The 72,089-nt window shown below is 38.0% G+C and overlaps 3 long non-coding RNA genes across 3 annotated transcripts; 1 reads left to right on the plus strand and 2 right to left on the minus strand.

Annotated features, from left to right (window-relative positions):
* Positions 1-30,922: 30,922 nt before the first annotated feature.
* Positions 30,923-32,355, minus strand: LOC148423197 (uncharacterized). The gene is made up of 3 exons (XR_015865745.1): positions 32,289-32,355; positions 32,143-32,211; positions 30,923-31,885 (listed from the first exon to the last, which is right to left on the minus strand). It is a non-coding gene; the product is annotated as an uncharacterized LOC148423197 (long non-coding RNA).
* A 19,637-nt stretch (positions 32,356-51,992) lies between these two features.
* Positions 51,993-57,436, plus strand: LOC148423198 (uncharacterized). Its single transcript, XR_015865752.1, has 3 exons — positions 51,993-52,134; positions 52,845-52,941; positions 56,973-57,436. It is a non-coding gene; the product is annotated as an uncharacterized LOC148423198 (long non-coding RNA).
* LOC148423199 (uncharacterized) lies at positions 52,289-58,584 on the minus strand. The gene is made up of 3 exons (XR_015865753.1): positions 58,486-58,584; positions 52,821-52,929; positions 52,289-52,684 (listed from the first exon to the last, which is right to left on the minus strand). It is a non-coding gene; the product is annotated as an uncharacterized LOC148423199 (long non-coding RNA).
* Positions 58,585-72,089: the final 13,505 nt, after the last annotated feature.

The following is a 72,089-nucleotide window of genomic DNA, read 5'->3' on the forward strand; positions in this document are numbered from 1 at the left end:
GACCCCATGTTGGCTCTCCCACTTGTCGTTCTTTATATTGTTAGTATCCCATATTGATATGTAGTTCCCTTTTAATGCACTGGTAATCCCCATTTGGTTAAAAAAAAAAAAAAAAAAAAAGGTAGATCAGGATAAGGGTAATCCAGCCCAGAGCTGCTTTGAAAATTATGCTTAAAAACAAGGATGGATTGTCTGATCCTGGATACCAAAAAATTGGATTTTCAAATCTGGATAAATTTAATTCAGATTAAATACTTCGGACAGCTGCCACATGAAGATCAAGACCAGAAAGGTTTTGAAACCAGGGTACAATATCCATGGATCAGGAACGTGGGATTTGGAAATATAAATTTTAGAAAATACTTATGTCCCCTTATGTACAGAATCTCCTCTGTCCTCTGGCGTTTTGTCGCAATGCAAGCACAATGTGAGCCGTTGGAACTAGACAGAAATCACCAATCACGTCCACGAGGGTGCAGACACACACCATTGTGATTGGCGACCACATGTCTCCAAAACAAAATTCACATGTGATACATAGCATGTCACATACACAAAAGTAAAAAGCAAGATTTTTCTGAGCTTAACTTCCCTTATACCTTTTTTTTAAATTTGCCAATCAAAGTGTCACTTTGCATTAGTCACTGAAATGACTTCACCAGACCCCAGAATGTGTTGCTCAACTATGTGCATGCAATGCATTTATAAAAATCAATCTCAAAAGTGAAGTCACAAAAATTTCTTAATACTTAATTCTAACCATTGCTTTTTATTATGGGTCTGTGCAAGGAATGCGCTGAGCAAGTTTGTGTGCAGTACGCAGTTCAGTGAATGAAACCATGACTGAATTTCAGTGCAAACATTGAATTCACAGTCATGTGCAGTTTCTATGAGGAGAAAGTGTTGACTTGTGTAGTGTTTTTTTTTAAATCATTTTCAACTCCACTTTCTCTTAATTGTATATACTGCATACCAATGCTATAGCTTTCAGTTGGTCATTTCCGGCCATGCGTATAAATGCTTGCTGCCTATTTAGACCGTTTATGCTTTCATGCTCCCAATTATTTGACAGTTTAAGCATTTTTCATAAGTTTAGAAGATTTACCTGGATGAGGTGATGAACCATCTTGGTGATGGTGACAGGTGGTGACAATTACGACGACAGACTAACAATAATATTCAATCAGAATTAGTCTGTTGTTTTCAATGTTTTTATTATTCGGCGGTCTGTTGGCTAAACATCAGTCCGTAGGACCGCCCACCTGTGACAATTAGCATAACTTCACTTCTGGTGTCTTCCAGGACGTCATAGACAATCATTTCTCCTTGAAAGCCCTCACGAATAAGGTGGATAGATGTAAATACATGGATGCCATGTTACCTGTGTGCCGAGCAGTAATTGAAGTGAACATCAAAAAATACAATACAAGACTGCACAGTGAATACACTAAGAACGCTGAAAATACCATAAACTCAGCCATCTGGAACAGGTGACCCCACCAGCAATGATGAGCCAGAACCAGCCAAACTCTGACAATTCTTGGCAATGGATCATGCTGACATGATGAAGAACTAAACTGACTTCAGTAAATAATTTGAATTGCAGGGCACATTGGTCATCCACATTTAAAGTTAACCTTGCGGGCCTGGCCCCATTGCACAAGACTCAAGCAGCCCGTCACTTCATCAGCGTGTCTGTCCATGTAATCCGCAGCCACCGCTGACCAGATTGGTGACCTCTTCCTGTGGTAAATATATTACTAAATCCAAGAAAATAATCTCCAAGATTCCCACAGCTGGCGAGGAACTCTAAAATAGAGAATAACGTTAAAAATGATTAGAGGGTAGTATCATGTGGTAGACATCTTATATTGTACTAAAATATAGAGATCTTGTGACCTAAGTGAGGGCAAGAAGTGCAGTGCATGGATGGATGGATGGGTGGGTGGATGAATAGATTTTTGGAAAGTGAATGATTAATTTTGTCTTTGTTCCCAGCAATTAGCTAATCATTCCAGGAGTACCTCGCTCAAAGTCAGCTGGGAAAGACTAAGTGCATTTTTTTGCTGAAATGGCAAACTACTCATGGGTAGCAACAATGGACTGGCATATGACACCACAATATTGGACCCTGAGCTCAGTTGTGATAGGCAGTGTCCACACCTATACTGATAACAAGGAGAATGAGATTGTAAAGAGTCTATAATCCACTTTCATTTTTTGTTTTTTATATTTTCAGCAAGGCAGTGTAGTAAGTTTAAACCAAACTCGTCACAATATTGTTGGTAAAAAAAAAAAAAAAAAAAAAGGTTGGCAATCATTTTTTTCAAGGATTTAGGACATGATTGATTAGAGATTTGGCAAAAGTTTTCAAGGTTTCTAAAATCAGTTATTTCAGGTGTTTTAAGAATCGAAGAAACAAAGCCAGTAGTGAGAGAAGAGCAGAATAAATTGGTGATGATGGACGACAAGGAGGTTTTGACAGGGTGGGTAGGCATTGAGTCTAACTGACACGAGAATGTCTTGGATTTTTTTTTTAGCGAGATGCAGAATGTCAGTTATACTGCAGTTTGAAATTAGACAATGTAGAGGAATGTGGGCCAAGGAAGATAGAGTTGGGTAGGATGTGTATAAAATTAACAGCGGATAGGTTTTGAAAGATGGTTTAGGATTTACGGTTGAAGAACGTCAAAGTTATTCTATGGTTATGGGAAAACAGGCTCAGTGGTCTGAATTTGGTGTTTGCATTGTTGGATCTATTGATGTTGTCATAAAAGCCGTTTTTTTTAAGCCAAAGTGTTTATGGGTGGCAAGGTCTGTTTCCTAAGAATAAGAAAATATTCCATGATTCAGGTATCATCCAATTTATAGTTCCACAGTCAGTGACAAGAACATTGATGTTTGTTGGTTGGTCAGTCGGTGGGTCGATTGGGTTATTGGTTCACATAAAAGCACTTGGGCTTTTGGTAGTATCAATGGCTATGTTAAAACGTTGTCAGTATTTGGGTTAAAGTTGGGTTACGGTATTTCATAGTTTGGGTTTCTGAACCATTCTGCATGACTATATTTGAATGCCTTAGGAAAGTATTCATAATAATTTTGCGAGCACAAATATAACCGTTCTGACAACATTTCTGCTTCTTGAAATGAAAAAAAGAGTGAGGCTTTGTAGCACCTCATTTATTCCGTTTACTCCATGAAGACATCACTGTTATCACAATGTAACACGGGGCAGCTTTGTTTCTCTCTATGACGCACCCCTTGCTGTGGCGAGGTTGAAGGTTTAAATGTACATATTTTCGGTACTTATTTTAAGTACTTCTGAATTTAACAAAGAAAAAATTATTGATCCATTTAATGATCCATTTAAGGAGATGCCACCCCACTCTCTTCGCACCCAACCTTTTTGGCCTCTCCCACAGGAGGGGGGACCCATGTCGTCTCATTGGGCTGTGCCCGGCCAAGCTCAATGGGTACAGGCCCGCCCACAAGGCATTCGCCAGTGAGCGCACCCTCCAGGCCTGGCTCCAGAGGCGCGGCACTGGTGACCCACGACCGGGCAAGGGAAAACTGGATCCAAATTTTGAGTTCATCATAAGGGTCTATGACTGTGATGTAGTGATGGGTATCGTCGTTCTTTTAAGTGAACTGAATCATTAGAATCAGTTAAGGCAACCAGTTTAGGGTGTCCCCCACCTACTACCCGAAGAATGCTGGGATAGGCACGAGCAAACCTGTGTCCGCACTGAGGATAAGCAGCTACAGATGATGGATGGATGTGATCATTATTATCATTATTATTATTGTTATAATACAGCGAACCCACACCATATGAAATTTATCTGTTCTGGAGTTGGGATCATTTGGCAAAATCGTCGCATGGCAGGCAATAAAAACTTCTGGTTATTTGTTAATTAATATCAGTATAAAACCGCAGGTATTTAAAAAAAATCAAAATTGTATATACATATTCAAAATTAGTAACAAAATAATCTAGTGCTATGTATGTATACTATACATGCATATAATTAAATAACATCATAAATAAAAATATAATAATGAAAAATGAAATTTTATTTACCTTTGGAGTGACGTGACTTGAGCAAGTTACAGCCATATTCCCTAGCTAGAGTAGCCTAGCCTACATTATTCTAGCCTTCTTCGTATGTCTTGATTATCTCCAGCTTCCCATTGACCCATGGCTAACCAATTAAAGTTTGAATTAAGCAATAAAATGCCCAATAAATACTATATTTGAAGCACTCACCCGAGATCTAGTCTTTAGCATATTGGCATCTGTGACACCGTGACGCTGACCAATAGCAGACCAGCATCTTATTGACGCCGTGACACCGACCAATAGCAGACCACTCGCAGTCATATGCATGCACACTGACTGCCAAGTTTGAATTTTGTAATTATTGTTGATGCCTTAAAGTGGGAAAAATGCGGGGACAAAAAAACTTGTACCTTGACAAAAAATGTAAGCCAGGGACGCCGTAACCCGGTGTATTAACAAATCATAATAGATGTGATGTACAGTATGTGGTGAACAAGACATTATTTGTGCATCCATATAATGATCAATAATTCAAATTTAATATAAATCTTTATGGAATTGTACGTGTTTCTTTTGTTGTTTGCATCACCTGTTAGCTTAGATTAACAAATGCTAATGAAAGTAAGTGGTGAAACGAGTGGTGGTTCACAGAATGGTAACATTCCGCTTTCCAAGGTGAACAAGCCACTCACATTCAGTACTGAACTGGTGATGGCAGTACATATCAGAGAATAGCAGTACAATAACTCACTAACTTGCTGTGAATGGAAAATTACATCCATTTCACACTGAGTCGCCCAAGACACGGCAGCTTGTTCCCTCATGACTCTTTCTGAATGACATGTTTGACTCACTGATTCATTTGAGGACACAAACGAAACAGTACGACCACTCAACTGACTCAATCTGATGGGGAATTACATACGTTTCACGCTCTATGTCTTGAATAGAGAACAATGTACATTCTCTTTCTGGCTTGTGAATGTTTTTTTTAATTTTTTTTTTTTGCAGGCTACTTTATAAACGCTGTGTTTTTATCAAGGTTTGCAGCAACATTTTGTGGGGGTTTCCTCTGCGCATGCACCGCCCAGCAATACAGGTGGAAGGAGAACCATTATCAGGCAAAAAAATTGTAGTAAAAGTAAACTATTATCTGTGGGAAATTTTGTGGGGAATATTCCATTTATGTCCAGCTTTTCTCCATAAATCACTATTTTGAATTCATATTGTTTTTTTGATACACTTAAATTTGGTGTGGGATACGACAGCATAAATACCTCACAAAGGAAAAAAAGGAAAAAATGTCACAAAGGAAAAATGTCATTTAATTTGCAAATAATTAGATGACTGGTTTCCATGGAAACACATTCCATGTCACTGTGCATTCACTCACTATTATTCTTATTTTCACTTTCCGCCCAGAAAGAACTTTTGCATGGGACTAGCAAATATTGTGACAATTACAAATGAATTGGTTCCCAGAGTAATACAACTCAAAGTGAGCAATTATCAGCCCCGATAACTCCACGCAAATTCACCACTATCGCCATATTGATGTTTTAAGAACTGGCGTTCATATTTCATTATTATAGGAAAAGCAATTTGTGGCAGAAAGACGAGCGCACAAAAATGCTTTTGTTTGCCATGAAAAGCGACATAATCTGTCAGTTCCTTTGACTTTGCCGAGCTCATCAGCCAAATGACGAAACAACATGCTTGGCTTTAATATGCTTTGACCTTCAGTGACCGAGAAGAATACAAAAATTGGTTCATGCCTTCACTCCAATCAGCAGCGTCAATTGTACAGAATGAATACATTATTCATGCTCGCTCTTGATGAAACGCCCTTTGAGACGTTGGCTGCTGCAACACGAGAAAAGAAAAGAGAGTGACACATCACATATTCTGCTGGGCTCTGCTGGATTCCAGTGTATTAAGAGTTTAATTTAAAATTCTTTTCTTTGCTGAAATAATAAGAAAAAAAAAGAAAAAAGCTGCGGCCTCTGGCTGACATGGAATTGCACTGCAGTACTTGCTTTTCTCGGCCCAAATACAGCAGAATGAAATAGACCCAACACCAAGTCACTGTGCACTACAGACAGGCCTACTGTACACCTAGAGATGGACCAGCATGAAAATTCCACCATTCGTCACCAACCCTATCAGTTATTAGGACATCAATCATAATATTGATCAAAATTAACTAAAAACCAAACATACACACACTCACACACACAAACACACAATGGGCCCCCTGTTTACAAGATTAATTCATTCCGTGGTTGAGTTCGTAACGCGAATAATGCCATATGGCGGGCAATCCAAACATATGTTAATAAGCTAATGCATGTAAAACACCAGGTAAAAACTTCAAAATTGTATATACATATTAAAAAATTGGCATCAAACTAGTAAAGTAAGAGCTACTTATATATAATACACATATAAAATTAAATAACATAAATAAGAAATAAAGAAAGGATTTAATTACCTTTGAGTGACATTTCTAACTTGTTATGGCCATATTCCCTAGTGAGGTTAGCCTAGCCTAGTCTAGCCTTTAGTATTTCTTGATTATCCCCAGCTTGGTTTCCATACTCATTATCTACTTACTCTTCTCTTTACTACCAATCTTGGGACTCATAGCGAACCAATTCAAGCTTGAATTAAGCACTAAGATGCACAGTAAATATGATATTAAAAGCACTCTCACACGGGATCAAGTCTTTAGGCAGCCATCTTGGTGACCCCATCCGCCGACCAATTGGAGACCAGCATCTTCGTGACCTCGTGACGCCGGCCAATAGCAGACCAGCATTGTAATGACGCAAGCAGTCACGTGTGTAGTGACATATGAGAGCGTTGCCCCTAATAGACAGGGTAGGGTACTCCGGTTCCTCGAGAGCCATATTCTGCCTGTTTTTGATGTCTCACTTTCAACACACCTAATTTAAATGATCAGGATCATTATCAGGCTTCCACAAGGCTTGCTGATGAGCCGATTATGTGAACCAGGTGTGACAGGCGAGGGAGACTCTTAAGGAGTTCCCTACCCCTGCCCTAATAGACACGTCCACCATGTTTGAGAGGAGAAGTTGTTTTTTTTTTATGTCGTAAGGCGTAAAGAGGGGACAAAAATACATCGCAGTCCATGTCATCGAATAACTCTCGAATAAATAACTAAATACCCTTACTGGGTAACACAGGCTAATTTCAGAGCATTTAAATGTCAATAAACCCGCATCAGCTGGTAAAACGTATCTGCTGCGTGCCAAAATAATACTTACAATAAGTAATAATAATAATTTCAAATCATGTGTACACGAAGTTTTATGAAGTTCCTTCAAGAGCAGGCAAGCTTTAACAAGATTGTATGCTAAATTACAAATGGCAATTGAATATAAGGGTCACGTCTGGGCATGGTGAGTTGGGAGGAGGAAGGAACGGGACCCCCAAAAAAATGCAGGAAAACTGAGAAATATGTGGCTCAAAAAAGGAAGTTTTAACAAGGAAATAAGGCAGAACCAAACAGGGAGCAAAACTGGACAAAGTATCACCAGACAGGTGGACAAAATCAAACTAATGGGAACGCAGACGATAAAGTCAGACGTGAAAGAAACAGAAATATGAACAAAACCCCACAATTTCACAACAACCATACCCAACCAAACATGACAATTGAATATGAATGACATAAAATGACAAAAACACATTAAATCACACAAAACGGCTGTCCCCAAGTTTTTTCAGTACAAAATCCATTCTTCTTTTCTTCCCACAGGATGACTTTCATGACTTGCTTATAGAGTTTGTCTTCGCGTTTCATTTTCAATAATAAATCCTTTTGTAATGAAATGGACGCCAATGCTGAAAGTCGCGTCGGTCCAAGCTCCGTTAGGCTCTTCAGCCCTTGTGGGTTTAAAAAAATGGAAGGCATCTGCAGGTCTGGCTTTGATGTACGCTAACACTAACATTAGCTGTTTGAGCAACATGTTTTTCCTTTAAAAAAAAAAAAAAAACTTTATTCCACTTCCACTATTCTTCTTTATTCTTTAGTCCACCGTTAAAGTGAACCAGTATAGCGCAGCCTTCCTGCTGTGAGCGTCCATTTATGTCATATTCTACGTGAGGCCTCTAGATGGCGATCTTATGACTCGATTGGCTATTGCACCTATATATATATATATATATATATATATATATATATATATATATATATATATATATATATATATATATATATATATATATAAATATACAGTGGGCCCCCGTGTTACGAACTTAATCCGTTCAGCGGCTACGCTCGTAACTCGAATTGCTCGTATGACGGGCAATCCAAACCTATGTTAATTAGTGAATGCGTGCAACGCATGCAAAAACCTTAGGTAAAAACATCACGACTTCATACACATATTAAAAATTAGTAACATAATCTACTGTACAGTTAAATTAAATAACATAAATATACAAAGGAAAAATGACATTTACCTTTGGGGCCACGTGACTTGAGCTGGGTGGAGGCAAAGGGGAGTAGAAACCAACCCGCAGAATTTATTTATTTATTTTCTTAAACAGGAACTTTTCTCAAACTAGAACATATCACCGGCGATTTCCTTCTCTTTAATCCATAATAGAATAAGCCTCTCCATTTTGTTGTCGACCGAGGTCCGTCCCCTGGCAAGGAAAGTCTTGCCCTGAGAAGATTGCCGAGCGGTTACGGCCATACTCACTAGCAAGGTTAACTATGCGTGTGCCTCCTTTGTATTTTTTTATTATCTCGTGCTTGGTTTCCATTGTCATCATCCTCTTACTTCTTCCTTTACCGCCACTTGCAATTTTAGAAGCCATGTCTAACAGATAAAGTTTGCAAAGTCTTCACAACACACCGACCAGCTGTGCCATCAAGCTAGATGAAGGCGTTCGGCCAATGGCATATCGGCATTTCTGTGATTGACGTGACGTCGGCCAATAGCATATCCGCATCTCCGTGACTGAGACCAGGACTGTGAACTTAATCGACCAATAGTGTATCGGCATCTCCGTGTGACACCGTGACTGAGACAGTGACTGTGACATTGTCAGAGCAATAGCATATCGGCGTAACCGTGACATGCGAAAACAGTTGATTTTGCTGATGTAGCAAAGCGGAAATAAATAGCACGGATACATTGACCGGCATGTTGAGACATGTTTGATTGTTCGTAAGTCGAAAGGTTTGTGCGTAAGAGGGGGACAAAAAACGCTGCGGTCCACGTTTGTAAGACGAAAAGTTTGTAAAAGAGAGAGTTCGTAAACCGGGGGCCCGCTGTGTATATATATATATATATATATATATATATATATATATATATATATATATATATATATATATATGAGACACATTTTCACAATGATGACGGTACAGCAATTTGAATTTTGCCAAGGTGAAATCCCTAGTTCTGCGAAAAATGCATTTAAAGTTTTGACACATTCATCTTTCAACAGTACTCATTGTCAAACAAACCCTTTGACTTGATGCATTTTCACAAAAACATGCGCACACACACATACACATATACTTGGTGATGCATCGCTAAGCCACATCATCTGTACCCAAATAAGTTGTATTTGAATATGAAATTGTGTATTTTTTGACAGGAAAACCCTCATGCATAGAAATAACTGCTATATTTTGGCATTGATAATAGTACGTTTAAATAAGTCATTTAAACACTACATTTTACATAGATTGATTATAATATACATTTTAAGTAATTTTTCTAAAAAAAAAAAAAAAGATAATCGTAATACCTGTCAATGGCTTGTGCATAAAATGAACTCCACAAGTAGATGTCTTAAATGCTCATGGAGAAAATAAAGCTACCGAGTGTTATGATGAAGTTCTTGTCAATTTGGTAAGAGATCATTTATTGTGCAGTCACACAGGATTAGACATTCTCTTTGCAGCTGAGCTTCATAAAATGATAATAATAATAATAAATGCTGTTTAAAATGCTATGTAACAAGATAAATGTCCATACAATGTAAAATGTGTTTTAATGCCAAACAGAAATACTGCAACATACTAAGATGGCATTTTGCTCCCTTCAAAAAAGTGAATAATTTTAGCAGGGAACACTTTTTATACTTAATGCATAGTTGCATTACCACAGACATCATTGATGGATGAGCCAATACATGCAGAGAGGCTAATGAACGATGTGTGTTGGCCTTTATAGTGGCAGTTAAAAGTCACAATGTGCATCCGTGGCTTTAATGAGTTTTTTTTTTTTTTTTTTTTCAATTGCGAAAAACCAGTTGAGTTGCATGAATGGCTTCAGATTCATTCACAACACTAAAAAGTTCAGTCGTAAATGTAAAATAAAAATATTGTGCCATTTTGAAAATGGGTAAAAAAAAACTAATGTCTGAACCAATTCTTTGTAACCGGTGTTATAGTATGCCACACTAACAATGCTTTTATGTAAATAAAACTGAGTATTTCGTTACACATAAAAATGTAAGGCCTTGCGATAACAAATGAATATTTTAGACAGAAAACACATTAGCCATGAAAATAGCATACCAATGAAGTGCTATTTGTTATTTATGTATGGTAATGACAACAAAAACCTTTAGACACAGTGTCAAACCTATTCTCATCTGTCTCACCGAATACAAATACCGTAGTGTTGTGTCCGTTGACTGATCAGATGATAGAGAGATAGATGTTAGCACGTTATGCAAAAAGCCAATTCTCTGGTCAGGCAATTTAGACAATGCTCAAAACATCAAGGGTAAATGATTTAAAGCTGTTGCTAATGCAAATAAGTGGATTTTTTACAGCCATGGTTGAGCATAAGGACTGCTACACACTGTATGACAATAGAGTTACCCACATTTCATACATACAATATATAAAACACTCGTCTTTTGTTTTTGTTTTTTCACTTGCCAAGCCATTGCTGGATTTTAGGATGTTAATACAGTTTACCCCATGGTGATTGATAGTCTATGCTTACACTTGCTTACTGCTTACTGCCTTGAAATCCTCTTGAGACAGTTTGCTGAATGTAGTTTTTATGTAATACTACTGTATTTTCCACCTTTATTCATCTGCTGTTTTTTTTATGTTGTATTTTACAGTTCTTTCAAGTTGATATAATTTATTGTGCACGTACACCCATCCATCCATTCGAAGTCGCTCACAAGGACAACAGCCTAAGCAAGGTATGTTTGAAAATGATGTTCATTTTGGACAATCCACGACGCACAAAAATCCCCCCAAAAAACAACACGTTCCTCCAAATTATGGTCCTCCAAGTCTCACAGCCATTGCCAACATGAGCATTGAACTACCCCAGCGGGACAAGGGAGTCTTCAAAAGGAGGGCTCTTCAGCACACTCTTGAAGGAGTCCAAAAAGGGTGGGTACTCTGAATTCTGTTTGGTGTGTAGCCATAAACAACAGTCAGGACCAATACCTCCACTCGAAGGCAGAGGGAATCTACCCACTTGTCCACTAGGGTGAACGCCGATGTACAGGCTTTGAGCTGGTGGGCAATAACTAGGCCCACACCTGCTCTGTGTGAAGGTGAGCCGGACTAAAGTAAGAACTTCTCTTCAACACCAGCTCAGGCTCCATCCTGGCCAGAGAGAGCTAACTTCTGTAGCAGGGAATAGGACTGTGACGTCTCCTGCCTTTGGCTGCCATCCAGCTAACACAACACCCAACCCATTTGACCCCTTCCATGGGTGGTGACTCCATTTGAAACTGTCCCGAAGGTTGTCTTTGCAAAATTAAAAAAATTGATTCCAAAATCCAGAAAGCTCGTGCACAACCAACACATGATATTCATGCATCTTAGTGACTTATCAATGAGAGCAGATCTATTGTATTAGCATAATACTGGCATGACAGAATTGTACATGCTAATTAATTGCTCATTTGTCATTGCTGTGCCATGGAGTGGCTAATCCTTCTGATATTGTGAATACACTGGGTTGAATAGGGCATTGAGATGTCCATGTAAAATGTTGTGCCAGATTGATCATTAAATGGAAACAAAGCTGGAGACAATCAAGAAATACAAAGAAGGCTAAACTAGCCAAGCTTAGGCTAGGTGACCCTCACTTGGGAATATGGTCATAACAAGCTTGTCAAGTCACTCAAAGGTAGATAAATCCATTATATATATTTTTTTTATTCCTTATGTTTTTTAAGTATATACATGTAAGCGTAGCAGTTAGTATACTATTTTGATACCAATTTTTAATATGTATATACTATTGTGATGTTTGTAACAGTGATTTTTCACGCATTAGCTAATTAACATGGGTTTGGATAGCCCGCCATACAGCGAATTCGTGTTACGATCCCAACCACGGAACAAATTAATCCCATAAACCGAGGGGCCCACTGCATTCGGATCCAGAACAGATGATCGCAATAAAGATCATTAGATCAGAAAGTAGTACAATAGAATTCCTCCAATCTGACTGAAGCTCTAACCATCCAACATTTAAAAGAAATTAATCAGCATTCATTTTCATACTTACATAATTTTGTTTCATAATGTCTTTCATTTTGCTTAATCCATCTTTCATTTTTATTACTATTATCCTGCCTTCAAGTGTTGGCTTGGTTTAACCTTCGCATGATTGCATCGGTCGAAATTACGTTATTTCCGCAACCACCACCCTTCATGTGGAGTCTACCCGGAACTGATTTGGCTCAATGCGAATCTTCTGGATTTTTTTTTTACAAATTCACAACTTGGCGAACCAACTATTTCTTATGGAAGTTCGCCGATAAAAAAAAACAAAACACCTTTGGTCTGAAAAAGAATACTGTGATATAAATACTGTAAACAACTCTCTGCGAGCACCACATTGGGGAAAGATGAGAAGTCTGTTTAGATTATATGAATCAACTAAGATTCTCTACCTCTGTTATAGAGTAGTGTTGTTTTTATGCTGTGGAGTGAATTTACTGCCACCTGTAGTATGGGAGAATATTGTCCGACTGCGGGGGGAAAAGCCACTTTGAGTACACAGTGCGGCAAGACGGGTGCCGGCGGCTCAAGTCCAAACCAAGCTTGACTTTCACTGCAGGCGTGTTCGCCGTAGTGAATTTCAGCATGCAAATGCAGAAAAAACATTTCAAACTATGCAACAGGAGGATTTTTCTTTATTTATTCTGAAACAATAATATTATTTATACGTATTTTTGGCAAAGAATTCTTTCTGAAAGTCAATATGGACAAGTAATAGGTATTCCCAAAACCTTTTTTCTTGGACATTGCTTAGAATACAGTTTCTTCCATTATAGCTTAGGGATAGGTCAACAGCTGTAATGATGAAAGCAAAGTTTAAAGGATGTCATAGAAAAATCACCCGGAAAAATGGTGGTAAGGATAGGCACAAAGCAACATCTCGGCAACATCGTCTCATGAACACAGGAAGATATGGAGGATGCTAAATTGGAATAGTGTGTAAAAACATTGCATGAAAGGTTTTGCCGTGCTGTGAGGCACCTTGGTCTTAATCTGCTTAAGTGGTTGAAGCTCGTGGGCAGAGCTATCAAGACAATGGCCCAGAGTTCCCGAAACGTTATAGTCCGACTAAACTCTGGAGATAAAAAACAGAAAAATGACTAACGCGCACATTTTCATTTGTAATCTTTTTGGTGAATACAGAACACAATCTTTGGTGAAATGAACAATAGTGAATTAATTTGACCTTGAATCCTGGGAACAGAGCAACAAAGCGTAAACATTCTCACACTTTTTGAAATATGTTTTGCTAGCCAAACTTTACTATAAGATGTTTGACCAACCGATCAGAAGACGATAAAATGTTATGGCATCGGAGGCTAGCTTGCTGGCCTGTGAGGACAAATTTAAACTCTAATCAGTTAAGGAACAGTCTTATTGATAAAATAGTTCTAATTGTGGAGGTCCATGGCAGAATAGATCAGTGCTTCTCAGTTATATTTTGCAAAAGCCCCCACCTCCCCACCCCCCCCCCCCCCCCACACACACACACACAAACACTTGCCACGCTGACCATGAATAACATTATTATCTAAAAAAATTGAATAATTATGCCTAAAACCTTAACATTGAGATAAGGAAAAGCAATATAAACAAATTTCCAACAACTGTTAACTATTTTTTATAGCATTTATACAGGTTAAAGGTTTGTCTAAGCAGTAAAAAACCCAAGTGCATCAAAGTGCCTGGAAAAAAGATGCCAATCCTTATTTTATCACTTTTATACTTCACATGGCAAAAGAAAAAAAAAAATCATTTTCTTCGGGGTCATCCGGACCTTCCCTGGCATTATCTCGCAGCCCCCCTCGGGGGCCTGCCCAATTATTTGAGAAGCACTGGATTAATTTGACATGGCATCACAGACTAAAATCAGCAGGGAATTAAATATTACAATTTTATAGAATGAATATTAGAATTCAAGAAATATTTGTTGAGAAAAGTAGAGAACATAGGAACATTTCTTTTATTGGACTTTTAAGTCTGGACATTTTAATTCAGAGATTATGTAAACGATACAATGTCCTTCCTTTGAGAAAAATGTCAAGCCTGAGCGCTAATGAAAATAAGCCACTACATTCAAGTGAATGAGCCAACAATAGTGACTGCAGCATAAATGTACTCCTCCTTCATGAGCCTGAGGTAGGAAAAAAGGAGGAGCCCTCATAAAAAGATGAGCCTGATGGCCGATGGGGTGAATGCGGCTGGCTGCTTGCGAGACGGAGTTCATGTCTTGACGGCCTGCCGGCAGCGCTGAAGGCCTTGAAACAACACTCGCCTAATCACGTCGAGCTTTCATCTGTCACCATGAATGTATGCCCTTGAGGAACGGTTTTATCACAATGGTGATGGGTCCTTGCAAGAGAGGGTCCATAATTCATGGCTACACTGTAGATCACTGGCTCTCAACTGTACTGGACCTGCACTTTCTTATTGTAGCTGTCGCCACCCAATTTAATAGATGTTAAGAGCGTTTAAGAAAACTTATTGCTTAAGAATAAAGTATGTGTATCATTATTCAACTACACTGTTGGTCTTCAAGCTCAAAGTGCCTTTAAGTCCGCCTTATTAAGAACTGATGATGAACATGACAACTGAAAATACAAAATGCATTTTTAAAGCCTGGCGCAGACAGGGCACCATTGGCTCTCGGGAGCCATCCGCCCCCAGAGCCGATGGCGCTGTTGGCACGATGCCTCGCGTGCGCTAGGAGTTGCATTGATCACATGTTTGGGATCATGTGACCATTCAAACTAGTGACCTTCGAGTTGACGGCTTAAAAGTGATCTATTCTATTCTTGTCCTTGTTCTTTGTGCTTGTCTTTTGGTTTTTGGGGACCTGACTTTGTTCTTTTATCCTCAAGGTGAGGCTCTGAAATGTCTTCACACAACATTGCCTAGTTTGGGTTTGAACAAGCGGACAATAAGTTGTGCATGTAACACCGTTGATGCTGGCGCTCCGAAGTTTTCATCCCTATTTGATACTCGGCGCCAACGGCGCAGCACCATCTGTGATCACAAAATACCCCTACACACAAGGTGTCGATGGTGGCGAAATACAGTGTGCTATTGGGGACTGTGTGCCAATGGCACCTCAACAAAGATGACGTCAGTTAACAATGAAACAGAGCCTGCAGAAGTTCTGCACATTTTAACTAACAGCCAACAACCTACTTTTGGGTCCCGACCTACGAGTTGACAATAATTGCTTTGGATTCTTTTTCAAGTTTTTTCTAAATTGTCAGGAAAGAAGTCTAATTGACCTGAGGCTTGTTGTGTGTTTGGTTGAGTGCTGGAAAAAAAAACATTATGGGGAAAAATATGTGTCCAATATACCTACAATACATGTTTTTGAAAATACGGGAAGAAACTGGAGCATTTGGAGAAAACCCACATGGGCACAGGGAGAAGATGCGAGCTCCACCCGAAAAGGCCGGTGACGAACGGATGTGCTAAACAGTCCTCCACCGTGTCTCGACTTGCAACTGCTTTATCCTAAATTATGATCACATTGAATCTTGATAAACCCGCCTTTAAATTATCATATTCAATCGCTGATTAAGGACCCTAAAAAACCGCTAATTAAAGTTACACTGACATTGTATGAAATGGCACAAATTGCTGATAATTCATGGTACAGTCTGACATTTCAAATTCAAACTTAAAAAAATGCTATGGATGCATTAATAATTAATAAATGTAATAATATTAATAATACTAATAGTAATAATACTATTATATTAATTGTTGATAATGTCACATCATTATTATTAAATGACTACTGTTGCTTCAGGTCTACGAGATTAAGCTGCAAAAAAAAAAAAAAAAATGCTTCATGAAAATGGTGAAGTGATGAATTGGTGACTCCTTGCCCCGGTGACATTTCAGTTTTATAGTTTGCACTGATTTTTTTGTCCTCCGTGGCGTATTTTGTTGTTACTTTTTCTAGAGAGAATACGCTAATTTTTGTTGATACTGTGTTACTGTATTTCCGTTTGTGTGTTAATTGTCGTTTGTTGTTGTTTTTTTGTTATTATCTTGTATACAGCTCTGAGTTCAGTCTCTGTTTGGATTCACTTTTTTTTTTCTTTCACCCATAACACTTATTAATTGATAAGAAAAACCTGGTTCCTTTCACTGCATTAAATGCATTAAACCTGCCCGAAAAGCAATTTCATGAAGTCATTTGAGCAGATTGCAGTGTCGTAGGAGAAATATGGCGTTCATATGGAGAGTATTAGTTTGCAATTCACGTACGTCACTTGGCTCAAACACAGCAAATTGGCCTGAATATTTTTCCCCCTCAAAAAAAAAAAAAAATGGAAACGCTTTGGCTTCACTTTTATTTGTAAGGGGAATACAGGACAATGATTATTTACATCTTTTAAAAAGATCATTAATACATGATGGAAATGGTGGTTAAGGCCAGGGAATGCATTTCCCGGCATGGGGTGAAAAGTGCTGCCACAAACACTAAAAAAGTTCAATTTGGAGTATAAATGGGCGGCTTGAGGGTTAGCACATCAGCCTCATGGTTAGCGTACCCGAGTTTGAATCCAGCTGGCTCTGGCCTTCTTGTGTGGAGTTTGCATGATCTCCCCTTGCCTGCGTGAGTTCTCAACGGGCACTCCAGCTTCCTCCCACGTTCCAAAAACATGTGTGGCAGGTGTATTGGACACACTAAATTATCTTTAGGTGTGATGGAGTGCGTGAATGGTGTTTCGTCTCTGTGTGCCCTGCAATTGGCAACCAGTTCAGGGTGTCCCCTGCCTACTGCCCTGAGCTACAAAAGGAAATGGAAAAAAAGAAAAATAAAAACCTCCTGGAGCCACATCAGAAACTTTCCGGTAAGTTCGGCATTTCTTATTTTCCTTTCAAATTTTTCCATATTTAAAAGAGATCACTCTATGTGGAAGTACTATACTACAAAACATTCATCTAATGAATTTTAAATATATGTGTCGTTTAGCTAAAGAAAAGGAGCAAAGAGCTACATTATTTAATAAAGTGGTGGTCTTTTTGCAACATACTGCATTCTAAGAAAAAACAGTGGCCTAAAAAAAAAAAAGGAAAGGAAAGGAAAAGAAAAAGAAGGGGAAAAACATGAAACTCACAAGACAAGATTTTCTCTTCAGGAAAGTGGGAAGTGTGGTCTTTCTTTGCTATCACTGACAAGAGTACATGTCTTTTTGTTTTGAAGCTATGCACACAGATAGATAATTTATGCATGTGCTCAGCGGCAGCTATTGTGTATGAGCAATTAATTCCCTTGGGATTTTTGTCTGTTTCTAACCAAAGCTACATGGGAGTTAAAACCCACAGTAAATGCAGAAGTATCTTTATGTCAACTCATTTTATTTGTTTAGCCCTTTCTCACAAAACAGTCTCAAAAGATTTACGGACCCACAATTGATAAATATTGGAAACAAGCTATGATCCAAACCCCCCAATTGGGCAAGGGCAGCCTTAAAATTGCATTTTGAGGAAAATAAAAATGTTTGAAAGCACTTTAAACGTTTCACACAAATCACGGTTAGCAAAGAATGCAATGTTGCAGAGTGATTGCGGGATGAAAATTAAAAATAAATATTGTTTCCAATGTACTGTACCAGTACCGCAACATTCTTCATGCTTTTTTTTCATGCTTTTAAAAACTTATGGGGACACCCTAGTGGATATACAGTATTGTACATCTCAGTTCTAAGGTAAAGCTAGCTCCTCAATGCCCTATGGTCCTTTCAAAAAGAAAAATTGGGGAACACCCGCGTGGATGCACTGTACATCGTGTGTACATCACAGTGCCAAGAGAAAGAGAGTGTGAAGGGGTCAAGAAAAATCGGGAAAGATTGAAAAGACTGATCAATTGTGACCGCCTTTTGTTTTGGTGAGTGCAAGTCTTTTCATTATTTATTGTTTCATATTCAATATGTTTGTTATTTTATTTCATTCACATTCAGTTAATAGTAAAGACATAACATGATGTTCTTCTTATATTAAACTGCAATTTGTAATTTGGACTTCACAAAATTTCCTTGATATTTATTTTAAATTATTGTTCTTTTTTTAAAATTTGGACAGCCTCACATATAATGACAAGTTTTAATGGCTTTATTGATGTTTAAAAACACCGGAAAATAGTCTGTGTAGCCCAGTAATGCGTACGTGTGCGCATGGTACTTATTCAAGTGTCTAACATCACAGAAGGTTTATGTGTGAAAGTCAGGGACCGCCACTGCCTTTCAGTAGTATTCAACTGCCCAATAGCCTCTTTCCCTCAAGAATGGCTTGACACCATTTGAGGAAGATTGATCTGTCAGCCACAAAAACCATGTTTTGATGCACAGATGTGCATTTTTATATGAGCCGTACTCATACTTACAAACTTGCTGAAACACGGATGCTGCTCAACTTTGGGTATCTATGGCAAAATGAACTTGAACTGCATTGCGAGGAAAAGCAAAAGCTTCAAGCTCATTCAACAGTACGCTGCCAAGGCATTCACTGAACACTCACAATGTGGGAAATCTGAAAGATGCTTAACTTAATGTGGAACAAATTCATCACCTACAGATATGAACACAAGAAAATATAAAGAGTATACAAAAGATGATTTTAATTATATTTTGCTATAGTTGTTATACTGTTGCCAAAGTGGCGGTGCGTCTTACACACAGTAACATAGAAAATACCCCAATTTGACCACAAAGGGTGTGTCTTATATTTGGGTGACTATCGAATTTTGTTTACCCATCTTCTGTGTGTTTCATCTCCATAAAAGAGGAAGTGAATCATAGTCGATTCAAACGATCTAAGCAGAGTCCACATCAGTTCCCAATGTGGTGGTCATCAGGAGTAATTAATGGTATTTATATCACAGTATTCCTTTTCAGACAAATCATAAAGGTGTTTTTACCAGCAAACTTTTATAAGCCATAAGCGTCTGCCATGTTTCCCGTTCATAAAAAAAAAAAAAAAAATCAGGAAGACATGCAATGTCTGTTCTGCATGGACTCTGCACGGAGGGGCGTGGTTATGAAATGATGTCATTTTGAAGCGTGCATCCACGCTGAGATTAAACCAAACCAACACTTGAAGACAGGATAAAAGTAATAAAGAGAAAGATGGATAAATCAAAATGAAAGAAATTATGCAATAAACTGATGTAAGTATGAAAATGAAAGCTCTTTGAAATTTGGCAATTTCTTTTTTTTTTTAATGTTGGATGGTTTTGTTTTTAACTTCAATCAGATTGTAGATTGCGCAACACATATTTTACGTTTATGTCCGAGACATCGATTTGCTATAGTGAAAAGTCTCCTGTTGTGAAAAAATTCTGGCTGCAAATATGATTTGGTTGTAGAGGAGTTCTACTGTACTTAAAAAAAAAAAGAGAAATTTTGAGTATACCCGCTTCTCAAGGGACCACAGCCACGACCGCCATTAACCCAAGGCAAAGTGAAGCACCTGTCTGAAAATATCTTAGCGATACTTGCGCTGAGGCACAATTTCATTCTGTTGGGAAGGGAAGATATACTGTAACTCTTGCATCTCATTAGTGTCTGCCCAATGATGCATTAGCTCTTTTAGGTATTTAATCTGCTATACTTAACATCTGTCAAAAAGCCCAGAAAAAAAATTAAATCTGTACATATGCCTTTATTGCTGAGCAGAGGTACTAATGCCCGCAATCAGTGTAACCTGAAATTCCGTCCCATGACTCATTTAATGCGGGACTTTAGCGCCCAACCTTCAGGAAAGACTTTCAACATGGTAGCCTTATTTGCATAATCTGATCACTCTCTGTCTCCTATTGGCATTTACCATATTGGAAGCTAATATTCTGGATGCCGTCATTATAACGCAATACTTGTGCATTAATTAGAAGCCAGAGTATCTGCTGACCCTTCCAACAGGCTTGGGCAACTCTGGAGGTGTGCTGGATTAAAATATATCATTGGCAACATCTGCCACCTAGTCGCAGAGTCTCTGTAAAATGTGACTCCTGGCAGCTGCCTGCTCTAAAAATAAACCTCGCCTGTTCCCGCACTGGGAGATTGTCATATCACTACCCCTTCCCATAACAATTAATCAAGTGTAACTGAGCTGCCCTAAAATGATGTTTGCTTCTCCCCAGATATCAGAGAGGCTGACGCTATTAAGAGGAAATTGCATTTGAGAAATGGCTGCATGTGAGTGCTTCCTGAGAATCGCACCAGGTTTGTTGTTTCTGGCTCAAACATATTGTGCAAACACATGCCGGTATCATTCTTAATGGATGGGGAAAATGGGCCGATGAATTCATGTGTGCAGCTAGTTTGTCGCCAATCTGCCCAAAGCGGGAAGGGTAGACACTCGATAACATTTCAATCAATGAAGAGGGCAATGCTAACAAAGTCAGATGATTGTTTCGAAAGGTAAAATCCAATACCGGAGGAAGTAAAACTACTTGAGAATCCAAGTCTTTTTATCATTCGTCTCACGTTCTACAGTCCTACTTAACCTTTGACCTGTGTCTAAAATAAATGTGAAGTGGTTGGCTTGCATCGACAAACTCTGCCAAAAATGAGAGCGTCGGAAGGAAAATGAACTGTTGCAAAACCACATCAAATTTTTCAACATGGAGGAGTGTGGTCTGCAGAAAAGTAGTGTCCAATAAAGATTTACAACCTTTAGAAAAGCAATATTCTCACTTGGGAGCTGCTCAGGCAGATGGATGTGAGATGGGATTAGTGTAAATCCATACATCCATTCGTATAGCCGTGTATCCTCACAATGAACAAACAGATTGATGAATTAAAGAATTAATGGAGAGATTGAAAAATTACTGCAACTCACCATCAAACATTTATTTCTGGTTTGCAATTCACAAATTGGCACAAAATGCTGCCCAAACCCTGACAGGTTGAAAAGAAGGATTTGTTCAAAACTTGTTTTTCTTTCTCAGTGCATGATTTTCAATGGCTTTTTTTCCCCCATGATGGCACATGGTATTGACTTGCTTTGTTTTCAGAAATTATACAAGAAAATATGCTTCAATAGCTAACAGACTGCAATTACAGCATCAATTTAATCACTATTAAAATAATGATGACAGAATAGCAGGATGGGGAATGATGGGCCAGTAAAATATACAGGCGATTTATGAACGCATCCATCACACTGTTTCCCATGTAACTAGTTTTGGTTTTTTTTGTTGTTTTTTTACTAACAATCCTAAAATGACGGTAATCAAATGTAATTTCCTAATGACGGAAGTGTGGTTACGATAACGATGATGGAGTAATGGAATGACAATGGCACGTTTTGGTTTGGTTCGAAGTTATGATGGACGGGTGGCCATTCAACAGAATGATGCATTGGCAAAATTTACTAACACATCTATCTCTGAAAACGATTATATGTTAATTGAGTTGCATCAACTCAGCTCTAAAATAATATGTCAAAGATTACCAAATCATGGGAGTAGTGCGGTGGAAATTGCGTGTTAATGCATGGAGGTATCTTGGCAGTCAGCAACATTTCGGCTAAATGGGTTTGCTGCGCCTCCTCAGAAGCCAAATCTATGAAGTAGCTACTTGGGCATTAAGAAAATCCATTTACAATGATTGAAGCTATCCAGCTGAAACGGCAGCAGTCAATCAGTCTTTTCACTCTCAAGGGCCAGTACATCTTACATATATTTAAAAAGAGAGGCAATCTCTGTGTGAATACAAAAATATTCTCTTGCTATTATGCCAACAGAATATTAAATCCTTGATGCAGCGTCACAAGGGACTTAGCCAGCGACAGCGGGGGTTTTAAACCACATGAAATTGTGCGTGCATCCGCTTTTTCAACATGCATGTGATTACCCAATCGAATCTCCTAATAAGACCTCCCTCCCACACACAGACACTTCTTGATTATTGAAAGCACTGTGGACTATTTTCAGTGTCACATCATTTGGCTATGCCGTACTTTTTATTCATGCTCAGTACAATCTGACTGTGTTATCAATTTTTGTATTAGTGTAATATAATTACTAGATTGTTTCCATGGGCAAAAAATAAAACTGCATAATATAATAGAATAAAAGGCATCTAACAACAAAATGGGTTTAAATGTGATTTTTCCTTTCCAGCTTTTTTGTAGTTTTATGTTTTGAGCAGGACTTAGGAATGACAAATGGAATTCATATTTTAAGAGTCAAACAAGCTAGTACGTGGAGGTATTCTGAGAAGACTCAAGATTAATCAAACTTTAAAATTGAAACACTAAAACAGACCACTATTTTTCATTTTAAGGATAGCTGTATGTAACCCTGGTTAAGATGCACCTCCCAATGCAAAAGCCTATTAATAAAATAGTCATTAAAAATACAAAATAGATTAGCATGACTGAAAAACATGTTAAAAGATTAAAAGATTCCAAATATAATTTGGTACTATTATTTTCAGAGTTAATTTAAATGATTAAACAATCCTTCTTAATTTTTATTTTGAAAGTCACGTAGCAAGATGATGCACATGACCACAATTGCGCACTTTACTCTCTTCGTTTTGGCTGTTGAGACAACGCGTGTGTACTGACCAAACAAAAATATAAAATAATGGTGAAGTATTTTATTTGTATTAGAAAACAATTTTTACAATTTACTATCTTATGCTGATCCCATAAAAATGCAAATGCCTAATTAATGTGTAGTCTATACTCTTTCATTTTTCGTACATTTGTAGAATGCCAAAGAACACGCGCCACTCGTGTCGATGCACTCGAATTTGAGGGATGTGATAGCTCATATGAAGACCATGATTACCCTCTTTGCAGTCCTACTAAGCAAGGCATGGAGAGTGACGAGTCAAGTCAGTGTTATTCAGACAATAGTGAATTAAGTACATCTGATGATGTACGACAACCAAATGTAGATTCACAGCAGCGAAAAAAGTCCAACCTAGGCAAAAAACAAGAAACAGAAGGGACTGTCCAAGGGAGAAAACACCCTTCTTGGAGGCACAAACCTTTTGAAACCCCTGAGTGCACATTCAAAGGACCACACACCTCCAGACATTCTTCTTAGTCCTCTTGAGTACTTTAGAAAGTTCATAACAACAGAAATGCTTGAATTACTAAAAGAACGAATACATTTGTACAGTGTACAAAAGTCGGAAAAACACAACAATGTGAACACCACTGTAAAGGAACTGGAAATCATGATTGGTCTTTACCTGCGAATGGGTCTTTGTCAACTGACGGGAAATCGTGCGTACTGGGAAAATGACACAAGATGTCCCATGGTTGCTGATGTCATGTCACGTAATCGTTTCCATAACCTGCTGGTAATTTTACCTTTCACTGGCAACACCGACATATCAAGCAGGCAAGCAGAAGATAAGTGTTGGAAGATCTGGCCATGGTTGGATATGTTTCGCAAACAATGTCTGGATATCACTGCTGAAGAGCATTGATTTATTGATGAGCAAATGGAGTTGTTCAGAGGGACACACAGTCCAATAACACAGTATGTGAAGGGCAAGCCCTATCCTTGGGGAATTAAAATTTGGTGTCGCTGTTGTTCCTCAGGAATCCTTTATGATTTCATAGTCTATGAAGGTGGCACTAGGAAAAAATCCTAACTTGGCATGGGAGGTGATGTCGTGGTCAAGCTTTGTGAACCTCTTCCATCAGACCAGAATTACAAAGTGTTTGCCAACAATCTTTATTCTTCAGCATCACTGGTGCTCAACCTTCTTCAGCGAAAGATCTACTTTGTGGGAACTCTGCGTGGCAATCGCTTGGCAGGGTGTCAGCTTGAAGATGAGAAAAGTCTTGCCAAGGCAGGAAGAGGATCTGTTGACGCCAGGGTGGGAAAAGAAGAAAGGTTGGCCAAGTGGTTTGACAACAAATCTGTTACCTTGATCTCAACCTACAGTGCAGTTGAGCCTCAAGATAATGTCCGACACTGGAGCAAAGCAGACAAGAAATTTTTAGAGGCCAGAAGGCCACACATTGTGAGGGAGTACAACACATTCATGGGAGGGGTAGATCTTCTTGATGGATTCATTGCAAGTTGCAAGTACCACATGAGGTCACGGAGATGGTACCTCTACTTGTTCTGGCACACCATCATGTTAGGTCTGGTTAATGCATGGTTGATCTACCGCCGGGACTGTAAACTACTTGGTGTAAGAAATACACTGCCACAAAAGAGCTTCCAGGCCGAGGTTGCTACTAGCCTCATTCTTACGCAGGCACGAAGAGGCCGACCATCACTTAGCGAAACATCTCCGTCACCACCACGGATTTCCCGCGGCACACCTGTCAGTGTCTCGCGGCACGGCACAGTGGTTGAAAAACATGGCACTAAGCAAAGCTGAATAAATTTATGTCAAATCTTGTTATTAAAGTCAGAACTTTGATATATGTTGTTAAAATGCAAATAAAAAGGCAGTTTTCATGTTACTGAGCACTAAGAATGGTCATGTTTACTTAAAGTTAAATTAAGAACGTCTTTACTACTAACACCCAATGTGACAAATATGTAACAATGCAGATCTTTGGTATGAACAACTCTTATTTTGAAAAAGAAAAAACATCAAACATGTGTTTTATGTGGTCCACTTGGTCTGTGTTATATACCACATAATTTTCCTTCAAAGGAATATGGGTCTGGGTTCTTATGGGTTTTAATGTGGTGTTGTTAAGATGATCATCGGTTCATGCTGTTGAAACTCACTACAAATTCCCCCCTACAGCTCGTACAACAAATGAACATGGTTGTCTTGACACAAGGAATAACGTTAGCTAACTTAGCATCAACTTAAGACGGACTTGTGATGCGTAGCTAGCTAGGACTTCATTGACGGCATTCCTCGTTGATCCGGGCAAATAACTTTTTGATATCCATCTCGGCGTTACAATTTAAGTCAATTCAAAATAATATTTTTAACACATTGTTGATGCTAAACTTACCGACTTCCTGGATTGATTTAGTCTCCTGAGGATCCCTGCTTGCTCTCACAAAATATACATGACTAAATTACCATATTAATTAGCCATGTGCGCATTGTTCATGTGAAGCAAATACAGTAGCAATTAATTCATCTACAGTGATCCCTCCTACTTCAAGGTCTCAGATAACGCGGTCTCAGTACTTCGTGGGTTTTTCCAGGAAAAATTAAAAATATTTCAAAATAAAAAATGTTTTTAAAAAATGTGCAAAAATGGAAAACAAATTAAAAAAGCAAAAAAAGTACATTATACAGTACTGTATTCATCAAATAACTAAGTAATATTATTTAATAACTATGTTAAGAATTCTTCAAGCGTTAGAGTTCGTGACGTTTTGTTATCTTATTATGAAAATGCATGCTTTTAATTTGTTGGGTAGCGTTGCATTTCCGTTTCCTGTTTTACGTTCTCTGTGCGTCATTCGGCCCGTTACGGTGACGTAGTGAATGACAACGTAAGCTCATATTTATAGTTTATTATCATTTATGTTGATAACGCACGCTACTGCCTATTTTTTGTAAGCGATGAGATTTTATTCTGTTTGTGTTATTTTGTGTAGAGGTTGCACTTTATAGTTAGTAGTTGTTGTTAGTTGTTTGCTAACCTGCTAATGTCACCTAAAAATACAGTAAATTCATAGATTTAAGTTCGGCAAGTAAACACAAACATATAAACATATGTTAGTTTACTGACTTTAAGATTGTTGTTGATTTATTATTCAACAGATACTACATGATACACTATACATGAGCCAAAATAAATGTGAAGTTCAACGTGATGACTTGCATACTCTTTCACTGGAGTCTTGGTGCAGATAACCAGTCCTGAGAACAAATTCTCAACAAACTAAGTAATATTAGTTATTTAATGAATATACAGTAATGTTAATAAGGATAATGTAATGTTAAATAATAGGAGAAAGTAAATAAAATAAGCAAAAAATGCAAAAAAAAAAGGATTGTTTTTGGTTACTGCGGCTATATTTAGGCGTACATAGAAATCTAGGAACTGATACCCTACTTCACGGGTTTCACTCTTCGCGGGTGGTTGACACCGCCCATTAACAGCTAAATAGGGGGGATTACTTTATTAAGACCTATATGGCATGTGTGCTCTGTTTTTTAGTGGTGACGTTTTTACCCAAGCACTGCACATCAGTACTGTACTGTAGTTTAGCATGTGCCTTCGTGACATCTGTATGGTGACGCGCCTGGTTATGATAGAAATTAGACAACGCGTAAAATTAAAATTCTCAATCAATCTCAATCAATCAATCAAGTCACGTATGTAACTAACAGCATTGGGTTCATCATTACCTCACATTTTGGCTCACCAGTCCCAGTATTTATCTAATCGAAGATGTGTTCTTTTTTATTTTCCTTGATTGACATTGTTTTTCCGCAAGAACAAAACTAAATGGTTAATAATGATCGTAAGTCGTCAAGTTATGTTGAATAAAAGAGTAGATGGACAATGATTAATATTTTGATGTTTAAAAAAAAAAAAAAAGATGTGTCTGAGTGACGTAAGTTGATTTGAAATTATCCGTCACTGGCAAAAGTTATGTGTCGGTGACACGGGGACACAGGCAAAATGGAGCACTAACTTATATTCTTTTATTAGTGAATTAGTCAATAATTATAACAAGTATTAGTTGACCTTAAACGGTAATCACTAGGACGCTAAAGCTACTTGTTAATGCTAACCATTTCACATAAGGAAATTATGCCGGCGTCTAATAATTCATGTGTAGATAATAATTATGTATATCCTCTCACTTCAACTCACATTCAGTTTTAGTATATAATTTTTAAAAATCTAATATATATTTTGTTTTTGAGGGGCATAGGAGGGTGATTACACAATTGGTTGACAGAATAATCAATAGGATAATTGATTTTTAAATAGATTTGATCATGAAATCCCTAGTACAGTATACATAGTAAAAATTTTGCGCCTCACTTCAACACCTATTCATTGACTCAGCAGTGATACCTGTCAAACTAAATTAGAACAGTTGTGTAACTAAGGTAAACAGCTGTGTTACACCACTAACAAAGGTGTTTTTTTTTTTTTTGCTGTGATGCCTGAAAACACATAATGAGTTGCTTCTAATTGGAAGAAGGTTTCACATGGCTGCGATTTACTTTAACCGACACAAGCTTTTTCAACAACAATTCTAATTATTCAGAAGGTGTACAGAGCACTGTAATTTGCAGTTAGTGATATACGTAAAACATTTCACCCATCCAGATAAGTCTCTCGCTTTAATTAAAGTCCTCTGGAAAAACTCCCTCGGGAGCCTCCTGCGTATGCATGCAAAACAACGGTAAGGAACCATAGCCAGTTGAGCATGACAACTTTGTAATAGCCTTGGTGGAGGGATACAATCTTTAGTAATTTTATTGTATTTACATTTACAACAAAATGTGGAGCCTGTTCTTTGGGGGATTACCTCTCAATCAGTGCTGTTTTTTCCTTAATGAATTATAGTTAAATGCAAGCAGTGAAATTAACTAAATCAATTTTGATAGTTTCATTTTCTACTGCTGCACACTAAATTCATAATTTGATTACCTCCTAATACAATAAGCAAAAACTAAATTTTATGAATGAACAAAAATAATGTTCACTGGATTTTGTTTGTGTTTCTTTGCTCTTTGTCTTTTTTCCAGTGGTGGACCGTCAGGGCCAGCAAAGCCTTCTCTGCTGGCCTAATATGACCTGAAATGATCATAACTATAATAAACTATAACAATTATAATAACTATAATAAAAGTAAATTTCATATTAAATATGTTTTTACAAAATATGTATATTTTATTGATAAAATTGCGCTCCATATTCTGTTCTTTTCGCGTCATATTATATCCATTTCAGTTAACTTCTCAGTTTCATTCAATACATAAGAAATGAAAGGTCAATCTTAAAGGACAAAGTCTACCCACCTTATGAAAAGTGTTATGAAGACAATAGCCTGGAAGTTTTAGATTAAAATGCGTATAAAAAAGGTTTTAGGCCTTCTATAAAAGAGTAATAAGGGGATGATGTCCTTTTCTTCTTAATTGGATCAGTAATTTTGACTTTCACATTGACTGAAATAGCAAGAGCCAGCATTGAGCTCAAGCTAACCTTCCCCAGCGCCCTCTGCACATCAGGCGTTAAACATGGCGGATGAAAGAGAAGCTGACAAGCGTCGCTCTTGTAATTGAGATTCATGGAGATTCATTCAGCCTTGACCTGAACAACAAGGAAATCCTCTGCAGTGTGGAGACACTTTTGTTACCTCCCCTCTCAGAAAGACAGCAGGAAATATGACATTAGGTATTTATTCTCATTTTGTGTTCCATAAATCAGACATTTTTAAGTGTCAGTTTTGTATAGCAGTGCATAAAAGGGTAAGCAGTAGGGTGGGATGAAGTCATGTTTATTTACAATTAATTGAAAAGATTTACTCTTTATATCTTTACACGAAAACCCTTTTGTGCCTGATATTCAATGTGCTAATGTTTTCAAGGGATCACAAAAATATATGAAAAAGTCATAAGCACCTGAAGTCCCGCAATTTGGCCTTAACCTCAAAATCACAATTTTGAAGATCCCATTAAGCTTATGTTTCATCTCCTGAAGGATCATCTGTCAAAGTTTGCTTGTTTTATAATGACTACTTCCTCAATTACACGTTCCTGTTGGCTTACATTCAACGACACTGAACACCCACTGACTAAGAAGCCACAACAACATCACGTTACACGCCAAAAGCCTTTGGCAAAGGCCAACTTCAAATTAAACACACCAAATAATACATGGACATCAATCGCTGACTAAGGACAAAAAGAAACTGCATGCCAATTGTGCTGCCATTGTATGATAAAAGACACATTTACAGAATTACCGTTCACCACTTTCTCTGTGGTGCATTCAAATATAGTTGGACGTTTCAATCTTTGACAGAAAAAAAAGGTCCTTCTATACCAGGTGTGGGACACTCCGGTCTCGAGGGATGTTATCCTACATGTTTTAGATGTTTACAGCCTTCCACTCACCTGATTCATATCATCATCTCAGGACTACAGAGATATGTCACAGTATTTTTTTTCAGACCAATCTTAAAGGTGTTTTGAACGGGAAACTTCCAAAAGCAATAGTTCGTCTGCCATGTTGTCCGTTCGTAAAAAAATTCTGGAATATACGCGCTTGCGCAAAAACTGTTCCATGTGGGCTCCGCGGAGGAATGTGGTTGCCGAAATAACGTCATTTTGATGCGTGCAGCCGCACGGAGGTTCAACCGAGCCACCACTTGAAGACAGGACGCAAGGTATAAAGATGAAGGATAGATTAAGCACATTTTAGATTTGCCAATTTCTTTCTTTTTTCTTTTTTTAAATAATGGATGGTTTTGTTTTTAACTTCAGTCATATTCTAGATTGCACAACACATGTTTTATGTTTATGTTTGCGACATAGATTTGCTATCGTGAAAAGTACCCTGGTGTGAAAAATTTCTGGCTGCAATTATTTCGTTGTAGAAAAGTTCTACTGTAGTTTAAAACTTTTATGCAACACATCATATGCCGCATAGAATCGAAGCTACATAGTGGCTGGGGTTACGTTATGCATTCACTAGATGGAGCTGCGCTAAAGGGAATGTCAATAAAACAATCAGATACGTCATTAAACTGTATTAATAGACAGTAAAAAAAAATAAGAATAAAGATGATTCGTGTAACGTATGATCTGAGGAATGGGGGGAAATTCTTCCGCTCCCCCCAACAACCCTGTCGGAGGGAGTTTGGCTGCTGGAAAAGTTGATCTTGGGGCAAAAGGTTTTGGGCAGGTTTGTATACTGTATAGTGCTGATGTGTGTGGTGGGCAAAATGTTGGTTTGGTTAGAATAAAGACACTGAGTAAAATCTTCAAAAATGGAACCTACAAAGAGACACAAAGTACAAGCTTACAAAGTACAGTTTAAAGTAGACCTTTTCTTCAATTTGGGGGGGAATCAAAATATGGTTTTGGTGATTTTGGTAAAAACGAAAATACATTTTCACCTGACCAAATCTGGCACTATTTGATAAAAGTTTGGATACCCTTGGTTTAAAGAAAGGGAGGTAAGCTTCTCTCAATTGCAGTTGGCCAATCCGGCCAGTTTGCCTTTTGATAGAAATCAAGTTCTCCAGTCCAGATGTTTTCCAACAGTCTATTAAGTCCGGCTGTTCCATCAATGCAATAAAGCATACATGCGAATAAACTCAAATCCACAAAACAGTAGCTGAATGACAATCAAAAATTAGATGAAAATCACACAATAAAATAGCTTTGAAATAGTCAAACAGTGGGCATGTTTTCTCGAAACCAGTTTTAGTAAGACATATTTTTGTTTGAAAATTATTATTACATGAAAACCAGATGCAACCAATGTCTACTTGTAGGATCAATTACAGGCGTCACTGAGCGAGTGAGCTGAAGCTAAGTACATCATCAAGGTCAGTAATTGGTGAATTAAGCTAACATAGCTTACCCTCCCATTTTTTTTAAATTTTAACCGAGCTGCTAATGTAGCCTAGCCTCACCAATCATTTGAATGTGGTCCTGCCCACATGAGGTGGGTGTCATGAGATATTTCTTTGACGATGATCATCAAGTGAAATACAATTGTTACTGGTTTACTGTATATCTTTGAGACATTTCTGTCTGAAGACGCTGGAACTGAAGCACTTTGAAGCTCAGGTTCTTGGGTATTATAATTATTTTTAGAATGACTGTGGTGAAATTTTTCATGAAACTAGATTACATTTTTATACTGCACAATATTTGAAGATCATGGGGCTTGTGCTATTTTTCTAGTATTTGTCTTTTTAATGTTTGATCATGTGTGCACACTGGATTATTAATGGGTCTAATTTTTTTAAGTTTGGTCATCACAAACTGATTGTTGTTACCTGAGCCCAGTTCAGTTGTCAGCAAAAGGCAAAACGGAGTTTATTGCTTCATTCATATTTCACAAAAGCAATTGTAGCACTTGTTATGCTGTAATGTGAATTATGATGTTGGTTTGGTATTATAACTTAGGCTAGTGCAGAAGATCTTGGCTCGGCTAGGAGGAAAGTGAGGTGCTCAATGATGAACAGAATGCATATAGTCAGCAAGGTGTTGTTATTATGTACAGTGAAGACAACAAAATATATACAATATATACAATGTGCACAGGGTTGGTTGGTTGGCTCACTCAGTCAGTGAGTCACACGGCAGTTGAACGCACTGGTCAGTTCGCTCGTGGGTTTAGCTCGCCATCAACGGGAACCTGGCCTGTATGAAACAGGACCAGCGATACATATGGTAATCTACCATTACACATCATTCACCAAGTAAAACAACATTTTACAATATCACTTGATAAATCATATCACCATGATCATGATTGTCATGAACATTAAATAAATCCTAGGGTTTTCAATAGCAGATTGTCACTGCACAAGAGTACTCTTTTATACATTCAAGCATTGACACGATAGCCTTAGCATATTAGCGTTAGCATGATAGTGACAAGCAGCATGCTGACTCACCAGTCCCTCGTTTACACAAATCATGGCGTGCACAATTTCCCATGAGAAGGGCGGAACATCTGGAATGGTCTGCAATGGTGGCAGCACAACAGTTACTGTCGTGGTCGAAGCCGATTATCGCGGATTCAAATCGGCTACGTTCGTACCTGTGTATGCTACGGTCCGTCCCGCACCCAACTCACGAGGGAATGCCGGGCGCGGCCATGTTTAAAAAGACGTGCACACGACGTCTCGCGATCGATCTCGCGATAGGTCGACACGAAGAAAGTAGCTGGGTTACACAATATTAGTCAGGATGTGTGTTAAGCCCGTCTACTAACCCACACGAACCCAACGACGGACCATCATGGCCCCCTGCAGCGTTGGCCTATTACTATTACTTAGGCAGATCAGCTCAAACAAATCACTATGAAAACACTTAAGATGCACTAACTACTACTGTACATACCTTCTGCACATATGTTTGAAGCACTCCCCTTTGCCATAGGAGGCGATAGTCACTGTTTCTACCGCATGGCGTGCATTTCGCGCAATGCATTGTTGGATGCCTATTTATATACCAATAAACAGACTGATTTCATTTTCACCCTTCTGTCCAGGCAGGCAGTCATCATGTGGAACACAACGCAAGAGACATTATGCTGTTCTTGTTGGTGTGCGTTATAAAGGTTGTCACTTTCCGCTCTTGTCTCTTCTTATGCGTTAATTTGCTAGCTAAACAGCCACTCAGAGTGAAAATTGTTCAGACTGACGCTTTTTTGAATCCTCATGGGGAACTCCAACATTTCAACTGTGATACTCCACTCCAGGCTGATGGTTCCTGCTGCCGACGTTGGCTTGGTGTGTACAGTGTGGTTGGGTAGACAGACCTGGCGGTGGTTGGACCTACTTATAGTCACACAGAGTAAAACGTAATTTGGTGAAATGCAATGTTATGTAATACACCCTACCATTGCTGGTTAGACCACACTTTGTAGTGTTCACTTCATAATTGACGTGTGTTAAAGCCTGGCTCACGAACTTGGTTTAACATAGATCTTTCCACATTGCTAAGCAGTGATTGTGTTTGAGTAGTATGTTTTTTGATTATTGTGAGATCTGTGCAAGGGAAATAACGGCCAGGAGAAAAGAAAGCTTTGGAATCCTCTTGTCTTTTATAATAAATTGGAATTTAAAGTGTAAACTCTGCTTTTTAATCGTGTTTGGTAAGCTCTTTGTTACTTGCTCTTAGTTTGACAACCGAGGAACTGCTCAGTGATCCCGACTAGTACGTACAGCCAAGACATGTAAAGAGAAGTCATACCAGTATATGTACTGTATAAGGTTTAATAATTTAAGATTTAAGTAAATAAATGTACTGCAATGATAATTGTCTTAAATACTTGCATGTATAGTATGAAGTATAAATAAAACACATAACATTAACACATCTATCCATCATCTAATGCTGTATTTTGAGACGGATCGCGGAGGCAGCAGCTTCAATAGGGAAGCCCAGACTTCCCTCTCCCCAGCCACTTCGTCCAGCTCCTTGGGGAAGATCCCAAGGGGTTTGGAGGCCAGCCGAGAGACATACTCTCTCCATCATGTCCTGGGTCGTCCTCGGGGCCTCCTTCCGCTGGAACATGCATGGGACACCTAACTGGGGAGGTGTTCCGGGCATATTGCACAGATATTAAAAGATACAGGGTTCAAAGGATGGGAATAAAGTAGATTCTCGTAGTAGGGAAAGTACAGTATTTCTTCGCAAAACTATATATTATTTATGTTGATCTATGCTTTCTACTACAGCCAAGGGTAGCACAATTCTTTTGACAGCTATACAGCTCTCATCTACTGTGCTGTGGTGGCTCCTGTTAAAACTTCTATAGATCCATTTTAAAAGGACCGCATATGCTTATTATGTAAGAAGTAAGCAAATAATTATTATTACTGTTAAAACAACAAAAAACATCAAGGCTGCAATAAATAGTAAATGATATATAAAAATGACAACAGCAGTAGCGGCACAGAGACAATGAAAATGTATCCCCATGAGGAGGAAACAGAATCACACAGGACAGAATTGTTCACTTGATATTGTTTATTTGCAGTGAATGACTCACAATTTTCTGAGAGTTTGCATTTAATTCAGTGATTAGGAATTGAAGTTTCAACTGCTTCTTGAAGCAATTGTTATATAATTTAACTCCATTCGCACACTGACTTTTTATAATTCAAAGCCGCAATGTGTACAATTAAGAATTGCCTTTTACTGGTGTTGCGTGAATGCAGCATGTGCACCACGGTGTCACAGAGAAACCAGACTTTGGAAGCATACTCCAAGAGAGTGAGCAAGCAAATACAAATACAATTTGCCTTTGGTTTAAGAGCACAATAGCGCGGAATCGCCAACACTTGGGCAAATATGTAATTACCCCGGGCTTTGTGGACGTACAAGAAGGCCACAGCCAGAGATGGCAAGTCCATCGCGAAGACACATGACGACTGACACATGCGCTGCATAGTACGGACACTGTGGCAAAAATCCAACACTTCCACACTTTTCTAAATGCAAAGACAACTCTTTCCAGTCAAGTAGAATGCAGGAGGACAGCGATGTTGGCACACAAGGATTAACAACAGGCCACAACAAAACACACGAAGCGGCTGTGATACAAGGAAGACACAGCTGCTCCTTCTGTCGTTTTTTCATGCGTCGCAATGTTTTTGTTGGTGTTTTCTTTTGTGTTAGGTGGATGAACTCAAATGTGTTCAAATAACTCGTCATCCTAACTCCCAAACCGATCGTTGTGCGCTGTCGTGAAACTTGTACTGCATGGATCGAACCTGCTCCTTAGTCTTCTTTCTCCTGCTTTTACTTTCAATTGGCATACACACCTTTTCATTTCCTCTTTTTTTTATTCCTATTTGTGATTGGCATAAAAACCAAAATCTCACTTGGCTACACACAAGACTCAAACTGACTTTGAAACGTGATTTGAATTACGTTGGCGAACGTTTTCCTTCTTCGCTTTCCAAAGTTAAAAGCAACATGAAAGGCATGAGTGGTGCACCCCATGTAATATAAATAGCCATTACTAGACCTTTGATTATGTATAAAAAATACGTTGATTTGATAGGACACATTGTCCCTTTAAAGGCCTTCCTGTAGAAAAGCAAAAATAATACAATAAAAAAAATCTCCTTCACGATGCATCATTTTCCGATTACGAATTCAATTTTTAGTTTCCTCATGGTGCTGTCTCTTTTTCTACATTTTGTTACTTTGCTATAGGGCTTAATGAATGGCCTGAAATTCATATTTTTATCAATTTATTTCGTTCACAGTACTGAGTATATATATATATATATATATATATATATATATATATATATATATATATATATATATATATATATATATATATATATATGTGTGTGTGTGTGTGTGTGTGTGTGTGTGTGTGTGTGTACTATTTAATGTATGTGTGTGTGCACATAATCTGTTTTTTAAATTGGCTTTTGTTTTGGAAAATAATTATAATTTTTGTCATTTTTCTGACATGTTGCAGGCCAAACGAGCAATCAAATCAGAAAAACGTGTTGTTGCATTGTCGTCTTAGTAACCTTTTTTTTTTTTAAAAAAGGGATTGAAATTAAACCATTTAAAAATATCGGATTCTTGCCAAAATTATCAACAGTTTAATCAAGTAAACTGAAATAATCAATGGCTGCAGCCCTACTTTGTAGTCTGCTTTGGGGTTCAAAATTGGCAGATCTGTCTTGTTTCATAACAGTCCGTCCAATATGGATCCTGCAGACTGAGCAATTGCGTCTGGCTTTGTTGAGCCAAGGGAAGCTCATTAGCTGACATGAGCAACCTCTGCATGAGATAATGAAAACAGTTAGTTACATAACTAGCTCAGTAGGTATGTTTGAGTCATACACTCAGTTACTACAAATGATGTTTACCTTTGCGTGTGTGGCCCACACCACACAGTGACTGATTGGCCCAAACGTGACTAAACTGGAAATTAACTAACCAACTTCAACATGTTCATCTTGTTACATTCTAAATAATTTGCCATAACTTCACATTTTTTTTCTTTGACCCCTCAGCCTTCAAATTTCATTTCACCAGAAATGCCCTTAGTAGTTATTTGTTTTGTAAGTGTAAAAGGTATTTTTATTTTGTTAATAAAATGCAGTTCCAATTATAGTTTATTTTTTATTTATTATTATTATTATTTTTTTTTATCATAAACCGCAACCGAGGAGGCTGACAGGGTGTGGACTGGGGTAAGGGGGATAGATAGGGGCAAGATTCGGAAGAAGGACACTGAGATCAAGCTTTTCTCCAGGAATAGAAATTAATTGTGGTATATTTTGAGCTGTATTGTACCCGTAGTTTGTCACGCAGTGTATGTTGGGAACCCCAGCTCTAGGTTGTGTTGTACCACTCTATACAACTATATGCTATGCTAGTAAAGAGTTAACGGTCTGTCATACTCCGGAGTATTATTGTTATATTAAGTAACAAGAAGAGTTAAAGATATAACAGTAAGATATACAGACTACTTCAAAGCAGATTAATCAACAAATTATCATTAATTTGATAATCTATTGTTGCACCGCAAATGTAGCTGGTAATAAAGACAGAGAATTGTTGAGAGTTTAACTAAAAAAAAAAAAATTGAACAGTTGACAATGTTATGAAAGCAATGAGCCCCATTTACAATGTCATTTCTAATTAAAACTTTAGTATTTTGATGTTTTTGGAATATTAACAGTGCCATTTTTTGACAAATATTAACACCATTTTATTATGTGAAACTAAATTTGATAACCGTAATCCCCCAAATATAAAATGATTTTTTTCCCCAAATAAATGAAGACCAAAAGTATGGTTATGTTCTACAGTCGAACCTCTACATAGTGAACTTCAAGGGTCCGAGGAGAGAAGTTCACTATGAAGAGAGATTCACTTTATAGAGGTTTTCCTAAAATGTTCAGAATTCATTGATGAAATATGTGAATAATTTTTTAATAAATATGTAAATAATTTTATATACGTTTTTTTTTTAAATAAATATGTAAATAAATGTAAATTAAACAACTTAAGTTGTTTAAACACTAAAATCTAATGCGGTAAAACTAATGTAAAAACATTTTACATTGAACAAAACTCTTTATTATTATTCAACAATAATGAATACAGTATATGATCATAATAAAACATGATCAGTGCATGTCATCAGCGCGGAGAAAGTAACTGTCAATACGAGGTTGCACGGTATGCCTCCACTCGCACACTTCCGAATTATGTCGCACTTCTCCTCCAACGACAAAGGCTTTCGCTTCCGACTTATAGATCTAGCATCCATACTTTTCACGGCAGATTCCGACATCTTAGAATTTTCGGAGGGATGACCAGCGGAGAAACGCGTGCGCAGTGGACGGCGGACGAAGTGAAAATGCAAGAGAAAGTCGCGGCGCGCGAGAGCGGCTAGGCAGGGAGGAAATCCCGACAGTGCGCCCAATTTTACAACTTCACAATTTTCGATAAGTTCAGATATTCACAATATAGAGGTAGATGCTGTCAAGGGACTGACTAATAGCATCACTATGAAGAGATTATTCACTATGTGGAGTTTCACTATGAGGAGGTTTTACATACACGTCAAATATAGCTGTTTTGCAAGGGACCGTAAAGATTCGTTCACTATGAAGAGAGATTCACTTTGTAGAGGTTCACTATATAGAGGTTCGACTGTATACGGAGCCCCTAGAGGGACATAGAGAAAAAGAAAAAAATATGACGAGATCTCGCAATCCTAGTTCCTACATCTGTGAACCGGAAGTTAAACAAACATAGTGAACTGAGCCGACACATCATTCATGGGAGAAATGTGTTTTTTATTTTAGTATTGGCCTAACATATGACGACATCAAATCCACTCTTGCACATAGACATGGCTTTGACATAAGTGAGAAACATCTGAAAAGAAGATTTAGGGCGAGGGGGCTTCCTCAACATGATGGCTACTTAAGTAAAGTTGGCAAGACAGGGCCAGATTCGCACTTTCGCGATCAATACCTCTTACGTTGTCTGACTACCAACGGTGGCGCTATCCCTCTCGCAATAAGTATTGTGGGATCCCACAATAACTATTGCGAGATCTCACAAAGTATTGCGAGATCTTGCGTTATTTTTTTCTCCTAGTAGTCCTATCAAATAGTCCTATAAACAGTAACTTAAAAAAAAAAGATGTTTTTTTTTTTTAATTCCACAGGAAATGTGGTCCGTCAGCCACATAAGCCGGGTTGGACGCATAGTTATCTATTTTTATATAATCCGTATGCTTACTTACACTTGTTATTTACCGTAACGGGACGAGTGAGAGAGTGCAGTATTAGGTGCCCATGAGCAAAGTGCCTGTTGCAGCTAACAGCTCATGTCAGCTGACATAATTATGGCATTATTTTCAAGAAAAGAAGCGAGCAGACTCACCCAATGTCCCATTCCATACTTATGCACACACAGGAATATTAGTAAAACCGAGAGGACCATGTCAAAGTTATTATGTCTCCAGCTGATTCAAGAGCGGCAAGCTGTGTTCACCGGTCGTTAATTATTCCCGATCTTTTGGAATGTACAAATCATAAAATTGGTAAAACACGGATGCTGGGCAACTTAAGGTATGAATAGCAAAATGAATAGCCTCATCACAAGGGAAAAAAACAAACAAATGTTCGTGCACATTCTCTGTTACACTGGCGTTCACAATGTGGGAAATCTGAAAGACACAATGCGCAACAAAAATATAATGTACGGATATGAACACAATTATGAAGAGTTCACGAAAGATAAGATTTATTTAGTTTTGCAATCGTTTTTACATTGTTGTCAAAGAGGTATTGCGTCTTATACACGGTGAATTAGAAAATACCAGAATTTGACCCCAATATTAATGGTGCGTCTTATACACTGGCGTGCCTTATATTTGAGGAATTACAGTATTTACTACATGGAAAAAATTGACCAGCTCATTGATCAGCTCATTCTCTCGTTTTTTCTTTGTTTTGGTTGGTAATTTTATTTATTCATTATTACATACATTTAACCAATAAATGGTTATATTTTAGTAACAAATGTTGCAGTATTTCAAAAGGTGTTCAAACTTTCAAGAGGTGGTTGTATTGTGATCATCTGGCACATGGCCGTGTTATCTCCGTGAGCTGATGGGCACATAGAGATTAGTGGTGATACATCGCTCTGCTTTATCATTACTTTCCTTCTCAAGAAGGAAAACGACTGCCAACTGCAATCGCTACATTACCATTCGTATAACAACAAGTCACCATCAGATAGGACACAGGTCATTTGTCTTAAAACAAATGATGCTTATCGCCGTAGAAACATCTTATCATTGACAGAAAAATCAAAGAGGGGAAATATACAGTATATTCAAGCTTGTGCGAGAACATGGGTAACAGGTGAGCTGGAGGAGCTAAATTTGCATAGGAGGCGGAGTACGGTGTCACCAGACAGGTGTACCAAATCGAACCAATGAGAACGCAGACAATAAAGGCAGACGCGAGTGGAACAGAAACATGAACAAAACCCCACAAACACACAACAACCAAACATGAAAATTGAGTATGAATGACATAAAATGACAAAAACAAATCAACTCACCCAAAACGAGCGAGGTAAAGTTGGTTATTCGATATTCGCTTGACATTCGGTGCGGACCGTCTGCAAATTACACGTTTCAGTGTGTAAAAAATGTTCACTAAAAATAACATTTTATCACTCTTTTTGCTGTAGTAGATCATACTTGTAATGCCCTGACTACTACAGGTGAGCTTATTGTGATAAAACACTTTATATGGACATATGCCTTTTATTACTGAAAATATTCACAAATAATCAATAAAAATTCTTTTTATCTTTCTTTTTGCTATAGTAAGTCAAACCGTTAATGCCCTAACTCCTACAGGTGAGGTTATTGTGTAAAAACACTTCAAATTGACATATTATGCATTTAATAACTGAAAAATATTGACTAAAAAATCAATAAAAAGACTTTTATCTTTCTTTTTGCTGTACTCATACTGTTAATGCCCTAACTACTACAGGTGAGGTTATTGTGAAAAAAAAAAAAACACTTTATACACTTTATACAGACATCCTATGCATTTAATAACTTAAAATATTCTCTAAAAATCAATGAAATGACTTTTTATCTTTCTTTTTGCTGTAGTGGGCCATACTGTTATAGCCCTAACTTCTACAGATGAGGTAATTGTGAAAAAAAAAACATTTTAAATGGCTATGCTATGAATTTAATAACTGAAAATATTCTCAAAAAAAAAAATCAATGAAATTGCTTTACATCTTTCTTTTTGCTGTAGTAGGTCATACTGATATTGCCCTAACTGCTACAGGTGAGGTTATTGTAAAAAAAAAAAAAAAAAAAAAAAACACTTATATGGCCATACTATGCATTTAATAACTGAAAATGTTCACTAAAAATCAATGAAATGACTTTTTATCTTTCGTTTTGCTGTAGTAGGTCATACTTGTAATGCTCTAACTACTACAGGTAAGGTCAATGTGGAAAAACACTTTCCTCGCTTCATTTCCAATAATGAATCCTTTTGTATTGACAGGGGTTGACATTGGTCCAGTTTCTGTTTTGCTCTTCTTCAGCCATTATGGGTTGGGGGGGAAAAAAAAAAAATCTGTGGGTCTGGCTTCGATGTACGATAATGCTAACATTAGCTGGTTGAGCAACATTTTTTTTCTTTTTTTTTTTAAATAATTATATTTGACTACTTTCACCAGTAAACATGGTGGATCAATAATCGCACCGCCTTCCTGCAGTGAGCATCCAGTTACGACACGTTCTACGCGAGGGTTCTTGAAGGCGTTTTTATGGGTCGGTTGGCTATTGCAGCTGTCTAACAAAAATATGGGCCCGTACACAATATGTCATTGCACAATGCACAGAAGCCTTCATACTGGTCGAGCGAATGACCAGCACCTCCGACTGGTGACACACGTTAGCTGAATTTTAATTGGCTAAAAATTCTACACTAAATCTGGATCACTTAGGAGTGTAACCATATGGATATCATATGACACGAAAAGAATAGAATATGGAGAATAATTTTATATATAAATTGTATATATTTAGTAAAATTAATGTAATAATGAAATTGAATTTTATTAGTTATAATAAGTATTATGGTTTATTATAGTTATGATAATGTCAGGTTATATTAGACCACCAGAGAAGGCCTTGCCTGGCCCTGACAGCCCACCACTGAACGTAGGGCACATATAGTGGTTTCACAAAACAATCGGAACATTAGATTTTTTTTGTACTTTTTCTTAAAAATCCAGTTTTATTTAAAATATTGAAACGAGTTTCATTATATTGGTATACTGTACCATGCAAGACAACAACTGGACCAAGCCAGTTATTGAGTCACCTCCGTCCTGGGAAGAAGACAGTCCAGGTTGAAAGCTTCTTTGGGCTTCCACGGCCGTCTGCAAACCTGGAAAGAAATGCGTCATTGGCAAAACCGGAAATACTTCTATTGGCAAAACCTTTCCGTTAAACAAACAAAACAATCATCATCCATCGAAACACTACAATTATTTAACAATATAAAAAGTATTTTCTTAGCATTATTTGAAACAAAAAACATTCCAATAAATCGGCTTTAAAGGCAACATATTTACATTGATTTATTCATATCGGCCGGCCATATTATAAAAAGGCGACATGATGCGATATACATCAAATTTCCAAATATCGGCCCAGATAATTGGCCCGGCCGATAATCAGTCGATCTCTAATATATACCAATATTATGAAACTCAGATCGATATTTTGGATAAAACCAGATTTTTATGATAAAGTACTAAAAAGTGTTATATTCCAATTACTGTATTTTGTCCAATCCCTGTATTGCAATTCACATTAACTTCTTTGAATATTTTAGAGCCTTCAGTTTTGGGAGACAAAATGCCAGGGGGGGACAACAGACACAAGCACACAAGAATGGTGTGAACATGCAAAAATGATGAAGCGAAGATTAGAATATTTCAAATGTAATGTGATGAGCATAAAAAGAAATGGCGTAATATTTTGTGGACTGAAGAAATTAATGCAGTTCTTTTTGGGTCAAAGGAACACAGAAAGTTTGTCAGAAGGCCTGCAAACACAGAGTTCAAGCCACAGCCCACGATGAAGACAGTTAAGTATGATGGTGCAATCATCATGACATGGGGATGTTTTTTCATTCTGTGGCGTTGGTCTTATTTACCTCATACGAGGGATCATGGATCGGTTTGTGTCAATCGAGATACAGTGATCCCTCCTACTTCGCGGTCTCAGCTATCGCGGCCACAGTACTTCGTGGGGTTTTTCGGGAAAAATTAAAAATGTTTAAAAATAAAAAACGATTTAAAAATTGCGCAAAAATGGGAAAAAAGCAGAAAAGTACATTATACAGTACTGAATTCAATAAATAAGTAATATTAGTTAATGACTATGTTAAGAATTCTTAAAGTGTTAGCGTTCGTGACGTTTGTTATCTTAGTTTGAAATGAATGCTTTTAATTTGTCAGGTCGCGTTGCATTTCTGTTTCCTGTTTTACGTTCTCTGTGCGTCATTCGGCTCGTTACGGTGACGTAGTGAATGATAACTTAAGCTCATATTTATAGTTTATTATCATTTATGTTGATAATGCACGCTGCTGCCCATAGTAAGCGATGAGTGTTTATTCTTTTTATGTGTTCGTTTGTGTAGAGGTTGCACTTTATAGTTAGTAGTTGTTGTTAGTTGTTGCTAACCCGCTAATGTCGGCTAAAAATACAGTAAATTCATAGATTAAAGTTCGGCAAGTGTTTATATGTTAGTTTACTGACTTTAAGATCGCTGTTGATTTATTATTCAACAGATAATACATGATGCACCATACATGAGCCAAAATGAATGTGAAGTTCAACGTGATGACTTGCGTACTCTTTCATCACAGATAACCAGTCCTGAGAACAAATTATCAACAAACAAATTAAGATTAGTTATTTAATGAATATACAATAATGTTGATAATGTTAATAAGGATAATGTAATATTAAATTGGGGAAAGGAAATAAAATACGCAAAAAATACAAAAAAAAGGATTGTTTATGGTTACTGCGGCTATATTGGGGCGTACAAAGAAATCTAGGGACTGATACCCTACTTCGCAGTTTTCAGACTTCGCAGGGGGTTGACACCCCCCATTAACAGCAAAGTAGGGGGGATCACTTTACTTGAAAACGTCATGTTTCAACAAGACAATGACCCTGTTACGGGTGGGTTCACTCAGGTGTCTTGCTCTCTCGGTACTGGCCTGCTTTGTTTCTTTTTCCCTGTGTTTCCTGGCATCTTTTTTTAGGTGGGCCCCAGCAGTGCAAGGATTGGTCGGCTCCAGGAATGCCCATGATTGGCTGCTGCTGATTGGCTGGTCGCACACCTGCTATATATTGAGCTGAGATGGCAGACAACTTCCTCGTCCTCCTTCGCTCCCAACCAGCCACGCATTTGTACCAATAGTTATGGAAACCAAGCAGTAGGGGTGAACCGCCATTTTTGTTGTACATTTTCTTTCCTCCTGTTTTTTTGGAGCTAGGGAGGTAAGCCTATTGTCTTTTGGTTGTTTTGTTTGCTAGGTTAGTTTGGTTATTGCACTGACAGATTGTTTTGTTTGTTGTTTTGGCCTTGGTTCACCCTGAGTTAATTGCTCCTATCTTTCAGTAATCCTTTTGTAATGTAAATAAATATATCTTTTGTTTTCCAAACATCTGGTTTATCGGCTGGCTGCTTGGGAGTTGGGGAAGGCGGGGCCCATTACATATGTTGTGTCCTAGGCCCCTAAACTGGGACATAACAGACCCCAAACACACTAAGTGAGCAAAATCATTTGGTCCTGACAAACGGCGTCCAACGAATGGAGTGGCCAGCACAATCCGCAGACCTTAATCCTAAAAAGAAGAAACCTGTGGGCTGACATGAAAAATCCTGTCCCTGAGTCAAAACTAAGAAACACATCGGAATTGTAGAACATAGTTCAATTCACCTGGACTGCAAAAGAAATTTACCGTTGCCAGAAGTTGGTCGAGTCTATGCAAACCAATTACCAGAAACCATGGTTGTGCAACAAAATATTATTTTAGGATATTCAGCAAAGTTGAATTTTAAAAACTTTTTTAGTTTGTTCAGTATATTTATAGTTTCCTCAGACAGACATATTTAAACTGCTACTTATTACCTTTACATTTCTTGATTTTCTGGGAAATATTATACATTTAAATACAGTTTACAATTTCCTTTCTTTGAAATAGAATGTGCATTGTCCCCAAAGCATATGTATTTATTGGAGTAGAATTCATTTGAGGAACTGTGACATTTGCTCACCTTTGCAGTGTTTTTGTTATTTATTTTAAACCGTTTCAAACCCACTCTCTCCCTTAATTATATCTACAGCATACTTATGCTCTAGCACTCAGCTAGTTATTCCTGGCTGCATGTATGTATACTTGCTACCTAATTAGACTGTTTGCTCCCAAGTATATAACAGTGGAAACATTTCTCAGAAGTTTAACTGGATGACGTGATAAACCATGGTGGTGTGGATTAAAATGAAAGTAAAAATATACTGCTGTCGGACTTTGTTGTTTTGAAATTGTTTTTGTTATTCGTCAGTGCAGACAGACTGCCCACCTCTGGGACAAAACACTATATTGCTTGACCACTAACATACAGTATCTAAGGCAAATAAAACATTTGGACAGTAAGGATTAACATTCTGTACAAATTCAAAATATTGAATGTAATTCTCTGTGTACAAGATTAGGTTTTTTCCCCCCTCATTTCCAACCCCAACTCCACATAACTGTTTGAATAATATTAATTTGAATGTGAAATAAGGAATATCATGTAATTTACAAAGTTTAAAATTATGATAAACACTAAAATTCGATATAGTATGCATCCGTTTTACCGTGTTTGCACTTCCAAATGCACTTTGGTCAAGCGCTGCCTTATTGCCTCTTTGTTATCAACAAGGAGGCTGCGTGAATAATTTTTCAGGCGGACTTTGCCCATTATGAAAAGGAAAAGACGGCTTGACTTGTTAATTCAAGAGAGGTGGCGAGAGCGCTGGCACGCGTGGATTCTAGCAAGTGGGGGGAGAAGCACAGTGAGGAGCAAATGATCCACTCTCTGATCTCGCCACAGTCGTCACTTGGGTAAAGAAGGATTTGGCATAGTATTTCTGCTGATCTCCATTTCAAATAAGTTGGACGGGTCCGAAGATGACTACCTGTGAAAGAAATAAGGATGTTAGCACAAATGACAAGGTGGGGACATCTGGGATTGAAATGGGAGGAGCTATTTGACGAGACAGATAATTCATATACAGCTGTGTCAAAAAATATAAAGCACTGAAACTTCAAATCATTTTATTGTTGCAACATTACTTCAAGCATTTGCGTCTACGTGCGCATGTGTACATTGCATTGCACTACTCTCATTTCCGCGCACCCCTCCCATCCAAAACCACAAAAGTATGTTATTCAATATATGACATAGAAATGCGTCTAAAAGTACCATGATTTCATTAACACCCGTGTTTTAATTGGACAGCCATGACAAGTGTAACCACTAAAGTCAGAAGTAGACTTCGAAATGCTTTTTTGTAAAATTCACCCAAACTGAAGTAAAACAAAACGGGGGGGTCATGCTGCGGGACGACTTGTACAGAGAGAAATACGATAGTTATCAAAAGTTATATCTAAAGTGCAATTCCGCTGCTAACTAATTGTGGCTGTACCATGTGTGAAGTCAAAGTCATAGACATATGCAAGTCAAAACGAGCCAACGACAAGCACTGATATGCCGCGGTGATTAACAAAAACGCTAAAATTGATGTGTGAGGCAAAAGCAATTTGTCCACTCTGAACCCAGTAGATGAGCTGAGTGTCGCCCCACATAATGAAAGCACTAACCGCCATTTGTCACATAAGATATTGGATTTTGATTAAATGCCGCACGTGTGCCTTAAATCTCGACAAATGCTTGCGTATATTGAAAAGAGCTGGCCTGCCGTCCATTCAGTGGGTTGATGGAAGCAGGTTGCCAATAAAATAATTGGCTTGTTAGCTTGAAAGGAGACCAAATGGAAAGACGAGAAGAAAGACGATGTTGCTTTTGTTCATCGACCGCACTGAGCCCAAGCTTTACATGCCAATGAAGCACCAACACTCTTGTCAATGGCGCTCTCTTTACATTTTAGCCATGCTAGCCTAAGACACGATTGCATCCTCCACAAAGCAAGACAGAACATGTAGAAAAACTAGAAATGAAGACAAAGATGAAAAAAAAACAATAAACAGAGTGGGGACACATTTGTTGACAGTGCGTGGAATATAAATACAATGTGAACTTTAAAGGGCAGCATGTAAACAGTATGGATCTTTGTAGACAGAAAGAATAAATGTCCTTGTCTGACAAGGCTGCAGAGATTCTTCATATTTTTATGAAATATTGTCTTCTAATAAAAGGGGTTATGCATTTGGGCTGGTGGTGATGCACTATATGTAACTGTAACGTTATAAATGTCTGCTTTAAACCATAGACAAATTTAGCCTAAGAAAAAGTCAACTGAAGATTACAATATGTTCCAAATTATTACACTGTATGTGAGATATTATTTGAATAAACATTTAACAGTTGCTGGTTCGTATATGAGAATGAACGGATGACAATCTTCTATGTTTGATAACCCGAATGCCCAAAGATGTTAAATGCAAAAATATGTGGTGTTTCTAGCGGACCATTTCCAGCCAGAAAATACCATTAATATACCAATTGCCATTGAGTACACAGCAAATTGATAAAGCTATGCATCCAACATCTCCTGACCTCAAATATTTCGATAACTTGTGAGGCATCCTTAGAAGGACTTGAGACTTGAGACTTGAGAACTGAACACAGTGTAGCTGCAATCTTTATATGACGTCCATGCAAAAAATGATCCATGAATTTATGAAAAGGATAGCAATTCATGTGGTACTATTGCTTGTCAAAAGGGAGTTTACAACTATTATAGATTTAAGAACATTTCTCTCTCTCTCTCTCTCTCTCTCTCTCTCTATATATATATATATATATATATATATATATATATATATATATATATATATATATATATATTGAATGCATTGCATAAACCTAAAAAGGGCTTCTTGGGTCACAGAAGAAGACTCTACACAGGTCCCATTTACTGTGAAGCCGTGAATGCCGTGCTAAAACAACACGAGTCTAGCACTCTCCCCTCCTTCCTTGTGTACCCGTCAATCAAACGCGCTAACACATTAAGTCAAAACAGGAAACAAATGTGAATAAATGAAAACACAATACATACTAAATATGTTACATATGCTCCATTTACAATGGGTGAGTAGGCTACGTACGTACATGCAACGTTCGTTTCAACTTTGAGGTGAATTAATTAATCACGACTCAAACAGTAATATATATTTGTACAAACGTTCGTGCCAATTAACAGGAGGAAAGCGTTTGGTCCTTGTATCTCGATGGCAATGGCACAGACGAGTAAAAGTTTGCACTCACGTTTTGCTTGATTCAATCAATCAGCAAAGGAGAACATGATTTTGCTTTTGTAACCGGATGTAGATCACATTCTTTTTCCTGTGTGGTGCTTGCTGAACTGTGGAATTGACGCGGCAACGTGCCGGCGGACCAGAGCGGAGCACGATGGATGCTGTGGAATCGCTCTCATTTATTAACATGAGTGTGTTGTGCTACGGCACGGCGCGGATGTGGTGGACTCACCCTGTCAGTATTCCACAATGTAATGTGAAAAAAACGTAAGCCAGGGACGCCGTAACCAGGGGTCTACTGTACTTTGTTTTTCGATCGTCCTCCTGCTGACTCCACTCCCTCGTGCCTTGTGTTTTTCCATAGACTCTAGCATTTTTTGTCTCACCTTTTGTTGTACTTTGAGTGCTCGGTTGTACTTTGTGTTTTTGGATTTTATTCCACGCTCACCGTGACACTTTAGTTAATAAACTCTTTTTTGGACTCATTACATCTCTTGTGTTGAGGCTTGTGTTCTGGGGTTATTGTTCACAGAATGTGGAAGGAAACTGGAGTACCCAGAGAGAAACAGGCGCAGGTAGAACATGCAAACTCCACACAAGAAGTTCGGAGCCGGAATTAAATGGACATGAAATTTACCTTTAATACTGTCGAAATTATTTGTTTGAATATAAGGATACTGAAGATGAATTTTTACCAGTGTTGGTGCTCCCTAGTGTTGAATGCCCTTAGCATCGGGCAGACACAAAAAAAGGCCTGCTGTCAAAGTTTTACAGTTTATTATCTGTGGTATTACAATGATACAGTATGTCTTATGGGAGAGGCTGTTTAAATTTTGCAGTTCTGTGTTGTCAAGTCTCTCTTGATGTTCAAATGAGTTTGAAGGTCCCCAATGGCAAAAACGATATTGATTTGGCCTATGCGCGCACACGCGCACACACACACACACACCCACATGCGCCTCCCCCACACAGACACAAAATCAAATAGACCGGGTTCCCTAAAAGCTGCAAAAAAGATTAATATGTGAATGCCAAAATGAATATATGGGTTAATGAGTTTTATTTATCATACCACCAAGTCATAAGGTTTGATTCGTGGCAAAATAATGGTATTTCAAATAGCAAAAATGGACAGGGTTGGAGATGGAAGGGTGCCTCAGTTCACATTACAATTGCGCTGCCACAGTTTAAACCACATATTACGGTTGTACTGAACTATGCTTACATAGCAGTTAAGTCATGATTACAAAGATATTTGTGTGAAAAACATTGTGGCGTTTGTCATTCAAATATTTTTTGTATGAGAACTGCATTGATGCAGCCATGCAGCTCTCCATGAATATAAAACAATCAAAAACAGCAAATTTTTTATAGCGCTAACTGGAACGATGTCACTTCATCTTCTTCTTTCACTGGTGTCGTAAAGCAAGGACCATGTTTTGTTTTACTAGCTGCCCTTGACCCACCAAATGTGCCTCCAGAACATACATTACATCCAGACTGAAAGAAAATCTAAAGAAGAATAAAAAGTATACCTGAATAAATCTTTGCTTGCATGTTTACACTTCACTTTGACTCTACTAAAAATGACATCACAATTGCTCATTGGCTCAGGTAACAACCAATCACCGCTCAGCTTACAAATGCATCAGAATGCCTCACAGTCAAAAAACAAATGAGCTGTCATCGTCATTCATGAGCCCCGAGCAACTAAAATCTTTATTTTATTTGCTCTTTGGGATTATAATGGAATCTCATTTATTCGAATAAAGTTATAAAGATGCAATCATTTTATCTGTGCCGTTTTAGGCAAAATTTGTGGGGAAAATAAGACAGAAAGAAAAAAATAAACAAGAAAAGCTACGTTCTACTACGTTGCTTTTGTGTCGGTGTAATTAAAACTGATTTACATAATAAATACAATATCAAATGAGTCATTTCCATGTAAAACTTAAATTTCACATTTTTACTGCTGTATAGACTGCTGTATACCATCTGATATTGAATGCCCCAACTGGGAGTCCCCATTTAAGGTCTGAAAAATGCACGCTTTGACCCGCTCAAGTTGGGTCAAGACAGACTGTCAAGTGAATAATTTACATTTGTCATTGGGATCAGTGAACATTCCCAAAAGAATGCCGTTTATTCATCTGCTCAAGTCTCCAAAATCGTCTGAATATTTGCAAGAATAATAACAGCAGAAGGATTGCGAACAAGCTCAATTACCCTTTTGGGCCGTGTTTGCAGTGGAGGGAAAACATTACGGTGCTGGGCTGTCAATTTGAATTTGGCCGACAACCAAACTGCCACACACAACAAATACGCTGACTGACCAGATGTTGTGTTACTGAGACATTTGGGAGGGAGGGGTTACAATGAGAATAAGTAGGTGGCAGTGGAGGGCTTGGATTGGCACAGCATACCGACAGTGACAAAGAGCTATGGCTGAAGGTTACTATGGTCACCGCCATCAAAGGCCACCATTTATCAAGACTCAAAATAATCCTGCCAGCCACACAACACAATGACTTTTTTCATTTCCACAGTTGTGCATAATTCCCATGAGGAATCCTCAGAGCAGTTAATTAAGATTCTGTAAGAGACTGCAGAGCCAAATTTTCCGACGTGCTTTGTGATCAATGAGATATTGCAACTAAACCAACTGTGCCCTGCAGTGGATGTTTTCATTTTTTATTTTAGTTCACAAAAGCAAAACAATCGCTTCGATGCTAAAGACTTATTTTTATGTCCATGCAAATGAACAAACATGTCTATACCCAGATGGCATGGAAACATTGTGGGAGGTGGCTGGATTTGGGGTTGAACCAAAACTGTTCTGAAAGCATATTGACTCAAAGTCAATGGAAACTTGGGAGTTCTAGCCATCCTGTGTCAAGAGTAATAAACAGTAAGAACGAGTCTAAAGCAACTGTCCTAGTCAGGAATATATAGTGACGAACAGAAAAATTATTCGTTTTGAAAGCCTGATATTTTCAATAACATGCAAATATCTGTGATGCATCACAACGTTTAAAACAAATCTAATCTTAGGTCTAGTAATCACTAGTTACTAATCATAATTCGCTCTTAAATTGCGTGTGAGCTTCATGAACAAGACCGGCGAGGCAATCTGTCACTCGGTTCATGGGCACTCCAACAAGACATGTGATGGTCTCCCAGTATGTCCAATGAGGACAGGTCTCCCAGTGCGACCAATGAGGGCAGGATTGTAATAACGATTGGTCTTGTAGGAGTGTCCATGAGTTGACTGACAGTCTTGTTCATGAAGCACACACACATCAGTGAGAACTCCCAACGCACAGCAGAAGATGAACGGTGAGGACACAAGAACATTGGGAAGATGTTATCTAGCATGCTTTTGTAATGAATTATAATTTCGAATGTAAACTCTGCTTGTTTGGTCATCTACCGGCTCCACTCTGGGTCGAAGTTAGTGGAGTGCACGTGGCATGTGTAACATGACAGTCAATTTATTTGGAATGCAGGAAACTTTCAAAGCAAGTCTCTTCACATCTTAACTTTTTTTTTTAAAGCATGACAAAAAAAAGCGAAGCACCAAGGGCATGAAAGATGAAGCACGAAGTACCTACGGAAGAGTGTAAATCCATATACTGTATGTATATTCGGGCATGCGCAGTTACGCATGCGAGACGAAAATCACTGATGCGTACCATGTGCTTCAATTCACACATTTGTACCCTCCCTACTTTCATCCATGACGCAATCGTGCATGCCTTGAAGCACACTTAAATGGGGTGCAAGATTTACTGCTCATGTCCTCAGCAAGCAGACAAAATGGGTGCGTTTGATACATGAGCGAACATTTTGAATTGTCTTTTATTTGACGAGCATGACAAAAAAACACATGAATGTATTGTAACTTACGGGTTACACAGAAGCTAACAGAGAAGCAATAGGTAATCGCACACTTGCTGGGTGGCGAGACAAAATGCAGGAACAACGCAGGCTCTGTGTAATCCGTGCACGTGATGCACCGCGGATCTCAAGTACTGCGTGTCTGCCCCCGCTGCGCTCTGCAGAGCAATGAGGCTTCACACCCCCGGCCAGGCGGCCACTGCATGGTTCTTAAGTCTGTTACGTGCCTCAACGCAGTTTGACCCTCCAGGGACTCCGTGCTCGCAACGAGTCCCTGGAGGGTCTAACTGCGCTTGAGCAGGAACTACCAATTTGCGCAATTTAAATAAAGTAAATAAAAATCGAAACTTCCGAAATCAAAACAAGCTCCTTTTGTTAAAAGTTTGCATGGATCACACTTAATGGTATGCTTCATTTACAATGGGTGAGTACATAGAAAACTCATTTGAACGGACACGTTACACTAACATTTAACACGTTTGGGTTCATCCAGTCAATCTGCAAAGTAAAAGACAATCGTCTCGATGTGGAGTGCTTTTTCTTTGTAAATTTGGATGTAGATCACAACCCTAACCCTATCCCTGCTTGGCGCTTTCTGAATTGTGGAATTGACCATGGTGGCAGAGCAGAGCTTACAAATCCCGCGTAAAGTTGGTGGACCGTGGTGCAACAACACAGCCACGACGCAGTGCAGATGTGGAAACAGTTTCATTCATTAACAAGCACGCGGTATGTTGAATCCACAAGACTGACGTCAACGCTACACATAGATGTAGCTGTGTCATCAGGGACTGACAACAAGCCCATTATAATAATGGACTAGAACAAGGAGTGGACAACCTGACCAGCGGACTGCCACCTACATCTGACAGCGAATGACCAGGAGACGGCCAATGCTTGTGTTTTACAACATCCTCTATGTGTCTGCATACGCTGCATTTTTGTTGTGGACCCGCATTCTCCATGGGTGGAACCTAGGAAGAAAAAACAAGCGTAAAATGTTTCTGGAGGAGCTAGGATATGCCTTTGCCAAGGCACACATTGAGCAAAGTAAAAGGGTTCCGGGAGACCCTGCTGCTGCAGCCTTGGTCAGACAGGTGCAGAGCTCACCAAGCATTTTATCTCTGGTCACAGAAACGGAGACTATCATCACCAGCATCCTCCTCAGCCAGCATTGGCACAACATCAACAACAACATCCACAACCCCAGTGAGACCACCTGATGGTAAAAGTAAGAAGTGTCAGCTCTGTCCTAGTAATAGAGACAGAAATAGAAATTATTTGTGATTCACCTGTAAAAACTATGTCTGCAAAGAACATGCACACAAGTGTGATTTTTTGCAACATGCTGCATCTAAACACACACATTCACATACACATGCATGGTCTTACATACAGTTGTGATGGGACTAATACCCTGATGCATGTTGGTATGTTTGGCTTGATTCAATCAATCAATCAATCAAATTTTATTTGTATAGCCCTAAATCACCGAAGTCTCAAAGGGCTTCACAGATGAAAAGAGGTCATGTGGAGACCTCTTTCGAAAAAAGAAGTCGTACACAGACATCTTTTCAGTGTAAGGTACACTGGTACTCGGGTACTAAGGTACTCGGGGAAAAGCCTTTACATTCAATTTTCTATGACTAAACTACATAAACGATCGATTCCTTGCAACGAAACTTCTGGTAGCCGGAAACCGGAAGCTATTCTGAGGACCGCATTAGTGCAAACACAGGAAGTTTTCGCTGGATTTAACGGAAAAGTGTTCGCTTCTTTTTTTCAACCGAATAATCTGATCCAAAATGGCGACATGTACGTGACTCTTTATTGTTATGAGTTTGGCTGTAATTACGAAAAATTTTAAAGTTATTCACTTAGTCGGGTAGTTCATGGCGTCCATAAGAAAAAGAACAGGGAAAGATAGTTTGAAATGCCTCCGTTTGAGTGAAGCCGGATAAGAGGTATAAGACAAACAGGAGACGCTCTGAGTCGGAAACACTCAAATCTATGAGACTTTGAATAACAACGAATCCATTCTTGCATTTTCATAAAGCAAACACAACAATTAAAAAGACACATTTCTTCGTAAGATGGACAAAACTCAACATTAAAATTAAAGTACAGTGAGCTCTAGTTTATCGTGGTAGATAGGTTTTGGAACCTGCTGCAATAGCTGATAATCGGCAAAGTAGCGCCCCCACTTTTCACACACACACACACACACACGTATATATATATATATATATATATATATATATATATATATATATATATATATATATATATATATGTGTGTGTGTGAAAAGTCTTCATGCCAAGAGAAATATTATGCAGTACACATATTTACTTAAATCTTAAATGATTAAACCTTATACACTGTACAGTAAGTGAACCGTTCCCCCTTTCCTTTGAAGTCTTGCGCAGCTGCGGTCATATTAGCAGAGGCCCAAATTAAAGTCTAATCTGTACATGATCAAAGATTATTACAATGGAGAGTTTACACTTGAAAGACCATTTTATCATAAAAGAAATCTAGGTAAGACATTCGGTCTGGCGAACATCTGCTCCTTACTTTGTGTCTCTCTGCCCCGACAATGTGTGTGTGTGAGTGTGCTTTTTTCTGTGGGTGTGGTTCCTCATGACTGACATGAAGGTCCCTGTGGGGTGGGAGTGGATCAAAACTCCTCAGGGACGTACTGTGTTACTCATGAAACACACCCCGGCACACGTTGTAGTCAACACACAGGCAGGAGGAAGAGACAGAGAAGCAGAGAAGCTTTTAGTATACAAATATATTTCAAGTGTAAACTCTCCATTGTAATCAACTTTGATGATGTACAGATTAGACTTTAATTCAACATCTGGGCTGCTACTAATTTGTCCGCAGCTGTGCAAGACTTAAAAGGAAAAGGGTTCACTATTTTCTTCTTCCAGCAATCTGCAAGCCAGATTGACAAAGCATTTTCCGTACGGACAATCGTTTTATGACAAGCCGTAACAACGGGCTTTACTGAATTGCCAAAGATGATGGCAGCCGTCTTCCCAATGTTCGCCTCGTCCATCTTAATGTAATGAACTGTGGATTCGTTCACTCCCAAATGATGGGCCACGGCCTCAGCGGCAGGTTTCTGAAGCGTTATATTTCTCTTATAATATAATCGTACATAAGTAATGAAAAAAAAAATCTATGAAGTTGCGAATCTGCGTAATGGAAAAAAAATCAGCAAAGTGACAAATCCGCAATATTGGAACCACGAATTAGCTAGGTTCCACTGTATTTTATACAACATTGTAGTTATGTTCAGTGCTGTACTGTATTGGAGTTGATAGCTCTAAGTTATTTTATTAACAAGCCAGCTTTTGGACCATGTATTTGCATTTTCCAGTTCATATACCGTACATGTTCTGAATACTGCAGTTTTTAATAAATAAACAGGTTTTGGACAATATATTTTTGTATTTTATAGCTTGTGTTGTTACACATGTTGTGCCAAAAGCGGATCACTCCTCTGGACATTAGACCATTATTAGTGGTAGACGTTAAAGGATGTGTCTCAAGTTGAGTGTGTATTGGATTTTTATTTGATAACAAGTTGAACTCCACTCTACTGAAATCCATTTTATTTCATTTTTGTCTTCTAGATTCATTACATTTCATTTTTGTGTTCTAGATTCATTACAAAACCTGGAATTAATTAGAATATTTTTGAGTTTCAGCCTATATACTGTATATATACAGTATCTACACACACTACTACGTATATAGTGCTTACTACATAAACACACACGTAATCAATAATTCATCAAAAATTGGCTAAGGTATTGACCTGAAGCATCTCCTTACTGAACTGTGTGAGCGAATGTTGCAAGTGTAAGCGTTTTCTGCAATAGGCGTGCAGATTTAACATGCTTTTACCTTCTTTTACCAATTTATCATCTCTTTGATGAGTTAATTGCTATGGGATATGATGTAAATGCCATTAAAATATGACGGAAATAAAATCATTTAAATAAAACAGTAGCAGAATGCATTCTAAGGGAAAGAGATGATACTTGCTCAGTGCTCTTGTTTGCGTGTGTCTAGACATTATTTTTCAATCATTTTGGCTTATCATGTGGGTGTTTTCATGTCCAGGAAATATTTGGGCTTAAATGGGTTAAGGTCTTGCTAAATTAGCTAACATTATTTCTTGTGTCAAGCCAACCATATTCATTTGCTGTAGGAGCTGTCAGGGGAATTTGCAATGGGGTTCATCAGCATGAAACATAATACTGCTTATGGTGAGTTGGTGCTGCGCCAATGACAATTTTGAGCAAGCTTGTTTTGATTGACAGACATAGCCTCTACTGGATCAGAGGTGTCAGAAAGATAGCCTTCCGGCCGGTTTTAGGTTTAATCTGGGTTCAACTGCCTTTAATGCGGCCCACAAGGTTGTTTTGTAAAGTATACAAATGATCTGAATTTTTTGATAAATGAAAAACTCAAATTGTTTTATGATTAATAACAATGTTGATATTTTCTGATTATTAATGATATACATTTTTAATTTTGGATGATATTAAAAAAGAATAATACTTTTGAAGTTGTTGTTTTAAAGTTATCTAAAAATAGACCATGATTGTATTGGTCCGACCCACTTGGGAATAGATTTTCCTCCATGTGGCCCACAAATTTAAACGGGTTTGCCACCCCTGGCTGGGATGGTGCAATGGTTCTCAAATAAGAGGAAAACATTTTTTTCCTCATCATCAAGTTGTGGGCCAAATTTCTAAACCATCCAAATTAATGTCACTGAAAAATTGCACAGTGGACTCGTCTGTCCTTACGAAGATTATTGGATGTGTTTTATTTTTTTAAACCCCCCTTCTAAAATGCCTTCTACAAAAGTGCTATCTTAGACCCAAAACAAAGTAAACTGCAATCTGTATTATTTGACTCTCACGTAAAAATAAGCTAGAAAGTAAAGAAGCGAAAACAAAAGGCTTCTTAAACCCGAGAAGAGGAACAGAACAGGCATGTTGAAACTAAACAAACTAACACTCAAAGTAAAAAGGGGACTTTTCTAGCACAAATGGACTGTTATAGCAGTGGTTGCGATATGAAGGAGATGATAACGGATGCTACATAAAAGTTCATTCTATTTTAACAAAGTTTACTGTAGCATTTGTTAAAATCTGTTGTTGGTTTTTGCTGTACTTTCAATTATATACACTAGGTGTCATGTTCCTGACTCATTGTCCTGTGTGTTCCTGTTGCAGAGGTAGAGTACCATACTTGACTAGGGGGGCAGAGTCCCTGGCCGCACACCTGACACACATTTGTCATCAGAGCTCTTCTTAAGTGTGGCCGTGGCAGGAGAACCACGCCGGGTTATTTCTTTGCCTTCCGTGTGGCTCCCTATCCCGAGTGGTGTTTCCAGTGATTCTCTCGAGTTAGCGTGCCTTGTAGTTTTGGTTGTACTTTTGTCATTTGAACTTGTTGATTTTCAGTTGCTACTTTTATCCTATCAGCCATTCTCCTGCAGACTCCGTTCTCCTCTGTCTAGTTCTTGTGTTTCTTGAATTCCAACAGTTTTTGAGTCGAGTTTTAATTTGTACTTTACTCTCATCCATTTTTGTTTGCTTTTTGCGACGACCATGTTTGTGTCGCTCCCTTATTTGAACTGCCTTTCGAACTTCATATTTTGGTTGAGTTTTGTGTTACCAATTTTCCATGCTGTGCATGTGCCTTTTGTTATTAAACCTTATTTGAAGTGTACAAGCTTCCCATCTGCTTGGGTCCTTTGTCCACCTGTTTCCCATGGTCTATTCCTGACACGAGGTTGGTCGATAAATTTCAATCCTTGATGTAAATATGACTTGGTTTGAATTTAAACTGAAAGACATTGTACCAAAATTTAAATCTTAATTTCAATTTTGACTTCTTTCGAATTTTAAAACTTTATAATAATTGAGAAATGATTCACGAGCAGGTCAATGATGTACATTTACAAATTACAGACTTCAAAGTATCCTGAATGCACCATGTTCCTTGAGAAGCAAGCGTGTAAAATGCGGCCATTACTGTAGCAAAAATATTTACAAACCACAAATACGATTACATGTCCATAATAACAGTTGCAAAAGGGCAATCACCTTGTTCTATGCCTGGCCCGTTCTTAGATGTGTTCTAGATATCATTGTTTCCATATAATTTTGTTTATACTCTATACGCAGTATACACAAGCATATTGTGTACAGAGTATAAGTATATGCAGGAAACATTTTATTTAAGTAGACATATTATAACGTCTTTTAATCAAATTGGTGATTAGGATTGGCCCCAAAACTCCTGGTTGTGTAAAGTCTATTAATAGCTCTTAAATAGTACACCTATGAATTAAATTTGACTTCAGATTCTAACAGAATCTGATAGACCGAGTCATAATACATTTTGCAGACCAATACCTCCCTTTAAAAAAAGATGAGAGCCTCCAAATCGGTTCCAGTAGTTTGTGTGCCATCTCTGATCCCAAAAGTGAACAGAGCACACAAAATGAAAGGCTGTAACTCGAAAAACATTTGCGCTGGGAGGCTTAATCTTTGGATTTTTTGTAATTTGAAACTATGTTTTCAACAATAGAAGTGACCGCAAATGTAATTTGACGTTGAATGACCCAAGTGCCTTTGTTCTTTTATTCATTAAAGTCAGAAAAGCAGCATACAGTAAAGTCAATGCTTATGCCGCCCACACCCATCACAGAATAATTGAAGCACGTAACGATTATGTCACCTTAGCTGTGCAGAAGATGAATAAACTTTGATGTAGTCACAAATGTTACTTTGTGATCCCTGCTGGCAAAAGAAGAAACAAAACAAAATCCTACCCTGGATTTAAAAAGGCTCTCTTTGGAGTGGACTTGCTCCTCATTGGTGAACCCTTAAGTCGGCCTGCTTTGGTAGCCACATTACAACTTTGACTGACATCACTTTGAGCACACAGAACTGTGATGCACGTTTTTACCCACCCTGCTGCCTCCTTCTGATCATAAAGTCAGTCTTAAAATGGACTCCATGTCGTAGGTTGAAATCAACTCAACGTAGTTACTGAATACTGTACAGTGCATGTTGGAGACCTGTACAGTCGGTACATTTAAAAAAAAAAAAAAAGAAAGGAACAAACTAAAGTCAGACAGTGGCAACCGGTCCAACACTTGTTGTTTGGGTGTGGCATTCTGAAGTCAAACCAAAGTGGTTTGCATTTCTAAGCAGCTTAGGAGACGTTCATCCAAGCTTTTACAGTATCTCTTGTAGATGTGATTATTGTCATGGTCTTCTAAGGTCTCCTTCAGAAGAGAAACAAACAGTTGGTGCTCATCAAGAATGCCGGAGCTCAGGTTCTGACCAAAAACGGGGCATACTGTATTACTCTAGTATTCCAGCCTGCTGTAGAACAGATTTTAAACACAGTAGGGTTTGGAGGTCAACACAGTCCCGTCGATTAATGGAGTGCAGAGCACAGAGCAGCATTTGAAGTAGCATTTAGTGGTTATGATGCACTAAAACGGAATAAGCCGCAAAGAGAACTGAAGTTTGCCCCAAGTGTATATGTGTCTAAATCCTGATTAAAGACTGTTTCCTTTTTTCACCAGACCAATGATTGGTCTTTTTGGGAGTTATGAGTGCAGGGTATTGGGTCTTAAAATTGTATTGTGATAGAGTATATTGAGATAGAGCAAAGGCGTAATGCAATACGTATTGTGATATATTGGGACATTTTTGTAATTTTTTTTTTTTTTTTTTAAATCTATGGCTTATATTTGAACAATGACTGAAAACACAATAGACAAATTCTACTTACCAGTATTGTTTTTCAGAAGCCACACACCATTGACATCGTAATCTTTTATGTTGTTGTTGTATTTGCTCTTCAACGTTAACCGATTTGTGACGTCATTTGAGTTGGTGAAAAAAAAGAAGACAAAAACCAAGGAGAAAGCAGTTGGTATAGTTTATAATTTAATTTTGTTCAAATTACAAAAGTTACTCTGCATATTAAAGAAAGAAACAAAACAATATAAAACAAAACTTGAAATCTCAAAAATCCCATTTGAAATAAACGCAACATGTTATTCAACAGCTTGTTAATATTACTGCTCGGTTATTATTGCACTTCTCAGGTACACATAGAGCTGCTTACTACGGATTACTTGAACACTGTGTGGAAGCCCAAGATATGATGACAATGGCAGAAACAAAGAAAAACCATAAAGTTTCTTTTTCTGCTGTTTGCATTCCTCTGCCACTACTTTTGCTTTGGAACTTTGTCTCAATCAAAAGGTAATTAATTTAAACATTTTACGTGGTGTTTTTGAAGCACATGGAATGATCTAATCTACATATATAACACAATTCATAATATGACAAAAATCATGATGCAAAAGCCACTACGGAGCAAATTGATAAAAAAAAAAAAAAATCAGAATAAGGCGTTTAATAAATGATACGCGATATATTGGAAACTGAGCGACATATTGCGATTCTCGGATTGTGTCACTTCAATAAATCGATATTATCGCCCAGCACTACAAATTACTATCACGACTTTTGAAACTGTCATTAAAAAAGTGCTGTCCCTTGCAAAAATAAAAAATAAACAAAGCATTGCAATGATTGTGAGGGAGCGCAAACTTTGCGAGGGAACGCAAATGCTCTAAAGTTTCTGAAAGTGTGTGTAAACATCAATAGCAGTGCTGGCAGCACTGTGTGACAATATGTACAACAAATTAATTGATGCCATCTGTCCTGTTCTGTTCTTCTAGTGTTTTGCTGTTTAATGGCGCTCAGCAAGAGAACTTCTTAACACCATTGAAAATAAAAAAAAAAGTACACACACTGTTATTGTAGACAAAAAACAAATGGCATTCTTAAGTGCTGTCTGAAAGTACTGATAGAGTGTAAGGTTAACGCAGGGGAAAAAATATGATAAACTACAAAAATAAAATGTATATTTTTTCACAATAACCATTCAATGTTTCAATATAAAATGTGTAATGTTTATAAAAATGAAGTTTTTTTTTTTTTTCTGGGAAAAGGAGAGCCCCATAACACTTTGTTACTCAATCCTTCTATGCATTTTTTACAATAATAAAGTTGTATTTATTTTTTTCCAAGAAAAAATGTTTAGTTGCAAGGAGGAGATTTAATTAAAAAAAAATATTTTTTTTTTTAAATTTTGAATTTCATAGAAGACTAACATTTACAAACCGTATTTTCCGCACTATAAGGCGCACCGGATTATAAGACGCACCCTCAATAAATGACATATTTTAAAACGTTTTCCATATATAAAACACACCGGATTATAAGGCGCACCCTCAATTAATGACATATTTTAAAACTTTTTCAATCACAATATGGTAATACTCAAAGTAATAACAATATTAACTCAAATAATAACTCTGTACTCTCAATAGCATAATAACTCAATGTCAATATGACCAACCTTGTTCAACTGAAAACACACAAAAGAAACAGGTAAAGTTTACTTTATCAGTTCATTCCCCATCTATGAATCCCAATCTCAATATCGATCCATATATAAGGATCACCTGATTATAAGGCGAACCATCAGGTTTAAAAAAAAAAAAAAAGGCTTTTAGGTGCGCCTTATAGTGCGGAAATTACGGTACTTGTTTCCTTCTCTATTTTCTTGTTATATTATACTCTCACGAGACCAAGTGGTTAAGAAAAACAATTATACCATAATGTCACTATTTATATCATAATGTCACTATGTCTCCTAACATTTGGCATTGTTAATCAATAAGCGTCATCCTCATCGCCTGACAATTTCATATGTATTCTCTCAAATAGATTATTTTATCCCCTTCTGGTATATGGCCTTATGTAGGATTGTTATGTAGCATGTAAATAGAACATTAACGAAGCATGGCCACATAGAATAACCTTAGGAATGAAGCCAGTAGCTATGGCAACACAAACCTATTACAATCCATTACCACAAATAACACAGTGTTTACAGCTGACGTGATGAGGAAAACCACTGTCTGTCTCTGGAGGACTTTGCGCCATTTTTATTTATATCTATATTTTTTGTTTATTGGCAGCTCTCAGCCTCTCAGCACTTCCAGCCGTGATAGATGAGCCAGGTGGCGCGCTACCGTCCCGTGGAGGGTGGGGGAGAAGTAGAATTGCTGTTCCATCATTTCTGGTGACCTTACATGCCTGATTATGCTGCCTCACATCCCCTTGTGCCTTCTTTTAACCACTCGCATTTGCATAAATGTGCTTAATGATCACATTCTCTCAAGGTATGATTGCAAAGTGCTAATTTGGCGCAACTTAACATGGCTGTATATGAGGTTTTGGCACGCTTTGTACACAACCTCACCAGACAGCATCTGGGTCATTTTGAAATAAGAGGAAATGTGACGATCTCTTCAAAGCTTCCCAATATTATATTGTATGTAAAACTCTTGCCTTGTGCAGAGGTAGGCACTTTGTCAGCACTGACGGACTGTCCGTCAGCAACGGATGCCCGTTTTGCTGACGGACCAAATGATGGAAAACAAACCAAAAAAATTAAAATAAAACATGTTGGCTTTCCAATTTTCATTCATCATTGTAATCGGGATTAGACATTACATCAGATGTCCGTCAGCCTGTTACGCCCCTTTTTGATAACTGCATTATAAATTCAAGTGACTTAGATGTGTATCTGCTAAATTTCTGCATCTTTATAGCTCAAACTGCAATCAGCCTGCAATCTATGTGACGATAGAAACTTTACAGTACCACCAAGCAGTGCAGAAACATGTTCAGATGAGTGAAAAAAAACTGGGTTGGTTCAATTCACTAATTGTCTTTCGCAGCTATCACACAGTAATAGCACAAGTAAACCGATGAGTGCAGGCCAAATTTACATCTTTTCTCTTTTTGGCTCTTGGCCAGGAAATGCAAGATATTTAAAAAAAAATCCTAATTAAAGACGTTTTATAGTTAATCCAACCTCAGCAATACTTTGTTTCACTGGTGGTGTATGTGACAGATAAAATTTAGACACTCGTTAATGAAACCATCTTCTATAGTTGTAGGACAGGCAGTTATAATTGAGAACCGACATCTACCATTTCAGACTCATCTAAAGCGTGACAATGCCATCCAGTGGACATTAGTGTAAATTGCACTCGCATCCCCGGTATCGAACATGGTGGTGTAGGTGTTGTAGTTACACTTATATTACTGTGTTGTGTTTCGATTGCAGTGTATCTGTGGAACCACAGAGATGAGAAGATAACTTTTGTAAATAATACAACCGATAAAAGGATTAATATGAGTGCAGACAGAGGTACACCAGTGCCTGACAAATGACGGACCAGAAAAAAAAAGTCTCATTAAAGTCTAATGTCACCTTCTAGTGGTGGCAGGAGATTGGGTAAAAATACACCGATGGACAAATTACAATTTTTTTTGTCTCGTCTGATAGACCGACGATGATGGAAAGGAGGTGGGGCGAACGTCGGACCAGCAAAAAAATGTAAGTTGCCCACCTATGGCCTTGTGACTAAAGGTAATGGCCAAAGTGAATTTAGTGTTTTACTTTTATTTTTTCTTTCATGTCCCTCCCTCTTCATGAACAACTAACAGACGCCAAAAGCTTAAATCCATCATTTTCTTGATTTTGTTGGTATGTCGAGGGTGAACGCTATGGAGTAAGATGGCTGTCAATAAGATGTGTGTTCAACAATTCGTTTGCGTATGACTCTAAATTGTGTTTGTGTGAATGTGTTGAGTTTGAATTGTTTTCGTACAAGTACAACTCTAAATTGCGTTGAGTTTACCAATTGAAAACTTGTGAGTGCAAGGTGTTTTGAATACCGCTATTGTTTGCAAGACTATGACCTCGCGAGACACCACTTCACGTCTTTGCATGAATCTCTCCTTTGCTTTCTTGGATTTGATCTTTTGCATTTGTGGATCTGAGCCTTTGGATTTGAGTTGGATATGCAAATTGAGATGGCGTACCTATATATGCCACGGAATGCATTCCTTTCCAATTCGTCCATTGTTTCCCAAAAGTGTAAATTAAAATTAAAGAAACTTCAGTGTAAACACGACCTGTTAGAAGTAAACCATGGCCCCCTCTAGGCAACACTGCTCTGCAAGGTAAGTCGCTGTCATCACACAGAAGAGATTCTATCTCCAAGAATCCAAATTTTAAAAAATGCATAGCGACACAAACCACGTGCATTGCAATGAACTGAAGATGTGCTTAAATTTCACACAGCATCATTATCAGCGCTCTAAATGCTAACTCACACAAATGCATCACAGTGTCTGCGGCCCTCTTGAAGTGGGGGCATGATTGAGTTTAAATCCACTGAGTGATGTGAGGGCTTAAAAGAAGCTCCAGAATAATAATAAGAGGAGAAATGAATATTTTGGACACGCATTAGAATTTTTGTGGACTTGTCTTTCAACAAAGCACAATAGTAGACGTTTAATATAATAAAAAAAGAATAGAATGCCTTTACATGTATTGTCGTTGTATAGTTGAAATACAACGAAATTGTGAGCACTTCTACAATTGGTACAACTTAAATAAATATTAATAATAAATGGTATAAATATTATTCAAGATATTAAACATTCAAGAGTTTTATTGTCATATGCATAGTATTACTACACAATAAAATTCTTATTTTGTTCACTCCCTGAGCAGACTACATTCCACAATTGAGCAAATAATCAAGTAGGCAATAAAACAAAACAAAATTAAAAAAAAGTAACAGAGCAATAAGAGATAAAATAAAGAAAGTCTTGCAACTTTAATTTTCATTGACCCATGCCAGTGCAACCAGTAAAGTTTTTTTTTTTTTTTTGATAATTACTAATCTTATTTTGTTGACAAACTGCCTATTTATTGGTAATGTAGTGAAATAAAGCGGGATCAATATTTTGGCCCCTGAAATTTCAGGTTACTGGGCATTGTGATTCTTGGTTGGTTACGTACTGCTGTTAGGCCTTGTGGCATCACGAGGGGACGTGTAGTGAAGGGCTGCTACTTCCCCTTCTATATGCAAACGCCACACCCCAAAATGGCCGACATGCCAAGGACTCCATTGCCCAGCATACATCACAGCCTCAACAGGTTCAGCCGCTTAAACAGTCGAATAAAGGCAGGCCTGGCTGATTGGGGAAAAGACGGGCAGCTGACGAAGAGACACTTGAGACAGAAAAGAGAGCGCCACTGAAGCCAAAACCAGAGAGAAGTGAGAATACATTTTATTTGGACTTTGACCGTTTTGAACTACTTCAGGTGAACTTTGTGAGCCAGTTTTTGAATCCAGTGAACAGACTTTATTTCAAGCTTTTGCATTCTGATGATCTATTTTTCTTGCGTTTAAGTGTATTTTGTGAGAAAAGTTCTTTTGAACTCCGAGAACCAAGTTCCAAGAACCAAGTATATATATATGTAAGTCGAAATGTTCATATACATATATATATATATATATATATATATATATATATATATATTTAAGTCGAAATGTTCGTAAAAGAGGGTGTTTGTAAACCGGGGGCCGACTGTACTTCCTTAATTATATAAAGCATTCATTAATGAATACAAATTGTCATTAATTAAATAAACCAATGCTTCATTAAATGTGTCAACAATTACTTAAATGACCATGTAGACAATCATCTATTTAATGAATTATTTCACGGTTATGTGTTACTGCATCTCATGAATTCAACGACTGATGAGTGAGCATTAACACCTGATTGGTTACCCTGCTCTTCAAGCCAAGACAGACCAACCAATGTGGAGTACGTCTTCGGTAACTCTTGGGTCAATGTTGTGTGCAGAAATAACTTCAATACATTTCTCCACTTTACGTTGTATAAAGTTTTGTCTTCTTCACATATTCAGCAAGGTCTAAAATAAATTAAAAGCTCACAAAGACCCTCTATCATTGAAGCCGCCATGTTTCCAACGCCAAACCATTGGATTGTGCAAGATTTGAGTTAAACAGGCTTTGGCACAGCCTACTAACTTTGACGAGCGAGTTTGAAAGATAAAATTAATTCATGAAACTGTGCCAACTGGCAGTGTTTCATGAATTCAATTTGTCTGTCAACCTCTCATCCTGGGGGTCCTTGTGGGTCCTATCTCTTGATTGGTTACCATGCTTTTCAAGCCAAGACAAAGCAGGGTAACCAATAAGGTGTGGGGACCCCCACCATCAAAATTTGATTGGAGATGTTGACAGATAAAATTAATTTGTGAAACTCCCCAACACAGAAGCGTGAAATTATTTAAATAGATAACTATACATATGTAATTTAATTCATTACCAACATATTTAATGAAACATTGATTTCTGTCAAGACAGCGGCATCCTTAATTTTTGTGGAAAAAAGTCAAAGGAGTAAAACTAAGGCTGTTCAAAAGTTAACAATGTGTGTATGTTTCTTTGACTAGTCACTAGACTTACACTTACACTACACAAAAACATTTTCTTCATGCTGAGACCTCATCCTAATGCAAATGTGATTGTATTAATACAATTCATTGCCAGTGACTAACGAAATAAATTCCTACATGAACTGTTAAAGTACAAGAATGTTCCCATAAAAGGAGTTAAAAGAAAAATATTTTTCGATAATTGATTATAATCCAGCTCAAATCTGTGAGCAAATGTAACCCAAGTCTAGACTTTGCTCAAATTTACAAGTATCATAAACATGAAATAGCCAACATAAATTCAACTTTCAAGCAATATCCAATTGATAGTATTGCTACAGACTAACGATGATACGAAATTATCTTCCTCTGGCTGAAAGATAGGAGGGACAATAGGAGGTGTGATGAAATGGCTCCTTCCGGTTTGCGCAATTATGTTGTAACAGCAAGTCTCTGGCATGATTCATTTGACAGTAAGGAAATGGTCATGAAATGAAGAAGTCTGAAATCCTATTAAAGGCAATATTTCAATTCTCGCTTCTGCTCTAAGCGGATGCAAATCATCATTAAAAGGGGCACCAACCCAAATGCCGCCAGGGGTGTCACATTGGATAGTGCTGGCCTGCTGTTGTGTTGTTTTTGTGCTATCACAAACTTTGTTTGACTCACTTCCAAATTGCCCGATAGAAGCAAGACGTAGTTTGTCACTTATTGGTCAAAAAAAGCAATGTTCCTGTCCAAACTAATATTAACCATCTCTTGAGTGTGAAGAGGGAATCCTATAGTCCATGCTTGTCTTATCCTCGAAAAGAGGAGTTAGACAAATCAGTAAATGAGTGAAGCAGGCGGGCCGGGCCAAATGTTATCGAAAGATAGGCTCCAGCTGCGCGTGCTGATACAGCCCCGCAGTGGGGTGCCTGGCCTCAGCCAAGTGACTCCAGAGGACGCTCTTTAAAGGCCGCGTGGAATTAATGAGATGAGTCGTGACTCTCGGGGGGCTCGGCTAAATCAACATCACGGTGTGATTGCCGCTGAGGTCAGAGCCAAACTGCACCCGCCGCCTCCCCGCTCTTCATTCACTGGTGCACTTCATTAAACAGAGGCACACAATCAAAAGAGAAACCCTTAATCGGAAACATAACTTGGAATAATGTAGCGGTTAATATAGAGGAAAAGTGAAAAGCACTACAGGCAGGAAACGTGAGAAGGGCAGTCACTGAAAGACATGGAAACAACCACGGGCATTATAACACGGTGATGGATGGGCCCCTGCACAAAAAAAAAAAAAAAAAAAAAAAAAAAAAAAAGCCTTACACTGGCACATACGCACAAACACAGGTCTCACCACTCAAGTGAATTGCTACTTGTCCCCAGTATTTTTGCAGGGTCTATATAAATTGTGACGTCGCATGAGGTGTGACAGGGCAGACAGGGTCACAGGGGTAATATTTTCTGAATTGAATGTTTATTTCATCACACAAAGTTCAACGAAACTATATAAAAACAAGTGGTCAAGAGGCGGTAATCAAAATCAGGTTGGAGTTCAAAACTACTTTCTTTACAAAGTAGAAATGAAAGCAGGAAAAATAGATATATAACAAATAAAGATATATAATAAATAAAGTCTGTTCTCTGGATTCAAAAACTGGCTCGCAAAGTTAAACTTAAAGCAGTTCAAAAAACGGTCAGTCCAAATAAAACCTGTTCTCACTGCTCTCTGGCTTTGGCTTCAGTGGCACTCTCTTTCCTGTTTCCCGTGTCTCTTCCTCGGCAGCACAGTCTCCTTTATCCAATCAGCCAGGCCTGCTTTTATCCCGTTACTTAATCAGCTGCACCTGTTGAGGCGGTGAGGCATGCTGGGCAATGGAGTCCTCGGAATGTCGGCCATTTTGGGGTGAGGCGTTTGCTCATAGAAGAGGGAGTAGCGGCCCTCCATTACATGCCCCATGTATATTATATATACGTAGCGCTTACTATACTATTTTGGTACCAATTTTTAATATGTATGTACAATTTTGATGTTTTTACCTGGGGTTCTAAACACATTTAACATAGGTTTGGATTGCCCGCTCGTCTTACGAGCCCAACCGTGGAACGGATTAATCTCACACCTTTTCGGAAAAAAATCTATCTTGTTACAAAGGAAAATTCAGGGTACAAGAACGTAATGTAATGAACTGCCATGTCTCTGCTCTGTTGGAGCAAACCATTACAAGAGGGGGGAAAAAAAATCTTTACTCATGATGCTCTTCGTTTCCCTTCGACCTTTGAGCGTCACAATACTTTGTCACATTCTATCACACATTACTATAGCGCTAAGTACGTTTTTGTGAGTTTTTCATGAAATTGTTAATTTCTCTTTGCTGTCAAACATTTACCTCCTTCCGCACCCCACCATACCTTTTGCTTCTCCCTTACACTTTTATAGTCGCCCATCCTGAAGGTAAATGACCACAAGTTTTTATTTCATCACGTTGAACTTCACATTCATTTTGGCTCATGTATGGTGTATCATGTAGTATCTGTTGAATAATAAATCAACAACAATTTTAAAGTCAGTAAACTAACATTTTAAACACTTAATGTATGAATTTACTGTATTTTTAGCCGACATTAGCGGGTTAGCAACAACTAACAACTACTAACTATAAAGTGCAACCTCTACACAAACGAACACATAAACAGAATAAACACTCATCGCTTACTAAACATAGGCAGTAGCGTGCGTTATCAACATAAATGATAATAAACTATAAATATGAGCTTACGTTGTCATTCACTACGTCACCGTAACGAGCCGAATGACGCACAGAGGACGTAAAACAAGAAACGGAAATGAAAAGCGACCTGACAAATTAAAAGCATGCTTTTCAAAATAAAATTAAAAACGTCATGAACTCTAACGCTTGAAGAATTCTCAACATAGTTATTTACTAATATTACTTCAATATTTGATGAATACAGTACTGTATACCACACCACATTAATTGTTTTTAATCAACATTTTATAGTTAAGTTTAACTAGGAGAGTTGAATTAACTACATACATTTTGGTCCTCAGTGGAAGTGACATCAAACCCACAGATGACAAATTTAAATCAGCATGGTTGTCAAAAGTTGATCTTTAAGAACGGCAAATATGCCAGGATGTCAGCATAAAAGAGTCATTCATGTCAATTTAACCACATCTGAAAAGTAATCGAATTGCTCTCGGGGGTACTTGAGCCCTGCTATCTTTCAGATAATTTTTTCTAGATGCTGAGATAAATGCTGGCAATGGACACCATTCATCTCATTATTTCTCAAGGGTCAAAGGGGCAACAGCATGCTATGAAATGTCAACGTAATTAATAGTGATGGTGCACTGAAATTTTTGTTTAACACCTAACCATTTGGGCCAACTACTTCAAAAAATGAGCCGAAATGAGCCAGTGCAGAGAGGGAGGTATTTATTTATTTTCAAATACTTGCTGATTTGTGGTCTTAAGGGAGTGAGCAGCTGTGGTGATAGTCAAGGCCAGGCAGGGTCAGTACAAGGGCAGGAAGGCCTCTTGGTAGGTTGCTGGAAAGCTTGGCATATGACATCAAGACAATCTGGCGAGTACTGGAAGGAAGAGACCAGGGTTTACACAGTGTAGTTGGTGCTGTTGCTCATTGAGCTGATTGGCTGGAAAGTGATTGAACTGGATAGTGAGAAACAGAGAATGAGGTGGCAAGACTGGCAAGCTGTGAGACATGCAACCCAAAAACTGACACTAAATTCTGCTCATTTCGCCTGTTGGCAAGAAGGTAAAATGTTTTGTAATTTGTCTCGCTTTGCATCACGATAGCCAATGGGCTTTGGGAATGAGTGTTCAATGTCTCACTGTTGAGACTTTTTGAATTGCTATTAATGCCTCTGGACTGAGCAATGTAATCTTGGTGTTTCAAAATCTTATACAAACAATGGTCTGCGTGAAGTTGGTCAAAGAGAGATGCTGGCCATCATCAGTTGAAAGCAGGAATGAAGGCATTGGTTAATTCCGTTTAAGAAACTACTTGAAGAACATCAAGAATTCAATAATGATTTTCAGTCTGACGTGCCTTCACCGCCAACAAGCCTTTCTATCTCCTTCAAGCTGGTGTTATGCACTGACTTCCTATCTCTTCCAGCCCATGGTTCCATATCGCCCTAGATTTTATTACAGGGCTTCCTATGTCCCCTCAATCATCCCGAGTATGATAGAGCGTTTGTCCAAAATACCCAACTCACCACCCTTGCAGAGATGCCTTCTCTAATGTGGAGGGCTCATCCACTTTTAAGGACATTTCAGACATTCACGACATCCCCTTCAACTTATTCGTGGAGAGGGGACCAAAGTTCCATTTCTCAAGACATTCTTTAATATGGAAATTACTTAACTACATTGGAGCATGTTTTCTGTATAATGAAAGTAAGTGGTCGTAATTTCATCAAACCCATTTGGTCAGATTAAGAAAATGATTGTTTTAATGATTTTATTTGTTTTATTGTATCCTCCTGAGGAACATATCTACACCAAATACATTGATCATTACAAATAAGCGTTATAAGCGCAGAGTCTAGGAAGCCGAGGGAGAGGGGCTGGATGGAGAAGGCCAGTCACGATCACCTCTGCATATGGAGGGTTGAAAAGAGTAACTCTTGGTCACATTTCAGTTTAATTTAATTCCACTTGAAATTTAAAGCATAAAGTGAATATGTGCTTTTGATTGTAAGAATTGAGTCACAGAGATCATTGACTTCCAACACACGGCAGTGATGTGACAATCTTAATTTGACCATGTCCATTTCTTTAGACATTTGTCCCAGGAGGATGGAGGACTAAGGAAGTTGTGAACAAAGACATGAAACTTGGTCTTAGTGGGCTGTAAGTTTTTGTCTTGTGAATTTTGACCAAAACAAAACAAAAACAAAAACAAAAAACCCTTAAGACATACATTTAATAAATTGATGAAATAATTAAATAAATTAGATAACAGGTTCTTAGTTAGAGCCATAGCAAACCAACGAGACACTAACAAGGAAAACAGAAACATGAACACAAGATCAACCCCAGCATGTAAATGAAATCAAAACCCAACAACAATCCAGAACAGAAATGAACAGAAAACACAATAAACACCGGCCAAAACACAGCAGCTAACGTAGAGCGCAATCTAAAGGATTTCAGCCAGGAAGAAATTTGATCCTTTACACACAGCACTTGAGAGCCATTGATTAGCTATTTGCACATCACAGAGCACTTGTTGGCTAATTGAAACAAAGGATTTCAACGCGTGTGTCATCTACACTGTAAATTATACTGCATGATGATTGAACAGAACAGTAGTGCTTCATGCATAGGAAATTATGTACAGCTTGTGCAAAATCCTATAAACATCATCTTGAGCTCAGTTGCTCAGTAAGGTCCCAAAAAGCACTGCTCGCTGTCGATATCCCAAACACAGATAGTGTTGGTGTGTATACTACTTGCCCATATTTTTCACTTGCAAACATTTCATTTCATCAATTTAATTTTCACATCCCACAGAGGCAACCCAAGGATATATAAAATGCAACATCTAAATGGTGTTTTTATTTACCAAAGGGGAGGAGGAAATTACTTATCTATCTGTGAAAAAGTAATTGCCCCCGATACGTATACAATGTATACTATATTTATTCGGTGAGATCACCCCATTACATGGAAAACCGGGACATGTCTTTTCAACACATCTTTTAATAATCAGGAATTATTCATCTGTGAGGTAGCACAATGACCCAGTGGCTTGCTCTTCTGCTTTACAGTTCAGAGAATTGGGTAGCTTTTTAACAGCTGCTTCTCTTAGGTCATGTCCATATGGAAATTCATCCATCCATCCATCCATCCATCCATCCATCCATCCAT

This window comes from Hippichthys cyanospilos, chromosome 5 (genome assembly GCF_059441005.1).
Source record: "Hippichthys cyanospilos isolate Australia breed blue-spotted pipefish chromosome 5, RoL_Hcya_1.0, whole genome shotgun sequence".
NCBI classification, from domain to species: domain Eukaryota; kingdom Metazoa; phylum Chordata; class Actinopteri; order Syngnathiformes; family Syngnathidae; genus Hippichthys; species Hippichthys cyanospilos.